We start from the raw sequence: 72,089 nt of genomic DNA on the forward strand, positions 1-72,089 counted from the left end.
CTGTACTCATCAGCTGGTTTTCAGCTCTGGGAAGAACAAAAGTAATACAAAAATTGCAGAACTTAATATATTTCAAATTTAGCCAAGCTAAATATAAAATCAACCAGAAACGTTAAAACAATAAAACAATTGAGTTCACAAAAACCAAAAGGGAAACAAAAAAAGCAAAAGAAAAAGAGAAACACGAAAATTCCCAAAAGGCAAACCAAACAGCAGCTAGGAAAGACGGCTTAATGGCACAGCTAAGCACTCAGGTGAGATAAAGAGGGCAGGGAGGAGGACAAAATGACAAAGTAGTAATATCTGGTGGCACCAGCGTGTCCACGAGCACTTGCCGATTCTTTAATCACGCTTAACTTTCAGTGTTTTCCACCATGGCACATATTAACTCCAACGTCTCCTTTACTGCTCTTTCTCTGCCAGCCTCTTACATCTGCCTGTAGCTTACCAGTTGTCCATCAGCTCTCTGGCATGTTTCAAACCTCTGCCCTTTCAGCACTTGAACGCCAGCATCACCACTGGCACCACAAACGATTAAGCCAAGGCAACGTCATCTGATGACACCTGGCCAAAACGGTCTACTGCAGGCGCTTTGCTATCAGCTGAAGTGGACACACACACACACACACACACTTCTGAAAAGAACAATTACTTAATCATTTATTTAAAAAAAAAAAAAAAAGTGAATGGTGATGGATGAGCACAGAATTTCCAATTATATTCTCCCCAAATCCATCAAAACCGCTGAACCTTGGCAGGAGCTCCAAGTGTGCAACTTGGACAATCAGTTCCAGCCTGGTTCTTCCGGGAATCTCATCCTCACTGGCCCCTCACTGAATTCTCCCTGCTTCCTATTGGTCTGGAAGGCCCACTTGATGGTGACCTGCAGGCCACCAGCCTTGTCACTCACTCTGTGGCTCACTGATCCACATAATGCGGCCTCATACACCTCCATGCTTCAAATCCTTGACTTCTCTATGGGGCCAAGGGCCAGGCGGTGTTTCAACAATAGGTTTATTCTGCTGGCCACCGAGAAGCATTTTACAGAGAAGGCAAAGGCAGCTGCAGGCGATGTCAACAGCAACCATGTGAACGCAGACAGAGGGTGCCACCCAGGACTGAGCAGACCAGAAGGATAAACCCTAAACTGCACTTTTTAACCAAAAGACCTCAGGCTGGGGTCCAGAAAGAGGACAAGGCCCAAGAGACTCAATCATGTACTGTACAATATGGCGTCTTTCATTCGCTCAATACTGTGCTTGGCTGTGGTCTCCACTCCATCACACTTTCCTGACTGAATTGCTCTTATAAACAGGACTTTCTTTCTATCTCCTTGCTTTGGATAAAATCAATGACAAGAGTGTTTAGAGCTCAAGTTGGGGATGTCAAAGCAAATTCCTTGAGGAAAGGAATTGGTCCAGTGACTTGATTAATTAAGCCAGATTTTCACGTCTGCAGGGCCCTGCACATTTCAAATGGAGCGTTATTTGTGCAGGTATGTAATTAAAACATAATAAATCTGCATACAGTTTGGACTCGTCCTAGCAGACTGATTTCACTGTCACAGGAAATCACAATTACAGGCCAGCTGGACTATAATAAAAGATTCAAACCATTTGAGACGGTCCTGGTATAGGACATAACACCGATGACAGGTACAGACAGAACACGGAAACAGCAAAGTACAAAGCAAATAGACGTCACAAAGACCAAAATACATAAGGCGGCTGTAATAATCAACAGAATGAAGGAGGGCTGATGAAAGTCTCATGTTGTGAGAGTTGTGTCTTTTTTTTTTTTTTTAAATAACCGTTTTTATCGAGATCTCAGTCACAGGAATCCAAAACACTGAGCAGCACAGGCGCACAGCACAGCCATACAAAGGCCTGTCCAATCTGTGGGCATCTATGCTGTGTAGTTAGCTGAAATGTACACCGCCATAGCGCTGTGCAGACTGGCACAACTGCCGAACCTCAAGTGACCAGAGAGACAGAGGGCAAGACATCTGAAAAAGACTGAGGGACCCGAGGGGTAACCAGTCATTCAGAATGGGTCTGGGAATGCAAGATGAGAGGTTACTCGTTTATCAGAAACCAGTCTTCAGAATTGGACTAATGTCTGAAACAAAACATGACCTGCATGAAGACTGCTGCTCACAACCGCCATTAGACCCGTGAAAGAATAAGCCACCTGAAGTAAGCAGGCAGTGAGGATCTCCTCATCTTCACTAAAACGCAGCAGAGACTTGTGTTGTCAAACACGTGCGTCACAATCCAGTCAGGCAAACAGCACATACTGTAATTGGCTTCTGCTTTGTGTCTGCTGAATCACCAAACCAATCTGAATACAAAAGAACAATTTCAAATGTGGTTTAAGTGAGAGAGCAGCTACAGGCCTTATAAACACACAGTTGGCACAGCAAGTGGTGCTGCTAGCACAAGAATGGGCAGTAATCTGGCAGGGTCTCTCTCCCCATATGTTATGGTGTCATTGTTCTCAGGTATATCGATTCTTGTTGCTCTTTTGTGATGTCATTAAGTGGCAAGTTTGAAGCTGATTCACAAATTTGTCACCAGATACTTTGTTAGCGACACGTTAGACAGGTCACTCACCCACCCACCATGTTACAACTTCTAGGACATTACAAAAAATTTACAGGAGAACAGGCCATTCAGCCCAACAAAGCCCACCAGTCCTATCCACTAAACTGTTCAAAACTAACATCAGGTTTTGAAGGTCCTGCTGGGTCCCACACTACTTGGTCACTTGTTCTATGTGCCTGTGGTTCTCTATGTGAAGAAAAACTTCCTAATGTTTGTGCAAAACTTCCCCTCAAGTTTCCAGTTGTGCCCCCGTGTTCTTGATGAACTCATATCAAAGTCACCATCTCGATCCACTGCACTAATTCCCTTCATCATCTTAAACAGTCGTCTCTCCTCTTCATCTCTGTTTTAATCGTTCCTCATAACTCATCCCCTGTAGCCCCCCGGAGTTGGCCCAGGCGCTCTTCTCTGGACCTTTTCTTGCGCTGCTATGTCCTTTTTAAAGCCTGGAGACCCAAACTGCACACAGGACTCCAGCTGAGGCCTCACCAGTTTGTTATAAAGCTTAAGCAGAACTTCTGTGGACTAGTACCCCACACATCAAGGCGCTATATAACCACACATTCTATTAGCCTTCTTAATGGCTGTCTGGAGTTTCTTAGTAATCAGTCCATTGTGACTCTCAGGTCCGTCACAAACCTCACATTTTTACTTCCTACGTGGAATAAAATGAAATTTCGTCTGCCACAAATCTGCCCAGTTTCCTCTACATAAATTGTAAACTTTTTCTTCTTCATGATGAAGACTATGAAGGATTTAGCTTGGTTCAGGTAAGGCTAGCCAGTCCATTTAGGACCTAATTCAGTCTCTCTTTCCAAGTTTTTGGATTATGTTTGAATTTTTATTTTTTGAACTGGCCCCCTGGACCACAGCCTGTTGTTCGCAATTCTATGCTGTTAAGTCCCATAATGCCCTATGAAGTTCTGGTTTGGGCTCCATGAGCCAATTTAAAAACACAGTGATCAAATTCAGTGGCTTTCTGAATACACACGTTGGCACCCTCCTCATGTGTGCCATTAGAGAAGGCATACACATACACACACACACACACACCTCACTTGTTTATTTATCCAATGTGTCCATCGTGTCCCTGTAAATGGAGAGCTTCGCACAGGCAGATAGTGCTAAAGCTCACTGCTCCAGCACCTAAGCCACTAGGGGGCTGCACTGCCCATCTCAAGTCCTGGCAGATAACTGGCATGAAGTGAATGTGCGCTGGCAGCCGCATTTCAAAGGGATCCAGCCTGCCAATTGTTTCCAAGGTGTCAGTCGGTGTGATAAGGGCTTAGCACCGCTAAACGCGCTTTTATTAGAAACTTATCAGGTGTAATGCTGTGCACACAGAATAACCTCAGGTCACAGCAAAATATCATTTCTCATTTCACTTTAGGTGATTTGCTTCTCAGGTGCTGTCAGAGCATTTATCACACAAGAACACATCAACACGCTGTCGCCGGTGTCCCTCACGGGGCAGGAAATGTTTAAAATAAACTGAACACATCAGAACGAAGCACAGGCCTCAGCTCAGCTATAGTGCAGGAGGAAGAGTAGTGTAAAGCCCACCAAACCTTTCACCACCATCAGACGCACGTGCCTCGGCTGAGGCCACTTCACCCTTCGATTGATATGATTTGGGCTCTTTGAGGGCTGAAACTCCTGCTGGTTCAATACGTTCAAGAGGCAAGATGCCAAATGGTCCAAACTGGCTCCTCAGCAGGGAACAAGCTGAAGACGTACATCACCGGCCACCAAGGTCTACAAGACACTGGCCTATGACCCTCTAACACCGAAGGCCCATGGGATAGAAGCTGTAAAAAGACTCGACAACTCAAAGGAATGCCCAAGAGATTTGGAAGTTGCATGTACAGTATGGACGACCATGGACACCAGATATCTGCATTGCACAGATGGACCTACGAGTAAGCAGTCACTTAAAAAGCCTCTAAAATAGCCACCTCAAAACTCCTCACTGAATCCCAGAAGCCAATATGATGGGTTGCAGACAATCAGAAAAGAACAGTTTGCATATTCAAGTCCCAAGTGGCATCTGTGAAAGGGACCACTACAATGTAGAGTGGCCTGTGAGTTACAAGGAGGCCTAGAAAACACATATAATGATATGGACATCTCTCCGGGAAGCCAGAGAGTGTGGACAAACGACAACTGAATGAGAAGAGAAGTGAAATCCATAGATATACCTGGTATTTGACTGCCCATTAGAACCCAACCTAGGTCAGGTTGGGGAGCGTGCACTGGAACAGCACATTGCCACACCCACCACACAACAAAACCAAACCCCCAGCCAGACACATGGTCCAGTCCCACCCTCCGTAAACAACCATCTATCTGCCACAGCCAGGTGTTACGTGGGCATCCCCTGGTCCAGCCACTCCGGTCCTCATCAATGAGGATCCTGCAAGTCCGATAGCTATTGGGAATCATGCCACATGGCCGTAGTGCTTAAACTGACGCTACCTCACGGTGCAGGTTATGTGCCTCATTCGGGACTCAGTGAGCAACCACTTGTTCAACACAAAGTCAAACCAGTAGTACGCAAGGATTCACTGAAGAGACAGTAAGTACCAAAGGTCACTGGATAGCGTCCATGTCTCTCAACCATATAGCAAAACAGGAAGCACCAGGACTCCAGAGACTTGGACGTTCGTCCTTTTGCAAAGAGATTGGCAGCTCCACACACCCCTTTCCAGCAACATCATGAACCCCCCCCCACCATGCCATATGCTCTCCCAATCCGTCTATGGACTTCATAGGAAGAGTCACATGAATGTCACTGCTGAGGTAAGTAAACCTCTCGACAAGTTCAACACTCTCTCCCCAGACAGACACACTGCTGATGGTGGTGCTAAGAGGTCATTAAAGGCCTGGATCTTGGTTTTCATCAGGACACCCCAAAGGTCAGACTCTGTCTCCTTGCTCAATCTCCTGACAGCTCCGATCATCATCATCATCAGCAAAGTCAAGATCAGTGAATCTGATGGTGCTTCACCAATGGATGCCTCACAACTCTGCACAACACCCAGTCCATGCAAACACTGAAATTGAGCTTCTGGGAAAAACCAGTGAGTGGATGGCTATTGTCAAGGGTGGATGTGGCCCAAGCCTGAACTGTCTGGAGAGTGTCATGGCGGGTGCACCTGTTACGACTTTCTCACGTTAGACACTGGGAGTTTGTGTGCCCCCTCTCACCTTTTAAGGGCAGTCATACACTCTACAGTCACAGGCTCACAAACAGCCCTCCCAAACCACCAAGTGAGATCGTTGGGTGAAACTCTGGGATACCTGTGCTCAATGACCATATGATAGTACAAACCAGAGCGGGTGGGTGGTGATGGAGACAAAAAAACCTGAGGACTCAGCAGCAGAACACCCAAGTGAAACTGAAGGTGAAATGCGTGAAACATGGAGTCACTCGAGCCACCCCAGGCTGTTTCAACGAGCCCAGAGCTTTCACCCGTGGTATCTCAAGGTGCACGCTCTCCAAGTACTAGGCGACCCGTGCTAATGAGTGAATTAAGGTCAACTGTAACCTTGATCTGGCCGGACCATCCAGGTCACCTTCCAGCGAAGGAGAAACGTGCCTCCTGCTCGCCTCACAAAAGCCGCTTGCTTCCTGCTAACATGGCAGGCAGGCGCTCCAGCTTTGTTCTGACTTCTGACTTAATTGGACTGCTGGGATTTTGTTTGTTATTGTTTTATTATTTATATAAAATACTTGCTCTGTTTCCCCTGCTCTTTAATAAATATTTGAGATATCATCTATAATTTATCAAATGGATTCTGTCATTACTGAGAAAAGCTGCGATTCAAATGAGTCTGCATTGACATACCAGCGATTTAACATACTGAATGTGCTTGTGTCGTCTGGAGACTTGTTTGAGACGCCCTGGAAATCGCTGCCATTCCATTAGTGTCGCCCACTGAAGAGGAATGCAACCACACAGAAGGTGACGGGACGTTTCACCATCAAAGCACCAGTTAGGAGCACACTAGGTTCAGTGCTTTTGTGGAGGTCAAGACTGAAGAGCGTCTGCCATAATCACTGGCACACCAACAGCACAGAAGGCCCCTTTACACAGGTACAAGGTGGGCCCTCTGCTCTTTAATTCAGCTCCTCAGTTTTTGATTTGACTCTCACATTTGCTACATCCCTTTTAGGACTTTGCCCCACAATGGACTGGTGTGCCAAACCACACCTTGGGCTGGTAAACTTGCATTTAGAAAACAAAGAAAATGCCAGGATTATTGTTTTCATGACCTGGGGGACTTGACATGTGTCCCACCCAAGATTTTACACTCTGTCCTTGTTTTGATTATGAAATGTTTCACCATTATATGTTTTAAGACCTTGCCATGCCACCACTTGCATTGTTGTTTTGGACTGCAGATGCTGCCATTATGGGCATCCTCCTTGTGGCTGCAGCTCCTTTGTTGTTAATGGCAGTGCAGCATTGTGACCTTTGTTTAAAATGGTGGCATGCTACACGTCTCCTAAACATCAACATGCAATGCTAGGCTTGAATTGTAATGTGTGGCAGAGACGGAGATCCCTCCAGTGTAAAGGGAGATTTATAATCTCACCACAGGGTTTATAAAGAATGATAAGATTTGATAAGCCCGCTTTATCTTCACATGAGCCATCTCTGATATTTTCTGTCCAGGTCAAAATCCATCCTAAAAATAAAAATTCAAAGCCTGTTATATAAATATACTGTTCAAACAGTGCAGTCTTTGAAGCGGCTTTTATAACAACGTGCCTTTAAAGTCGGATTTGTCAGTCAATCAACATGTCAGGTTGGTAACATACAAATATTGAACAATTTACATTTGCACATAGACATCACTCTTCAGTAATAATATCAGCTTAGTCCAATTAATTCAAATGCCACAGTGGTGCTTTCATTTTCAAAATCTGGCCCTCTGGTGTTTTTTTTTTTTAATAAACTTTTGCCCCACCATTGAAGTGATCAAACTTTTCATTTTTATATGTATCGGCGCCTGGGTTTTGCCATTTTCAAGGTTTCTTATGTGAGTGATCAGACTTTGTTACTAATGTTGTACAAATTCAGAATTAGAGAATTACTTGGGCTGTCGTTACTGTGTGCGATACAACTGCGACACAGCAGAATGTTCTTCAGCGTACCGTTCATAGGTATGACGACGTGTGTGCTTTTACTTACGGGTTACACTTCAAAAGTCAAACGAATGACAGAAACTCTGTGGATTTGTATTTAGTGTTTTGCTTGTCCTGCTAACACAGCACACACATTACATTAATAGGGAGGTGCGCCGTATCGTTATTTTGGTATTAACTAATGGCGCAACCCACGTCATTGCTGGTGTGTACAAGCCAAACAGGCACTTGGTTTGAATCTGCCTTCATGTGTACTTGCTGCAGTTGCTGCCAGTGCTCAGTCCTTTATGTGTAACTGGATGTGTGTGAGGTCCACCATGCAACCTTGAACTGGCTACAGCAGGTAGGAAAATGACTGGATGCTGGGACTGATTGAGATCTGTAGAGGTGTAGGTGAAAAGCAAGTTCTCTTTTCCTCTCTCTTTACAAATGCACGATCATACAAGTTACGCCTTATTTGATCAGCAATGTTATTCTGGTCACAAATTTGTTTTTCCAACTAATTCCATAATGGGATAAAACATCGATAATGCGAGCTTGGAGGTGTTTTGTTTTTGTTAAACAAGTCCAATTCCGCACTCGCACACTGAAACTCTCCTGCATTAGAAAACTGCAGCTTCTCAGCAAGTGTTGATGTGGTGTGCATCATTACCACTGTGAGCCATTTTTAATTGTCGTTTCTCTTGTGTATGATTGTGCATTACATGACTGAAGAACAGACTTTCAGCAGAGTTTTACAGATACTACTGTATAAAACTGGAATCTCAGTTCATGTGCCATACCTAGTCAAGACTTTCATCTCTTTGGGACTCCATTTACCAGGCGCCCCGCCCCACTCACCATACGAAGTGTTTCTTCTATCGTGTCACATCTCTAGTGAGCCTCACCTTGTAAGGACAACAGGAGACACTCCGCACTCGTTCAAGAGTGGGCCCACAAGACAAACTGTCGCCCAAGCTCAGCAAAAGATCAGCATCAACCTGGACTGCCAAAGAAGAACTGAGAAAATGGCAACTGACATACCATCTGAAGCTTCACCCGATCCTGAAGCACCATTCACCGAGTCAAGGGGACAGTCAAACAAACGACAGATGGTTAAGTCAACAGATCAGCCAAATGCATAATCTGGTATACAGGCAGGGCCAAGATACCATGGATTGAAGTGGGCAGACATCCCCAAACCCAGAGAGAAGACCAAAGTAATCAAACAGGAAGAGTATTATTAACAAAACAAGAGAACAATAGGAGCAAGGCAATAAAGAATTCATGAGAAGGGTGAAAGCAAAGCCTACGCGTTCTGGGATCCCTCAGCGCACAACAGGCTAGTCATGGGGTGGCCACTCCACTTACCCGCTGGCCTCTTGCTCTGCTCTCCACACAAATTCCGTCAGCCTTCTCTGTCCGGGTGACCTACTGATCCCTCATCACTGGCTACCCCCCAATGAGAAGCTCCTTGTGCAACAAATCCAACTGAGCGTTTCAACCAGCCTTACCCAGTCACCATTCAAAGGCCTGCTGGCGAGACTGTGGCCTCACCCTGGCACAAGCTTGTGCTGTGGACTCCATATACCATACAGTGGGATAGAGAATGTCAAACCCACAGTGTTCTCTAGTGGCATGGGGGACATTTACAGAGTAACCATGCTGTTACCAGGCCCATCCAAAGGTCAAAAAGGTGCAAACAGGATCAAACTTTTAAAACAGATTCTCAGAAAAAAAATCTAAATTACCACAAGTCGTTTGCTTGGATGTTACTGATATTGCGCCATCATCTGTTAGAGGTGGGACTACAACTAACTTCATCCACTAGGTCCTCTACTGAAGGAAAGTTTTGAATTTCTCAATAATAAGGGAGGTATCAGGATCTTGAATGCATTTATTAAGTTTACAAAAAAGTGTGCCCACATATCCACTTTCATAATTTTGTTTCCAGGTCAACATGAAACTGAAAAGTTAAAACGACGGCACCCATCGTGTACCTAATTAGACATTTCATCAGCTTTAAAGGTACACTCAATTTTTGTGGTTTGCCCAGATCATGAAAGGACATTCAGCATCCTCTCTGTAAAGGCGCCATTCCTTAATGCCAATTTCATTGCCAGCAATTCTCAGTTACTGATGCCATCATTTTGTTAGGCTTTACTGGTAGTCTTTCAACAATCCACATGACCCGTGTGTCATAACCAGACCCACAACACACACTGGTGCTGTGAAGATGTTATCACGTATAAAACTAAAAGCTAAATATCACATTTAAAAGGCAGCAGAAATCAGGGGACGTGAGGAAGTGTAGCAGCTCCCCACTCTAACAGTTCCTGGCTAATGCCACCCAGTGGTCACTTGAAAATGATCCCTCTGGAGATGGCTACTTCAAGCCAAACATGGCCATGTAATACTTTGTGCAATTTGTTTTTTACTCTTTAATAATTCCCAAGCGCACAGGACACCAGGAGCAGGTATTTAGAAACTCCATAAACGCACACTTCTTACAGCTACAGAAGGTGCAGATGGAGGGACATCTGACTGCTGCACGCTGGGGCCAAATCTACTCGACTCAGCGTTAACCACTCATGACTGTGGTGGCAGACGATGAGAAAATCTCGACTGGAGCCGTCTACATCCACGGGCAGATTTTCTCTGCACTGTTGCTTCACTTTTCTCACCGCCCTTTAATAGCTCAGGGGTTAAAAGGATCAAATTCCCTGGAATTTGCCAAACGTGTTATGCGGGGAATTATGGGAGCCAGACAACCCACTGTTCTGAAACTAATTTTACTGGCCAAAGTGTATTAAATGTCTCAGGCCCCCCTGAAACAACAGAGCAAGAGGAGGGGGCAGAGGAGAGGAGAACTTTGCTGAAAAGGTATGAATGCAAGCAGTTGGAAAAGATTTCAAGTGTTGTGATTGGCAGCAAATCCAGCAGACGGTGGGAGTTATAAATAAACATTTCAGCAGGATCTGGAAAGGGCCGAATCACTTCTGCAGGCCTCTCCCTCTCACCGCACACTGGAGCCTCTCCAGATTACATTACATAAGGCCAGGACAGGACGTTACGGCACTCGCTGGATGTGTGAGCCCGCGTCTCACGTTACTGAAACAGCAGCTTCACCAAGGAGGGCCGAGCTCTGGGCAAGGGGCCTTTCATAACACCAACTGCTATTTTTATTTCACTAAATATTCTTCAGGATTTGGGAGGATGGATAAAAAAAAAGGACCAAGCAAGAAGACCAAATTGTTACGCACTCATAAAGGTGGACTCCAGCTGCTTTACTGGAGGCTCTGCCTATTCGTTTGTGGGTCAGCTTATAAACACAGCTGGTTTGGGAAGCTCAGGCTAAGAGATAAGCACAGTGGAGTTAAGGACTTGGACCCAGATGGGCCGATTCTTAGACAGAAGTCACTCCTCATCTATTGGTGTCCACTCTGGGGGGACCCTATGCATACACACACACCCCCTCTGATAGCTCATACTGTAAACCCGCATCCCCCCCCCCACCAAAAACCCAAGGCACTGTGATGGGAAGAGTCATTTGCTAAGCCAAATTCATGGGCCAACCTGATCAGCAGTGGATGGCGATGTTTCAACAAATATGTAAGACTTTAAAAATGATCTGCAGCTGTTATAAAGTTTGGGGTTCTTAGAGGCGTTGTGATCAGAAACCACCAGAGAAACAACAAATGAATGCTAAATTCAACGTTCTAATTTAGTAACTTACTCTCCACATCACTGCATCAGGGCTACAAAATGGTGACAAAGTTCCAGAAGTCACACTTGTCGTCGATTTGACATTGTCACCCAGATGATGACACCCCGACTGCAAGTGAAGATGTACACAAATCCTGGGTCAGACCCTTGCATCACACTTCCTATTTTTGACAGTTTATTCCTGACATTGGTTTTCTATTTTGGGACTTTGTACATCCCTAATCTGCCCCTATGACCGTCTTATTCCACAGACTAGATGTACTTCTATTGTAATGCCTAGACTCAATTTGTTCATCAAGGATTTTTTTTTTTTTTGCAAGAAATACATAAATAAATAAATCTCAATCTACGGTATCAAGAGGAGAGAATCCAAGCCTCCAAACATTCGTATGACATGAACCAGTAAGTATTCCGGGCACTTTTATTTACATCATCTCCACATTCACAGCAGCTCTTGTCACAAGCCTTTTGAAATCAAGTTTGTCCAGAGGTCACTTTGTCACATATGGGCATCTGTTTCTGTAGGATTACGTATGTGTTTGTATATTCAGGCTGGATTATGACAACATTACAATGGCCTCTACCTCCTCATCTTTGTTGTGTTGTTTTCAAGGTTGCTTATGGAAAGTAACCAGAAGTTTGCCAATAATTAGGTCTATGGACTCCAAAATTAGCCAAACTCGACAAAAAGAGTCAAGTCACTGAGTTCAAAGACAAGACTACAATCCATATTGCCATCACTTATTGGTCTTTAAACTTTACATGAGGACGACTTTGGACATGTGACAACAAACGCCTTATATTGGCCTTCTTTATCACTTCTATACAAAGTTCTCTGAAAGTCTTATTTGCGTGTGCTAGCCAACATACGTCACCCCTCTATGTCATTATCGTTGGTGAATACAACTAGCTGACCTCGAAACTTACAAGTCCTATACCTGAAAAAGTAGACAAAACGGGCACCCTAGCTGAATCAGAGGCTGTTCCTCCAGAGAGGAGGCCAGCATGACGACGCAAACAGATTTGCCAGTGGGGCAAAGAAGTGAATTTGTAATTCAGACTCGGGAGGCAGCAGGCAACACTCAGCAGAGGTGGAAAAGGAGGAAGAATGGATGTTGATTTGGAATTGGAATTGTACGTGTGGACGATTACTGGTGGAGAAACATTTCCTTGTGGAATGAAAGTCCTTCATTTTATACATAAATGGTATGCCGTATTGCTGTGTCTGTGGTTTTGGACTCCAGCATTCACACCGATTAACACATGAAACACCACACAGGCTTGGGAGTTACTGCTTCTGGGGACACAACCTGAGGCAAGTCCAGATCAGCTAATGCTACGTGACTTCATCGGGGAGTCACCACATTACAAAACAACACAACAGTTCATTGGAGGTGAAGTCTCTTCTGCTAGCATCCTATGTTTGGACCACAAAGGCAAAGGACAGCTTCACTCCTCAGGTTGGAAGGTTGCTTAATAGCCAATCATAACCACCTAATACTGTGTATGCCCCCAGCATGTACACACACACTTCATTCACTAAGCATACTTTGCATGTGTCTTTGCTTGAGGAGATGACAGTCACCTTGAACCTGAGCAAAGAGCACATTGGTGGTTTGCAGAGCCACTAGAAAGACAAACTACAGTAAATGAAAAAGTAGGCGTCGCGCTTACCAAGTGCCTTCCTAATAGTCACCATTACCACTGATACTAAAGTTGGATTTTGGCTTTGCCAGAGTCTCAAAATAGATGGAAATCTCCAACTCCAAGGCCGATGCTTCTGGACGGAGACCGTGTTCCCAGATGATGAAGGTGAATCTGCCTCACTTTAGAAGCGCCCACACCCATGCCGCCTTACCCTTCTGTTGCCGTCTCCTCATCTTTTGGGTGTCCTGGTTGGAAATGTTTAGTTTTCAAGAAGCAGACCACAGAAAGTAGCCATGCAAAGTTACCTGGTTACAGGGGAGCAGTCATCACTGTTAATCCTCAAATTTTTTTTTTTTTTTAATTATTTTTGTTAATTGAAATATTTGACATAGGCAAGCTGGATGGGGAATATATAATGGCAGAAAAAGAACAGACTGATGATGTCAATGTGGTGGTTTGGGGGCAGGCAGTGCCCAGCTTAGTCCCTGCCACTGCATTGGTTCCACCAATCTACTCTTTTCTGTCAGTCATTATATAGATTTTAATGTCATTATGTCAAGTCAGCCCCCTACCCCTTCATCAAGGGCAACAAAATGAACAATCTGACTCTTCTCTCAATACCATCTGAAATGTCAACCGAAATCACAGAAACCCCACAAAGCGGGCTATACATGAACTGTTCCAATTCTCTCATGTCCATGAAGCCACTATCTGCCAAGGAGAGTAAAGCATGTAGCAGTCTGAGCTTCAACAGGTCTTCACAGTGTGAAAGGAAACTGGACACCACCAGGGAAGTGCACTCGACAGATAAGACGAAACCGGCAATTAGGGGATGAGATGTTCCCAAAGCTAAATGCAGCAAAGTGCCTCAACAGTCCAATGGGAAGCTGTGCTCCCGTGTCAGGGTGTCTCTCACTCAAAACCATTTCATTCTTTTTTGGTTTTGGTTCTTCGACAACATGGATGTTTCTAATTTGTCCAAATATAAATCAAACCCAAGGAATGCAGTGACATTTCACACACTGGGCTTGACGCCAACTCAATAAAGCGATAATATTACACAAATGTGTGGAGCTCGAGAAAAGCAAGTAGGCTGTCCAGCAGGAACACAAGAGCCACCGTACGCAACCCAAGTGCAGCCCTCGGTGCCTCATCTGTCAGGACTCGATTTCTCGGGAGATCACGCTCAGACCTGCCTTGCATGTTCTAACTCGAAACACATGAGCTACTCCATTTAATATTCTTCTTCTTCCAAGTCTCACAACAATATCCCAGGATTTAGTGGAAGGCCTACATTCAAATTTCAGCTCTATGGATACGACTGTTTTGCTTAATATTTTGAATTTATGTTTTCAATAAAAAATGTAAAAAGGTGCAATCTGTACTCTAAGCTATTTGACACTTGAGAATTAAAGTTGAGTCGAGGAGGAATGGTCTCCAAAATACACAGACAACTAGCCAAATAAGAAGAGGTTTACAATATTTTAATTAGTAGGTTACGTCAAACAAGGTAAATACAAATACTGCACAGAGGTGACAATATATTTGAGTGTTTAACCTCAAGTTACAATATCGACAAGTAAGAGGAAACATTTCAAAACACAGCCCTAAAAGCTTACAATGAAAATAAATACAAACGTATGTGCTTCTTCCAAGGCAGTAGACTCTTAACGGCCCCCTCTCTCTCAAGATGCCAAGCCTAACTTATGATCTCATATCAAACAGAATGCCAACCCAAAATGCTGCACTTCCAGAAACACAAGCTTTCATTTGGTCACCATCATGTGTTAAGGTTTAGACCAATCAAGCAGTTCTCTGAGATGCCACCACACCAGTCCTCATGGAGTCTTATCTAACAGAATGTGCCCAAGCTGGCTGTGCCCTGATGTAGGAAGATGCCAGCTTTCATCTCCATGCAGCTTTCATTTACTAAATTACAGCTAATCAAAACTTTCCTTTTAATAATAATACATTTATTTAATAGGCGCCTTTCTTAGCACTCAAGGTCACCTTAAAATGAAATTAAACAACATTAGTAAAATAAAAAAGAGAATGATAAATTAAAAAGCAATAATTAGCACACAAACAAAGCTAACAGGCAGTAATGTAACAGTGCAAAATTCACAATTAGTATGCCACTTTGAAAAGATTTAAAATGTGTCATTGAATCAAGTTGACGAATATGAGAGGGCACTACGAGAGACGCTCGAGCTCCCAGGGCACAGAGTCTGACGTGTGGTACAGAAAGTCGAGCTGCAGATGAGGATCTGAGGGAGCGAGAGGAGTGCCAGTCTGGAGGAGATCAGTGAGGTTGTGGAGAGCTTTAAATGTTCAGAGCGCTATTGTGTATCGTATTCTGTAGTTAGCAGGGAGCCAGTGATCTTGACAGAGAATCGGTGTGATATGTGCAGTGGATTTAGAACAGCAGGTTATTATCCTGGCAGCAGAATTTTGAAGAAATTGTAAGCGATGGATACGTTTTTTTGTGGGATGCCAGATAGAATAGCATTATAGTAATCTATACATGAGGTGACTCGGGCATTAACCAATACTTCAGGACTGTGTTGAGTAAGAACAGGACAAAGTCTGGAAATGTTTCAGAGATGGAAGAAGGCAGTCTGAGAAATGTTACTTATATGGTAAGAAAAAGAGGGAGCACTGTCAAGAATGAGGCCCAGGCTCTTCACCTGGGGATGGATGGATGGATGGATAGATGGATAGATACTTTATTATTCCCAAGGGGAGATTTCCCATACTCCAGTAGCAGCATACTGATAAGGAAACAATATTAAAGAGTGATAACAATGCAGGTATACAGACAGACAATAACTTTGTATAATGTTAACGTTTACCCCACCAGGTGGAATTGAAGAGTCGCATAGTGTGGTGGAGGAACGATCTTCTCAGTTTGTCAGTGGAGCAGGACGGTGACAGCAGTCTGTCGCTGAAGCTGTTCTTCTGTCTGGTGATGACACCGTTTAGTGGATGCAGTGGATTCTCCATTATTGATAGGAGCCTGCTGAGCGCCCGTCGCTCTGCCACGGATGTCAAACTGTCCAGCTCCATGCCTACAACAGAGCCTGCCTTCCTCACCAGTTTGTCCAGGCGTGAGGTGTCCTTCTTCTTAATGCTGCCTCCCCAGCACACCACTGCATAGAAGAGGGCGCTCGCCACAACCGTCTGATAGAACATCTTATTGCAGATGTTGAAGGACGCCAGCCTTCTAAGGAAGTATAGTCGGCTCTGTCCTCTCTTGCACAGAGCATCAGTATTGGCAGTCCAGTCTAATTTATCATCCAGCTGCACTCCCAGGTATTTATAGGTCTGCACCCTCTGCACACAGTCACCTCTGGTGATCACGGGGTCCATGAGGGGTCTGGGCCTCCTAAAATCCACCACCAGTTCCTTGGTTTTTCTGGTGTTCAGGTGTAGGTGGTTTGAGTCGCACCATTTAACAAAGTCATTGATTAGGTCCCTATACTCCTCCTCGTCCTGCCCACTCCTGATGCAGCCCACGATAGCAGTGTCGTTAGCGAACTTTTGCACGTGGCAGGACTCAGAGTTGTATTGGAAGTCCGATGTATATAGGCTGACCAGGACCAGAGAAAGTACAGTCCCCTGTGGCGCTCCTGTTTTGCTGACCACAATGTCAGACCTGCAGTTCCCAAGACGCACATACTGAGGTCTGTCTTTAAGATAGTCCATGATCCATGCCACCAGGTATGAATCTACTCCCATCTCTGTCAGCTTGTCCCTAAGGAGCAGAGGTTGGATGGTGCTGAAGGCGCTAGAGAAGTCTAGAAACATAATTCTTACAGCACCACTGCCTCTGTCCAAGTGAGAGAGGGATCGATGTAGCATATAGATGATGGCATCCTCCGCTCCCACCTTCTGTGTGTTGTTTGTGTTAATATTGTTAATTAAAATAGAAGACTGGTTAACCTTAGCAAGTGTGGATTTAGAAACAAATGAGGAGCACCTCCGTTTTATTGTTGTTTAGCTGGACAAAATTGTGAGTCATCCATGTGTGTATGTCTTGGAGACATGTCAAAGAATATCTGGAGGGAAAACAGAAGTGGATTTAGTGGCTAGATAGACCTGTGTGTCATCAGCGTAACAATGGAATTTAATACCATGGTGCTGGAAGATATTACCTATTAGGAAGATATAAATGAGAAAAAGAAGCGGCCCCAAATCAGAACCCTGCGGGACTCCCTGAGTAACGACTGCATTCTCAGATTTAAAGCCCTTTATCTGAACAAATTGCCTCCTATCAGAGAGGTAGGAAGAAAACCATTGAAGGACAAGGCCACAGACTCCAAAACTAGTTAGACGTTTCATAGTATCTGATGGGATATGGTGTCAAATGCGGAGCTTGAGGTCAAGAAGCACAAGAATTGATAAACTGATTTAACTGAGGAGGTCCTGGAGATCTTGAAGCATTAATAACCCAAAGCAGATTATTTGGACCACTGAAGTTTATTTACTGCCCACTAAAACTGTACTTAAGGCTTCAGCGGCACAGCAGTCCTTCAGTGTCCAGTCATGCCACAGTGCACTTTGCAGACTAACATATTTCAAATGAGGTTGTCCTGGTGTAGAGTCATACACAGAAGCTTCTCAACTTTTACTGGATATCTAATCGCCTCCGCTTCTCTGGACCTGATCAAATATCATGCGCCAAGTGTACAAGTTTAACACACCAACTATAACATGGTAGAAAGAAGCACGTTACAGAGAGGTCCTTTGTGCGACACCAGAGTAATTAGCACAGCTCCACACACATCATGTCAGTGTAATGGAACATGGACACTCAAAGGACAGCCTTGGCTGGTCGCAAGACTGACTCTGAAATACTTGGCATCATTTGAGTCCCCAGTCCAAGACACCATCATTAATAGCCAGCAGCAGACACATTAAAAATGACATCAAAGCCTTTGTGCCTTCTCCTTCCTTCCTTCCTTCCCATCTATAGCTGACATTACTTTTGCAATGAGACTTGGAATTAAATAATCTACTGGACTTCTCAAACTAACACACACTCTAAATCTGCCCATACACACATTCTCAGTGTTGTACATTCATTGGTACAGGCTTCGTTTGTCACACCTGGTCCATGCAGAGCACGTCACACTCAAGGAATCAGCAAGACACCCCGGCAAAAGCATGAAGTGGGGCTGATCACATTTCACGATGCCAGGAGTTTCTGAGCGCCTCTTTAATGAGCTCCTCTGCTGGGCACAGATGCTGCTCTTCTGGACTGCGGTGTCCCTCGTTCCGCAGCACACTTGAGCCTTGTGAACTACAGCTTCCTAACACAAGAAGTCTCAACAATGACTCAAATGCCCACTAGAGGGGGTAAAGAGTCAAACCCTGGCAACCACCAACAGGGCAAACATGGACTCTTAATAAAGACGACCTTAACACCATGGCACAAAGTAAATGACTCGAGACCTTCCGCCTGGAATGTAGCTCCCTTTGTCTCCAGTGGGTGTCCTGGAGCACAAGCTTCACAAACTGATCGAGTTCTGTGTGTTCAAAGGCAGTAAAGCCCCTGAGGATTTCAGAGAGGTCCCCACGTAGACATGGAAGTTTAATTCCCTTGCCATGTCAAAACAACAAAGAATGACTTGTCTGGGATCAGAAACAGAGACCTGCATTCCCGTGGGACCAGACTTCATTCTTTGCAATGCAGTATGTAATTTTAGGACTGCGGGTGGGAGAGGGTGGTCAAGAATAAAAAAGCAGGAAGAAAATGCTGAAACACCTCACCATTTTAAAGGACTGGAGTTGGTCAGACTACACTAAATACCAATGATGTTAAAGGGTCTCTTAAAAATGGGGATTCCAAAGTCATTAATGCTGCCTGCTGTTTGCTTGTTTCAAGGTTTTAATATACAGAGACCATATGGCAGGCATCTCTAACGTATCGCTGATGCACAAACAGCTGCTTGATACGTGACCTGTGACATGGTGTCTGGTAAAGGCTTTACCACACCTGTGCAGCACTGACCACCTCAATGTCAATGCAATGAGTGGGAGGGCACAGACCCTGGGAACAGCAGTGGCAGACGAGATCACACTTATGAAAGTGAAGTGCAGGTTTGGTTGGAGAGCCCTTTATCCGCACATATTTTCCACCCCAATCACAACTTCAGCTTCACTCTGGGATCTTTGTTTTCCCAACACCAAGTCCAGCACTTCAGAGACAGGGGACATGTCTGCACTGCTTCGGTAAAGAGAGTCCCATTCTCTGTCAACCAAAACACACTGGCATCAACTGCAGAGCTATTAAATCATGAGTGTGCACAAGTTCACAGGAACCAACTGCACCCTTTCTAGTGTCAATGGAAAAGGCACCCAAGGAAGCTCAACGGTCAACAGAAAAGGGGGGGGGGGGGGGATCACAAAAACGTATTTCTGTCACAAACACACAGAGAGAGGGACAAAACTCATTAAATGGTGAGGAAAACTTCAGTCACGCAGCAGCTCAATTCGGATTTCTTCCATTTAGAATAGAGAAGCATGAAGAGCACAGGCAGTGGGGACCTTCACATCTGAGTGAGTGCACATGCGTGTGTGCAATTAAACCTGATTCAGACGCATGTGACATCACTGAGGCCTATATGTGATTTTGAACAATCTGGAAATGTACACCCCCAACTAGTTTTTCTCCAGTGTTTAAAGAAATCTTGATCACATCTCTCCGCTGAAAATCCAGATGGAGAACAGTACTGACTCAATGGGCCAATGGAATGAAAGACAGGTGGCAGACTTTGGTTGCTCCGGATGGCAACGGCTGCTCACACCGCTCAATAACTGCATGGAAGTGGTGGGCCTTAAATGTGCATTCTGCCAAAGGAGTCTTGCAGACAGACATAAGTAACTGAACCCCTCTTGGATATTCGGAGGTTGTCAGTCCACCGTTATGCCTCTCAAACCTCTCCACATCGCATGCCCACCTGGTCCTGCCTGTCCTGGCTCTTTGTTCATATACACAGTCTTCTACATAGCGATACGTCCGCGTTTGTAACAGCTTCCATTCGTCATTCTCACTCTCTCCTCTGTTCTATTGTGCACTGGAAACAGCATGAAGTAGTTCATCAGACTGCGTGTTGGTGCTTAGAGAGGTCTATTAGGTCAGGTTTGTACTTTTTATCATTTTGCACATGCATAGAGATGTCCATCCTCAATATTCTCTCGCCTGGATCACCTGCACAATAAATATGAACAGACAAGCAAATATTGGAATTGAGGCCTTATTGTGTGGGCAAGAGCGGGACAAGACTTCTTGTGCTGGGGGTGGGAGTAGCCAGGAATTAGGGCACCACTGAGCAGGAATGCAGAGAAGCCCTTTAGGAGGAGTCTTTACACTGAGCTGCTATGGCTTTCACAGTCAAAGAGGCGATCCTAACCTAAAACCAACCATACTGTATTCATAAACTGAAATGTCATGTTGAAGAAAGAATCAATGCATTAAATCTTTCAGAGAGCGACTCCTATTTGCGTCTGCTACACTCAACATTGGATGAAGTGATAAAAAAAAGTCGGGTTAGCCGACAGTGAGGATGAAGATGAAAGCTGAAAGAAAAGCTACATAATCCGGTTATTATTTCCTGTTGGGCGGTCAGCTTATGCAGGGGAAATCAGTGAGAAAGCAGCTTCTCCGCAAACCAAAACGGCAAATAAAAAGCTTCACAATCCAAAGTGACCCCACATACTGCAAAGCTCTGAAACTGTCAAAGAAATGAGGGACGATCTCTCAGCCAGCACAAGTCTTCATCACATTATATGGATGTCCTCTGGCCGCTGCTCTCAACAGTGCAGAGCAAAAAGGAGAAAGACAAGAAAAGTTGTCCGCGTATCTGGAAGTGGGAGAAAGGAGGACATCTGCCCACCTGCTTGTGGGCGGCTCATTAAGAAACCACACCAGGGCGCAAGGCAAAGCCGATTGTGAAGCGAGTTAACACTACAATGTTGCAGTTTTCTTTTCAAATACTTGCCAATTCCCAGTCCCGACGGCCCATCCTGGCTTTAGCGACCCTTCTCCAGCCCTCAACCACAAGCTTTCTAAAGGCCTGCCATTCAGATTTAATGAAAACAAACAGTAGGGCCTCGTCTGCCGCTCCCGTGTCCCAACAAACAAAGCCACCCTTGTCTGGCGGCTGAGGAGCCACCATCAGCCCCGATTGGGAGGTCTCCCTGGGCCTCCACAACTGTCAGGCATTCCACTCTTTTCTCTGGCAATCAGAGCAGTGTTTATTTTAAAAAGGAACTCCAGAAAATGAGTGCGGCTTAGCGACAACTTCCTCGAGGTAATCAAATTTAGCAAGAAAGATTCCTTTGAATTAACCCCCACCCTACCCCAACCTCGGTTTGCCATTATTTCACTTGGGTCCACATTTGGTCATTCCACAGCTGAGGTATTATCAAAGGGCTCGGGCTCTCTTATTTCTTTCCTCCTGTATTTCATTTGTGCTAAGATAGCAGGCTGATACGGTAGGTGATGACAGAAAACAGTGCGCCACAAACAGGGACATGAGCACAGAGGAGAGGGCAGCAAGTGCTACAAGGTAGGCCTGACCTGATCGAGTCCTCTTCAGAAGCAGTGCTACTGAGAACGTGTGCTTTGCAAAAACAGACCTCCATGCACAAAATTCATTCCCCGAACTCAGTGACGGGTCATTCACAGACGCTGTACAAGACTCATGAAATGCCACTCCACCAAATCGGAGAACATGAACAACTCAGGACAACTGCAGCCACTTGTGTCAGGACAGGACAGCATGCATACCCGTCTTTGAGATCCTGCACAAGGAAGGATGGATGAAGTGTTTTGGGGGAAGGAGAAAAGGCCAACCACAAGGGCAAAATGCCAAAGGCCAGGCCAAGTCCGCATTGAGCTCGGGTTCCAGGAGCAGTGTGGCAGCAGTATTACCAGTGGGTTCTTCTGGAAACACTGTGAATTTGTCATCATGGCAAACCGACTTGACCTTCTTGACAACAAGACCACCAAAGAAATGGAAGAGAAATGCCAAACCAAGCCTGCCCAACCCATCAATGAGATGCTGGCTAAAGCAATACAACTAGACCAAGTACATGTGAGCCACACAACTCCAGAGAAAGACCACCTACACACCAAGACCACCAGAGGGTGCAGAGCACAAAATGAGGTCATCAACACGCAGTAGGTACAAAGACACAGGAAGAGCACAAACATTCAGGATATACCATACGACAAAGGATGGTAGAAGATGATGTCAAGAAAGAAGGCCACATATGGCCAATGGGGTGGCAATCACAGTCAGGGCCATGGACAATAGGCGGTCAGTGTTGTTAAGTGTGTAGGCAAAACAAGCCAAGTGGAAGAGGGCCGAAACAGTCTGTTTACAAGGCTGCAAGTGGAAAATGTCGATCTTGAGTGGAAACACACTGACCATCACAAATAACTGATGGCAAAGACTCAATTTATTACTAGACTGGCACAGTTGGTGAAGCTCACGTCTCATTTTCATTTTCATATTAATCCTCGGGCACACCTTGAGTTCCAGTATCTCACCTGCACTTTCAAAAAACTGTGGTCTACCGTGAAATATGCTCACCTTCAAATCCCCCAAAGTTTAACAACGCAACAGGAGGTGCACAACATCTTGGGCCGGCTTCTTCACCTGATCTCATGAGACTTATGCCATCGAGATAAGCGACCTTGCATGGCTCAGATGACATTCTATGGTGCATTTGTGTGGCACAGGCGTGTTCCACATGAAAAGCTCACTTTGGTTTTCCTTTTACTAAGGCACAATTGTGGCAGTTACAGGCATGTCCTGTAAAACCATCAGAATAATGGAAAACGTAACATGCAGAAGCCACACTCAGCTGCACCCAACTTGGTCGCATTTGGCCAAAGTAAACAGAATTCCGGTCATCAAACCCAGTTTTCTTTTCGTGCCATTTTCTCTAAGATTCAAAAAGTTGCACTTTCCTGCAAAATATGGCTGCCAAGGCAGACCAACAAGTCAGAGATAGCAGTACAATCCACACGCCTGGAGGGAAAGATGGCTAAATTTGATGTGCCCTTTATGTCTCTACAGAGAGAGTCAACACACACAAAGGCGGAGTGGGAGTGTGAGCAGAGCAAGGCGGGCAGCTTAGGTCACGCTTCACAAAGGAGTTCAAGAAAATGACTGCAAAAAGAAAACCCATGGAGCCGGGAGGACCCCTCTAACGCACTGATTCATCCTGCCACTGTTTAACCAGTCTTCTTCACAAACTCACTTAGTTTAAAAAATAACATAGAAAATAAAATCTGAGAGAACACGGTCATTAAACGTTTACCCGTCTTTTTCCCTGCAGGAGTTCTGAAACATTTTCATCCCTGAAATCAGCAGCCTGCTGTGCTCGAGGGATTCACTGAAAACAGACGCATTAGCGGCCAGCTACTAGCTGAACACTACACTCGGTCCTAGGGTGCCCACCTGCACGTCCACCTCATTCTGTGGCTACAGGGTGAACATGAAGTCTACCTATCTATGGCTAGTCAACAAGCCCAGGCAGAAAGAAAAGGAGAGACCCAGTGGAGCTGGAGCCGAAGCCAAGGGGAGGCCACCTTCACAGGTACATAAAGAAATCCAGCTGCCATTTTGTGAAATACACCATTCAACAGAACACTGGTAAAGGAGAACTCCAAGTGCCAAAGCAAACTCTAGAAACGTGGTGTAAATGGACAACTGGGCAAGCCATCCACGAAACTGTGGGAGCCAAAATGAAGCAGGCTCACCCATGAGGATCACAAGCGTTGTGTACGGGCGTTGGTAGAATGTGACCAAGCCACTGTTAACAACTGTGAACCCCCAAGACCCCCAAACTGGCTCACTGCTAGAGTCAAGATTGCTCACGAGTGAAGTTTTCTTTTGCAATGGTAAATCATATGCATCCAGGTGATGTCCAGCACTTACCCAAAAGGCCTCCACCACCCTACCGAGGACACTTACTAGTGCTGCATACAAGACCCCCGCACACACGTTACCATCTTGTTGCCATGTGAAACCACAGAGAAAAACTTTCAGGAAGTCCATGAAATTCCATGGCTGATAAACTCGGCCACATAAAAAGGCACAAGCCAAACATTTTATCCTTCAAGGGTCTGTTCTGCTGTCCACAGACGCTACTTGCAGGTGCCAAGTCAAGGTAGGTGACATTCATGAGAAATGGGTGAGTGGTTTGCACCCCACTGCCAGTTGTCCTTCCATGGCAGTGCCATTTTTTTCCTTTGTCTTTCCAGTGATCTTTTGCATTACTACAATGCTTCTAATAATGAATGTTGCTAACAGAGCTCCATTAAATAAAGATTTACCAGGCTTGTCTGTGTCAGGTGGGACACCGTCAAGAAACACAAGCCATCGCCTTTGTTTTTATCCATACTCTAAAACCTTGGGGTGCAGACACAAGTCCTTGCCTATTTACACACTGGCGTGTCTGACAAATTCTTAAGAACAGCAAGGAGATGAAGCAAACCACAAGCTTAAAGTAAGATGACGGGTGCACAAACACTGAAGCAAGTGCAATTTTCACCACAGCACGTCCAGTATGCGTCTCTACATTCACAATCCCTCCGATCTCATGAGGTGTGACTTTAAAAAGTGGTCAAAGCTCTCCTGGCACCCAAAGCCCATGTGATTGCAATTTAGGTCACAAGTTGCCAGAATCCGTTCTGTCAGCAAAGAGTACGACTCAACTCTATACGTGATGAGCTGCCCTTACCATCTGCTCCATCCCTCCCTCATTGTGCTCCACTCGGGTCAACCTGGCCCTTCCATATGCCGAAGAAAACAAAACATCATGTTGTAAAGGCACTGCGACTGACAAAGAAAAATAAAAGGGGAAAATGGGAACCAACTTGAACTGAAGCAGTTAGGTGTGTGTCTGTGTGTGTTTAAGAGCAGGAATTTTAAATGGGGGAAACAAAATCCTTTAAACACATTGAACATAGACCACGATTTAAAAAAAATGCATCAACTGAGTACAGCAAGAAGCACTCCTCTTCGACTCTTCTCCTAATTCTACCCTGTGATGTAATGGCCTATCAGTTAGTTTGTAGTTAACAAGCTAAAAATCATCATGTGCCCAGTGCAAGTGCCGACTCGATACTGTGGATCACATCGTTCAGCCAGATCTCCACTCACCGCTCCCCACTACCGTCGGCTTTGGACTGAATGTTTGCCTTCTGGATTTCTCATCTTCAACTCGCACTCCATTAGATCAGACTGCCTTTTGGCCCTTTTAAAGGAAAGCCTGGATGAAGACGAGAATTAAAAAAACACCCTGTCTGATTTAAGCCGGAAATGAAATAATGGATTCAGTAGCAGTTAACCACCAGTTATTACAGCAAAGCTCAAGACTGGAAAGAATTACACACTGAAAGAAAGAAGAAAAAAAAACAACAAAACTGAACAGAAATCTCACCTATTTAAGAATTCCTCATGGAAGAAAGGAGGAAATGAGCTTTACAGATCTTCTCCTTACATTCACACTGCTTACATTCTTGTTTCCATGAGATTCAGTAGGGTTTACAGTATTTGAACTTCTGTTTCAGATTTAGTCCATCTCTAAAACATGGGCAAGCCTGGCAATAGGCCCTGAAATGGCCAAGTCAGGATGAACTGAAGTGAATTGCCAAAATAAAGACCAAAATGCTGCAAAAACACAACACTAGAGGAAAAAATTGCACAGAAGAGAGAGAAGGCATTTTAAAATGTTATCATGGCCTGCGTTCAGAAAATAAAGTGTCACAGTACACATGACAGTGCAGCCACACTGGCCAATTCAGACTCCAAAGATGCAAGTCTACATGCAACAACAGTGCCTTCACTGGGTATGGACTGGGTATGGAAATGGCAGAGCCCATTGAGGGATGAAGTTACCGCAGGCTGGAAAAAGTGGCATTCCAAAGGACTGGAGCCACAGAGAAATGTCACAAATAGCAAACGCGAAAACACACATCCTACCTGAGCCCACAATACCTTTCATATCAGCCTGCTTCGAGGGATCCGTTTAGGATTTGATTACTCTGGAAGGAGTGCCATCACAAATTATACAGCATTACATGTACAATAATATTTATGTAGTTTAATAATGAATGTACAATATGAATATACTGTATGAATGAATACTGGACATGTAGTGTGTGTGGGAAGAACACGGAATGTCTGTCATGGGAGGACATGTCAAGATGAGGACTGCAGCACTAACCGGCTGAAAATACAACACAACCAGTCCTGGAACAACAAGAACACAATACAATGTGAGTACTCAGGGAGGGCCTTAACATTGGAGAACCACGTCAGCACCTTACACACAAAGCACTTCACAGAAATACACAATGAACAGTACAACTACACGCGACGGAAACACTAAATAAAGACCAATACAAGATATACAAAGATTTGAAATAGAATAAGACAGTAAACCAGAATATAAGACAAAAACACCCTAAAGAAATAATTGGAGACAAAAACTGAAATCATCTTTCATCCTGAGCACCTCGCAGTAAGGAGACCAGGGGGCATGCCAGGGTCCTCCCTGTCTCTGCCTGGGATTCCTCCCACTGTCCAAAGACAGGCAGGTTAGGCAAATGGTTGGTGCTAAATTATCCTGTAGGGTGTCTTGTGAGAGGGTGTGTGTTTGGCCGACGATGGACTGGCACCATCTCCACTTTGTTGCTGCCTTGTGGCCTATGCTAGGTGGGATAGACTCCAGCACCCCTCACAACCTGGATTACGTGGTGTGGAAAATGACGAGACACATGGACAGACAAGGAAAACTAAAAGAAGGGTCACAATGTCAGGTTAGTGCAATGCCTTCCTAAGCAAATGTGTTAAGACATTTTATTGAAAGAAGAGATTGCCTCAATAAATCAAGAAGGCCGTTCCAAAGCCTGGGTGCTACACAGCAGAAGGCCACCCGCAGAGCACAGGAGAGTTTGGGGAACAGTGAAATTACCAGAATCAGTGGACCTTATTGGGTGGACAGGAGCTCAGCAATGGAGGAGGTTACTGATGTAGTTCAATAAAAGGCTTCTTAAAGCTTTATATGTTAGTAATAGAATTTTATATTCAATTCCGTAAGACCCAGGTAGCCAGTGAAGGGGCAGCATGAGGGCTGTGATGTGCTCGCTGCTGTTAAGGGTCTGAGTAAAGACTCTTGCAGCAGAATTTTGCACTAACTGGAGCTGTGATTAGAGATTACAGGGGGCACCTGCCAGTAGGGAGTTCTAGTAATTAATACAGGATGTCATAAAAGCGGAGACACGCGACTCCGCATTAGAACAGGAGAGGAATGAGCAAACACGGGATATGTTATGGAGATCCAAGAAAGAAAGTTTCTTAATGGGATTTATGTGGGTACAAAAAAATTGAAAAACCAAAATTGATGCCAAGACCCCTTACAGTTGAAGGAGGTCTGATGTTTACCAGGAATGATTGAAACGAAGCTCATTTTCTTCAACTGAGATTTAGTGCTGTCATACCCTTCTAGTAAAGAATTTAGAACTTATTAGGCCAAAGGTAACTGTCAAAAGAGTACCATAAAGAAAACTTTAAAACATCCCAGGGAATATAAACCTCTGCTAGCCACAGACACTAGGAAACTGCAAATCAAAGACCATACGCCCTCAGCCTACACGGGCTGTCCAGCTCCTCCATGGTCGTTCCATCATGCACTAAGGCATGAGAGACTGTGGCGGAATACAAAGACACCCGGCCATTGGTTACACGATGGCTCTCAGCAGGTCTGTAGGAGCACTGGAAAGTCGGCAGGGATTACTTGGCAAAATGGAAATTAAACAAATCCTCAGTACAACATAAATTTGAAAAGAACCAAATAGGGAAAGAACATGGAGAAAGCAAAGTAAATACCAAAAACCATGAATGACAAGTCTAAAAATAAAGCGACATGAACAGCCTAAGCAGCAGTTTCAAAGCAACCTGTCTCCAGCTTCAATATACCAGCCAATGGCAGCCTCTCTGACATTTGGCATGTAGACTGGGGGCAGACACGGTTTAAAGGACCCTTGCAGTATTAAGTAGCCTCTGGATTACAAGCAGAGTTCAGTAGGGAAAAACACAGTTACAATCATTCAAGACTATTATGTCAGACAAAGGCAAATGGCAGAAAATGGCTCTAACCTCCTCCCTGCTGTTACTTCCATCATGAGATCATTCCAAGTTAAGTGTCACCTCAGCAGTCCGAGAGTAAACTGACACAAGAACTTGTTTTCTGTTGCACTGTGTACATGAAGGAGGGCCTGACATGGCCTCTGGACACCTGTCTGCCCACCCCTCCACATTACACAGATGCACCCCTTTATCTCTCAGTTCTGCATTTCCTTCACTTTGTTCTTTCAGTTCTTTGGTTCTGCCCACCTTGCCCTTCTCACAACTTTGTTCCGCTTTGCCTAATGAATTGTCTACTCCATGCATCAACCATTATTCTTTGTTTCATTTAAAGTATAAAGAAAATGTAGCCATTAATGAAAACCCTAGCAAAATGTGCACAGATTCACCGAGATGCCCACTCTTTCCCATGGTGCCTCATTTCCCACATTTTGTAAACACCTAAAACGTGCCACTCAAACATCCCCAGCTGGATGCAATTCCTGTGTTTATGGATCAACACAAATAAGGAGCAGAGCTTTACCTACCATCCCAAGCACTACTTCCACTTAGCCAGCCTTGGAAAAGCCTGCACTGATTCAGAGTCGTCATCCTCCTCTTCAGGCAAAACGCAAAGCCATGCAGGCACAAATTTACCACAATGCGAGGGTGTGGCGCAGCTCAACTGCATTACAGGGGATTGGAACATAGCTGTCTCAATCTTGGAGAACCAGGGTTCCCATCCATCCAAGCATTCCCATTTTTATAAACCATCCCAGTACTTTGTATTTTCAATCAAGACAGTCAGGTGTTAGGTGACAGGCCATTGTGAAATGGTCCAGTGTGGCGGAGTGTGGGTGTGATGGACTGCTTCCTGCCTCATGCTCGGTAATGTTCGGATAAGCTCCAGCCCTCTGGAAAAATATAATTGGATTAAGTGAGCCAGAAAAATCCAGTGGTGGATGGATTTAAAGATGTCTGTGCAATCATTGATTTTCAGAGATTTATGTTCAAGTAATCTCTTCAGTGATGCTCTTTCGACGTCAATTTGTCATATTTATTAATCTTGGGGGAGTGGGGGACAGTAATTTTGGTTGCCTTCCCCTTTCAGTCACACTTGATCCATTATATCTGAACAGCTCATCTTATCTTGGAATATCTTACAAACCAGATTTACAAATTTCAGATCACCACTATGCCCTCTTCCTGATTTTGAAGGATTTCTGTGGAGCTCAAGCCAGCTATGTCAAGTCATTTCTCCGAGCTTTTGATGAGATTACATGCTGGAATGATGCTGGCACATCATGAAGAGTCAGACAACACAGTATCCTTCTCAAGTGGATGAATGCGGCAGAATGGGCTGGGGTCCTCCCCACGCTGTAAACACTTCCATATCTACCCACATGGCATCAGCCGCATGGTGCCCCGTCACAGCAGGGGGCCTTGACTGGCTGCTCCAGGCACAATCCTACTAACAGTAAAGGTACTGGCCACAGGAGTAATGGCAATGCTGATGTGGACTCCTGCACTGCTCCTCTCCTCTCCAGTATTGTCCACTTTCCTCTCGATTTCTGGACACGTCTACAGTAACATGCCGTGAATGCTCTTCCACTTACTGTTCACTCTGGAATGTACCTTCCTTTGCCTTACAATGGTGTGTTGTGTGAATGGTGCTATATAAAATGCAGAATAAACCTGCAAGCGTTGAAGCAACATTACCAGACAAAAGAAGTACAGAGAAAACCAAAATCACAACATCTAAATGTAAAAAAGTGCAAAACACAGATGGGCACCAGTGCCCTACATGGCAAGTGCAGCAGACTGCTCTGATCATTGGATAATACTTCAGGGGCAAGGCAACACACATGGGCTAGGCAGACAAGACGCCACAAAACACCAGGGAGATACCAGGTTTAGTCGTGCGGCGATAGACGTATCTGCACAGAAAACAAGGAGACGGGCTTGGGCTTCTGTGAAAAACTGAGGAAAAATGTAAACACATCTGCAGCAATAATGGAAGGTGCAATGAGAGGAGGCAGCAGGACTTCACCAGGCACCAAGTCTTGAATTGTACACTCAGATACCCAGAGATGATTTCCATGGCCACTAACCTATCACATACTTCATGTCAGCAGGCGAGAGGCAAGTAAACAACCTGGGGGGAGTGTGCACACCGACAAGATGCCAAGACCCTGAGGCAGCAGCACGCCACTCCGGGCTGATGGACTGAGAGCTCAGGCGATGCTGATGTGCCAGTCTCCTCTTCAAAACAAAGTGCTAACGCACAAACAAGTCAACTGTTTCAAGCTCGATTACAAAGCCAGGCTTAGCAGATGTCGCATGGAAGGCAGAGTCCTGCTACGACCAGTCAGCGCCGAGTCTGTGTGTCAATCCCCCAGATTCTGTAAGCTCCATCCCATTATCTTAACTACTTGCAGGTCCACTTTGTGAACGCAAGGGGCTTTAGGCAGGAATCTGAAGCAGAATACTGAAAACATCACCCACACAAAAAGAAGCCAAGATGGGAAATTCCTCAACTTTCAAAATTCTTAGAATGAAATCTTGCTCTAAACAGAAATGTAAGCGATTCCCACATTGTTTATCTAAGTGGCCAAGTAAAGACCAGAGCTCTACTGTCATTACAGAATCCACACAAAACCATTGTGGAGTTCAACTGAGGACCTTCACTGTGCTCGTGTTACGGCTTTTCAGTTTTCTTGGCCAGTTGATTTAATTAACAAGGTTTGTGTAAATATGGAGGATTACCTGTGCCAAAACTAAATGTAATCCGACATGTAAAATGCACTCAAATCCAGTGGACATTCATAGTGTGCATTTAATGTTCACATGATTTTGACATGTCGTAATTCAAAGGGAATCGATCAAATATTTTAACAAGGCCCGCAAAGTAATGCAATGCAACAACTGTTCTCTAACTAACTGAAATGAAATAGCCAGTTAGCATCAAGATGTGGACCAAGGAACATCGGCAGGAGATCCCAGCAGCAGCTGCATGTGCTCCCTCTAACACAACTAAGCGTTACACGATCGTGCATCATTAGCAGTGCTGGACCTACGGCTGGCCTCACTCTCATTACTCCGAGGCTATCAAGACCATCCACAGCTTGCCTAAGTAACATCACAAGAATAAAAAAAAGACAAGAGACACCTATAAATGCATGCCTATATAGGATATTCTTAAACTTAAAATAATCTCTCACAGCCGCACTGATGATCACAAAGAAAGAAGAACGTTTAACTACTTAACCCAAGAATAAAAAACCCTCAGTGAGACCAGAATCGCCTCTGGGCTCCTACTGGTGATGTCCCTTACTGCCCCTCTCGACACTGCATTTAGTTCTGCTTTGATTAACATGTCGTCACAGAAAAACTCTCAGGGACGCCCAAGGAGTAAGTTGTGCTTAGTTAAGGCAGGGTGAACGCACAATCTAATGGATGCAACATAAAATCCTACACGCTGCTGGACTGCATTTCACATTGGCACCACAGTGAACACAAATGATTCATTTAATTGATTATATATAAAAAACAAAACAAAAAAAAAAAAAAACAAACTTGTACCAAAGTGAAATTCACGACACGATTTTATGTCCCATTTCAGTGAAGTGTCTATGATGGACGACAATCATTTTCAATATGTGAAAGGCAGAATGTATGGAATGTGGCAGAACTGCCAACTGATCCTCCATAGCCTGACCAAGCATTGTAAAGAAGGGACTTGACATTCTTAAATAAAAAGCTTAACCGAGACTTCTGTGGACTTTTTACTCATGACATTTCCTCAATATGACCTTTAAACAAAATTACACAAAGATTACTGCAAGGTAAAAACTGAAGTAAAATTCTTTTTGCGGTATGTAGTGCCCACCCCACTTGGCACACGTTGCTGCTTAGTCATAAATGGGATCATTGGCTGAAATCACCAATCCCAATACTAGGTTACCGGGTGTGGAGCAAATCATGGCAACATCCCGTAAGATGCAGGGTCCAAATCCAACTCCCACAGCACAAACAGCAACATAGAGCCACGCACGTGACAAGTGCGGAGACCAACAGGCAGTAGAACAGAAGAGGACCAAAGGTCAGTTCATCACCTTGTCAAACTGGCGAAGCAGGTGTTCCACAAGGTCACTCCAGCGATTTAATCAAAGATGAGAAGCAGAGACTGTGAGCACAGAAAGCAGCAATGGCCACAGCCAGCGCAGCCCCTTTGTAGGTATTGAATCTTGGACGAAATGGACTCGCCAGAAGGTGAAGAACAGTGTGCTCACTGAGCCCTCCGCCTGCCATCACTTCATCTGGAGCCATTCCGCTTTCTTCTGCTCTATGCGTGGCGCGCACAGACACACATACACACAGCGTGTCCAGCGAAGCCCGAGGTGCCCTTTACTCCAGCGGCAAACACTGCTAGGCAGAGAAGTGTTTGGCCAGCAGTCTATTAAAACTTGGCAAGGCCGCTTAATATCCACACATTACAGCGAGCAGAGAGAAGTGATAGATGGATAGATTTATTGCAATCACTTCTGTTTCCTTCATTTCATTTGGTTGGAGTATATCAATGAAGTGTTTCTATATTTATGGGTTTTTGATTCAATTTTTGATGTCATAATCTCCCACAGCTCCCCTTGTTCTGATTAATGGTCTGATAAATTAAGTAGAACAGCAGGCCTGAAAGGCTGTGCTTGGAACACAACCCAAGCATAGAAACACTTCATGTCTCTTTGGTAAATCGTGAGGGCAAAGGTGACGCTGATCCCTTATTTTAATTTAACTTATCGCTGAATAATGCATTGTTCACACAAGGAAACTTAAGGGCACAAAGAGGGCTGTGGTCTCTTTAAATGAGAACTAGCAGGTTAAACACTTTAACAGTGTGAGTTAGACATAAAAGTAATTTTATTTAATGGACTGATGAAATGACTGCAGACGCTTCCCTTTTTTATCCCCCCAATTATGCAGACACCCACTGTGTGGTTGAAGTTGTAGATATGGTACAATATGAAAGCCAAATCAAAGTCGTGTCCCTGATGGAGCACTGAAGCGAGGCTGGCTCAGTTTTAGGACGCCATCCAGCGTGGACTTGCCTTGCATCACAGGACAGGTCCAGGTGATGAACAGCCTCATGCGAGGTGTCTAACCCAAGGTCTTTGTTTCACAGGTATGAATGATGAAGGCCCTTCAACAGACAGTCTAGTTAGAAGGCAGCAGCTTGTCAATGCACTGCAGGGGCCCAAAGTCGGATGGCACTTTGATTGCCTAATAATGCTGGACAGATGAGGGTGAAAGGTTATGTTTTCTCTTGACAACTGGTACTGAACAGAAAATCATGGCAGCTGGTCAACACCATCTGATGTGAGAGAGAAGAGGATGTCCAACCTAACACACACCAGGAGTCAATCTACAGCTGAAAGGTAGCTGGTCACGGCCTGCTTCTCAGATGAACACCTGAATGAATATCTGTGTGCACTCTCCCATGAGGCTTGAGAGCACAGTTGGATATTCCAAACAGTTACTGTCCTGCAGCCTACAGGGAAGAGTCACGACAAACATCACACCACTCCGTTAAATGGCAGCAGAAAAACCTGGGGAGATGATCCAGCAAGATACAGTTGGTCAAATCTTTACAACATGGCCCAGCACATGTCACATGGCAGGCATTGTTTCCATATCCCTACCGCTACACAAAACTATTGCACTGTGCACAAGTGACGGCAGCACCACAATGGAGAATTCCTAAAAGAGGAGGATCAAGATTGGAGCTTGTGTCATCTACATCCTGAACTTTAGGAGAAATGGCCTCTCCAGCGCACTCTTTCATGGCCTTTGCTTTTATTTATGATGACCACCTCTGATTGTCATTTACATTTAATATTTATAAAACTGTCTCAAAATGACTAAGCCTGCCAGGACAGAGGGTTAACAGGCTCACTGCAGCGACAAACAGCTTATTTGTGTAAAATCTGACTGACCAATGGGGCGTTATTTTATTTAATTTTTTTTTTTTTAATTGAATAGTAAAACTTGAACAATCAATCAATCAATCAAAACATATTAAAAACTAAGAAGAGCTGTAAAGAAATCCTTTGGAAACAAAACAAAAACATTCAAATGACCCACACATCCTTCACTGACTCAACATGGATGGACTCGTCAGGACCAACAACATTTCCAAAGCTCAGAATGTCAATGTCATTCCATAATCTTCTTCCAAGCAATGACTGCATGTTTCTGATCTTTAGAAAAATAGACACTTCCTCATTCACCGCCTGATGCAAGAATAAGAAGGAGTGACAATGAAGATGGATTTCACTTGCCAGCCAAAGAGATCACCTGCATTTGGGAGCTCATTTTGATTTCAAACCAAAACGATTAAAGGGGAGCCTGAAAACGTAGGAGGCTCTTTACCAACTTTATTTCAAAAAGGCAGTGGGGTTCACTTCTCAAATAAGAGTGCTTTTCACATAAACCTGAAGTCCAATCACTGTCGTGACTTGTAAGGGCCCTGATCTGTACTGTTTAAATAAAGACAAACTGCATTGCTTGATTAAATAAAATTGTTCTCCCTTTGAACTGAGGTGCACAGCCAATTGAGATTACAATTATGTCTGCCTCAATTTAGTAATCCAGAAAAATGCCAGTTACTGAAATACAAGTTCCAGACTGCTCTACACAGCAGATGTGTGTTTGAATCCCATGGACTGAGCGCGAGTGTACTGGCCAATCATAGGACTGATGACGTGCTAAACGCTAAGTGCGTAGTCTGATCCCAAACACTAATGTTTACTTAGTGTGCACGTCTTTTTTGTTTGCAGCAGCTTCCAGATAAACTGGGAAGTATATTTAATGTTGATCACCTGACACGTTGGACGCCTAAGTACCAAAATAAAGAGCAAACATTTACACAGCGATTTCAAATTCCACCACACTGTACAGTATGACGAGTGCAAGAAAGCTAAACAAGCAGCACAAAGTCCCAGTAACACTAAGGTTACCTGTCTTACGCCAACACAAGTCCACGTTGAGAAGTCGACCAAAAGCAATAATCAGGTAACAGTCAGTGCATTTTATTGAAATGAGTGCACCTTTCATTACAAGAGCGTCCCACCAGAACGTGTACAGTGCAGCTCTAGGACCAAGTCTTACTACCTAAACACTACCTGGGCCTGGCAGAGTTTCCATACACGTACAACACAACTAGCACACTGTTTCCATTAACAGATTTTACCGACTGCCTTGACTTTATGTAACATACAACTTCTGCTTTATTAATACAGAAGACCCCCAATTTAACATCTTTGCTTAACATTTTTGAATGGTGAGTGCTGGTTATTCAGAAATAAAACTAATTTTGAAAAAAAAAAAGAAAAAAAAAAGGAATGTGTTACAAATATTTATGAATGTGTGTATATCACTAATTTACTGTACTAAACAGGGACACATTGTAAAGGTGTGGTGCATCTTTACAGAAAAAAAAGGAAAAATGAAACATTTAATAATTTATTATTCAACTGAAAAAATCACTACAAAATCAGAATGTGTCATTGGCAAGATGCAGATTTGATTGTACTGTTAACTGAAATAATTGCAATTCTATAATATCAAAGACACTAACCATCAATTAATTGTGTATAACCATGCGCCCCCATTTTTTATATGAAAACACACTTCACAACGGTTTCTTTCAAAGAAGAAAATGATGGGAACAGTTCTTTACACTCCTCTCTTCAAGCCAACATCCTAATAAATGGAATAATTGGAATTCTTTTTTTGCTATTTATAGGGATAAGTCAAGCAGCTCACAGGCACACTGTCCAAAGGTAATTCATTTCTACACCCCGATTCTGCAGCAGTTTAAAACTGCATACACATACGGTAGCTTTAGCACACAGACAGAAGGATTTAACATGTCAAGCTGTATGTAACCGTCATACATACAGTACTAGATTAAATAGTAATTCAAATCATGGCAATTCTGTATGAACACACATCACCGTGGGTCTCATTTGCAGAGAAAGCCCACTATTGTAATATGGCTGCATTCGATGCCAATCACCCGTTTTCTTAACACCCAGGAACATGGAGAGAACATATGAACGTGGCACAGAAGGGAGTCCGGCCAGGAAAGGCAGCAGGGTGAAACACTGCCTGCCTAGCAGAGTCCATAATCAAAAGACAAGTAGAGTTTGACTTACCTACACCTCTGATCAATCAATATTTCCCATTTTTGTATTCTCTTTGGTTTCACATCTGCCACTGTTGCTCTTTTCATTCAAACCTTCAAGGACCAATTAAAAGACTACGGTGTCAGTCCTTCCTAGAGCTTGATATTCACAGCTGATATGGTGACCTCAAGTTAATTTTCCATTTCTTGCTCAAAACTACTTGACTATTTTAGTGCCAGCATTTTTTAAATGTATCAAGTGGACTTCACATTACCACATCTTCATTTCAAATCATTGTCAATATACTGTACCACCGCCTCTGGGTGAGGTGGAAGGAGTGATGCTTGAGAATAAAATTTACACAAATCTATCTCAAATAAATAAGTGTAAGAGCTAGACGTCCACCATTTTCATGATGTTTAAGAAAATCATTTTATATTGGTATGTTTAAAATGACAGATCCTTTGCTAATTCCATATTTGGCTAGTAAATGGCCTCATTTTGTTAATCCACAAGTCAATGAAATTGTAAGAAAAAACATGGAGGAATCAGTGGTGAGGAAACATTCAGGCTCACCAATTTGGAGGTACTTTGGTTTAAGTCACAATGAAATGGGCGAAGCGAAGAATATACTGTAAAACCAGAAATTTGGAAACTAAGAAGTCAGTCAGTGTGAGAGTCTCAAACAACAATCCTTCACAGTCTTTTTCACATGCATCATCCATGTTGAGTATGTGAAGATATCTCGTGCAAAAAAACATCATCCCAAGTATCAAAGGAGGCCAGCAGTCAATCGAAGCAGCATTTGTTAAAACAAAATATATATCAGACAGTCCAAGGTGTACAGTGTACTACAGAGGTAGACCATGCTGCAGACCTTTGATAAACAGTCAAACATTTTTCTAACACAGTCGCTCTCCACAATTTTTCCGCTGAAGAACTGGCTTCTGTGGACTTTCTAGCTTTAGCAACAGACATGTGGACTGGTGGCATCAACACAACCTCCTATAGGTCTGTTACTGCACATTATAAAATTAAAGAATGGGAGCTCGGGACAAAGTCAACATCCCTGCCTGATAGCCATAGTGCAGCGTATATAACTGAAGGGTTCTGTGATGCAATGCAAGACTGAAATAAAGCATTACAAAAATATCATGTATCACAACCAATAATGGAGCCAACATTACAGGACCGATCAGGAGGCTTCAGTGGCCATGGTTCAACTGCTCTGCCCACATCTTCAACGTAGAAATTAACAATTCTCTTTGGAAGGAGAAAGCCCAAATGGGTAGAGCATTTGTTATCTGTTGTACAATAACTGGTGTGCTCTCCCACACCTTGGCCTTCCAGAATATTCTCTCATCACAGTAAACTAACTAGTTAGCACTTTATCTTTTGTAGAGTTGGAACTGACCACCACTTATGTTCTTTAAGATGCTTGGCAATCAAACGCTAAGGCATTTACCCTGGTTTGTGTCAGACCACTATACATAATTTCACTCTTGTCCACACTGACCTGCAGTCCTCATGCACATCTATAGCTTACCAATTTACTCTGTAAAGCATCTTATAACAAAATGAGCTCATTAAAAGGTCTTCATTCTTCAGAAGAGTTGGCCGGCTGACTACTAACATTCATAAAGCATTGCAAAAGGTACTCACTCCATTTTGGTTAGTCAAATCTCAAAGTGTCAGGGCACTGCCAGTGACGTGATACACTTAGTGAAGTGATCTTTAGCCTCTTCAGATGGTCATGTCTACACCCCCTGCTTCTGGGCCTGCTCACACTTCAAGTCTTTGTTCCCCTAATGAAGGGCTCCTGGTGCTCTAGTAGGGGCAACTGGGCTAACCTAGAACTCAGACGCTTCTTGTAAGGAAGTCAGTAAGGTGCCGGCAGAAACATTTCAAAAAGCTGACTGCTTCTTTTACATCAAGCTTGCAGAAAACAAGCCATGTCACCGTCCACAAGCACATGTATTACTTTGTACAGAGCATTCCCACATTCAACATTTGCTATCCTAATTGTACACTGGCATTCCAGCTGTGCCAGTCTAATCTCCAAGACTGCACATACCCTTGAGCTATCGGCGTCATCTCTGCACATAAATCATCTTGCTAGTTAGGGCCACTTACACAACTAAAACGCAAGTGACATGATAAAAATCAAACATTTACCAAGCAACAAGATCCTCAAGGGCTCTTCTCAAAGTGAAGTGCAATGAGAAATCTCACTGGCACAGCACACTCCAATGTTATTACCACAGCGAGCGAGAAAGACCAAGAGTGACGAATGGAGTTCATGAGCAAGACTAACAAGGAGGCGAAAGGAGCAAAAGTAGGCAACACAAATGCAGCACTGGGGCGCCCACTTGAGTGAAATCTCACTGGTCTCTTTCTGCATGTGGAAACAGCAGCCATTACCATGTGGCACAACAATGTCTGCACCCCACCATACTAAAGCGACAGGCAGAAGCAGACAATGTTCCTCATCTGCTGGAAATAAAGTAACTCAATTAATGTCTAACAAAACCATTACTGGCTGTGTAGCTCATCACCCGGGTCAACTACTGTATGCTGTCAAAGACAATTTAATCCAAATTGAACGCCAGTTAAGACTGGTAACAAGGTAGTAACGGGGTGAAACTGCTTACCGGGGAGAAGACAAGGAATATAAACACATGTATATTGTTTAGAAGGTCTTAGAATATTAATTGTCAATATGATGAGAACCACTTTTACAAACCTGGTAAGACCACTCAGCCCATTATGGCTTTAGTATATACTTGAAATGAACGCCACAGCAAATTCTAGAAGGGGAGAACTGGCATCTGTTGAATCTGAACAAGTAGCCTGTCGCTACCAGAACAAAAGCAGGACTCGATACACACTGAGACAGAAAGTAACAGAGGAAGCAAGGAAAAGCCTGCAAGAGACTATGGCTAGCCATTTACTCCAAAACCGTTCACGGTCATGCACTTTACAGACCTCCACTATTAGGACTGACCGCAGACACACTGGAAGACCCTGACGTCACACCATCTATCAAAGGCTAGGATATTGCAGCACGGCGACAACTTGGGGGGTTCTGGCATAATCCGTTTGTCCAGGTCGACATGCAGATTTTGTGACACACAGTTAAGATCCTTGTAAGGGTGTTTCAAACTGGGTCCCCACAGAATACTGGACAGAATGAATGGCCTTCAATGATCTCCATCCCCTATGAAAATGGAATGTTAAAAGTGGTTCTTGCCTATCACTGCAAACCACCTGGGGTTAGGTAACAGATTCTGTGCAGAGTATTCCTTTAAATATCCACAGATATTGTACCTTGTGCCAATAAAAGGAGACGTGCTGGTAGGGTCAGTACTGAAAGGGAGCTTCTATAATGTCAGCTTGGAAAGAGAAAGACCAGTAAACCTGCTTTGGAAAACAAAGGCCAACATATGGGGTACCAACAAAGGCAGGCAATACAAGGGAATTGCTAATCTGAAGCTCCAGTGAAATGATGCTATTGCTAGGGATAATAAGGTGCATGCCAGCCAGTGCGACTGGAGATTAGGGTATTGTACACTGGTGTACCATGTAAAGCACCTTGTGGTGGTGAATGTGGTGAAGTATGTTGGGGAATATTCCGGTCAGTCACAAAGTAAAGCCAAAATATCCTGGGCTCCTCTGCACGTCAACAGCAGCGCAGTATGCAGCAGCTCAGGACAAGAACGTTTTGGTCCTACAAACATAAGAATAGCCCTGTAAACTGTTTATAGAGACACTTTAAATCATTACAAATCTATTACTTGCACACAAACAGTCAAGTCACTCTTTACATAAAGCACACTTTAATTCCTCCACTACTAGGTGCAGTGTCTTATTGTTAAGAGTTTTCCACCAATTGACCCACTAGCAAATGAAAGCCAATGGTCACAGTAGAGACTGAGGGATAAACTTGTGCCGTACAAAATGAAATCCCATTTATAGGACCAAGCACAACATACATGGGCCGTCATGGGACACAAGCACACAGCAGAACACAGCTGCAGTGCCGAGATCCAAGAACTACAACAAGGCTCAGTGATAATCCAGCAGTATTTTAGGAAACCTTCTGCAATAGAGAATTAAATGGGAAATTCTTCTGCAAAAGCAAGGAGTCCAAGGTTACTCTGAATCTTCCTAGTAGGACTGCAGTAATTAAAGGCAGACACGCGTGTTTATGTTGCACAAACCTATGCAGTGGACAAGTTTGCCTACACAATTTGACCCTTAAATGTGGTTCTCTGCGATGATATGCCTCTTCCCTTTGAGTACGAGCGGCACATGTACTTTGTTTACTTTGACACATGGTTACAAAGGCCACTTCACCCTCCAGCACCGACCAGAGTGTGCTTCAGCCGCTGTCGACCTTCCATTCATTTGTCAATGTGGATATTTGTAAGCTCTTTCTCTACGTGTTTAAGGGCTGCGCTGGATTGGAATGATCTCGTGCTGCACTTTTTGTTTCTCCTTGTTAAGTATTGTACACTGGTGGGCCGTGTAAATCACATTGTGATGGTGAATTTGGTGAAGGCAAATTTCAATTGAATTTCCAGCAACCATGAAATGGATGACTGAACAAGTTATAACCAAAAAAAAAATGTAAAAATCCAAATTAAAAGAAGAAAGTTATTTTCAAGGAGACAAGGAAACCACACTTGTGTCAAATGATTCCAAAAGCTGTGACATCTCATTTTTCCAAGCCTCTCATGCTATACCTGGTTTTATCCCAAAATGTTACGAGTGTCTGCTTATACTGGACGTTGATACAAAGCCGGCCATGTAGTGAGTTCATGTGCTGCACAAATAACATGTGGTAGCAGCCAAGCTGTAACCTGAAGACATGTTCAGCAGATTGCTTCAATTATTTAAATCTGTGCGACTTGGAGCCTCTTGTGTTGAATTTCCATAGTGAAAGGAATTCTCAAACACGAAGGAAAGGAGCCATCCAAAGCCAAGCTGTTAACTCTGTCATGCCTGGCTTCATCACTTCTTGTCTTATGAAACCCAGCTGATATGAAAGGTGGTCTAAAATGTAATTAAAAAAAAAACACACCCAAACTACCATGAGTGTGGGGTCTGAAGTAAACGCTTTAAACTTTGATCCCCTTAGCTTTTCAAACCTACTGTATCTGCCACCATCTCAAGTATATGAGGTGACCAGTTATCACTGCTGAAGCGTGGACAACAGGACCAACTTGCAACATCTCGGATTACAAAAACTAAGGAGAACTTTTGATTCACAAAAAAAAAATCATGATTTCACATTTCAAAAACTGGAAAGTGGAACCTTTATGGAATATTTTAATCATGGCTTTACGACTGCACAACCTAACTAAAAGCCATCAGCTCTGAAATGCGACTCTCTCAGGGGAGATGCTGCTGGCAACCTTGTGCTATACAGTTGGTCACTAAGGCCACACTGCCACTTGTGTTGAGACAGCTGGTGTGAAAAGAAACAAAAGCAGTGGGTGCACCACTGTGCATGACAAAAACTTTCATCTTTTAATAAAATGTTGACTTTTATGAACCAGAACAACATGTAACATACAATACAATACAATACAGTTTATTTTTGTATAGCCCAAAATCACACAGGAAGTGCTGCAATGGGCTTTAACAGGCCCTGCCTCTTGACCACCCCCCAGCCTTGACTCTCTAAGAAGACAAGGAAAAACTCCCAAAAAAAACCTTGTAGGGAAAAAATGGAAGAAACCTTGGGAAAGGCAGTTCAAAGAGAGACCCCTTTCCAGGTAGGTTGGGCGTGCAGTGGGTGTCAAAAGAAGGGGTCAAGACGTCAAGTCAAAGAAGGAATGTCAGCAGTGAGATGAAAACATACACGGAGTCAAAAAACAAAGTACTGAGACAAACAAAACAAGTGAAATGGAGAAATCCAACAAGAAGTGAATGGTTGAAACGGTCAGGTCAGTGTGCAATGTGATAATCTTAAAAAGGCCAGAAGGTCTAGACAGTAAAAAGGCAAACATCAGAAAGGCAGAGAAAAGTCACAAAACAGAATAAGTGACAAAATCCCACACCCATTTCATTTAATTTACAAAATGTGTACTGTGCACACACAAAAATTCAGACTAGTTTAAGCACACGATAAAAAGGCAACTCGATTAACACAGCAGGATCTTACCCGTGTACATCCATGTCAGCTATTATTGAGATCTGGCCAGTTGACCACAGAAGAGGTAAACAAAGCTCAGTCAGGGGCATGCATGGAGAAAGGGAACTTGGGTGGGGGGCACAGTCAGCTACAATGTACACAGGTAGAGAGTACCTCAGCAATCAGCTGGAATGCACACGGGCGAGGGGCCAGAGCAAGATTACAAATAAGAAACATGGGATCAGAGGAAGGAAACACGCAACAAATCAATGATACAATCCTGACAAACTCCGGCTGGCAGGGTACTTGAGAAAATAAACCAGTAGAAGGTGGTGCAAAGCCCAAGGAATGGCTGGTCCACTCTACGCGCTCAACAACAACAACACTTATCTCTATAGCACATTTTCATACAAAAAGTAGCTCAAAGTGCTTTACATAATGAAGAAAAATAAAAGACAAAATATTAAAATAAGACAACATTAGTTAACATAGAAAGGAGTAAGGTCTGATGGCCAGGGTGGACAGAAAAAACAAAAAAAAAACTCCAGAAAGCTGGAGAAAAAAATAAAATCTGTAGGGGTTCCAGGCCACGAGACCGCCCAGTCCCCTCTGGGCATTCTATCTAACATAAATGAAATAGTCCTCTTTGTAGTTAGGGTTCTCACGGAGTCACTTGATGGTGATGGTAGCTCAGTAGCGCTAGATGTGATAAACCCAATTTTATCTTCATAAGGTGAAGTGATAGCAAGCAAAACAAACACAAGCACATACAAGTAGGAAATAAAGGGGAATTTTCCAAGTTTTCGCAGGAGTGTGTAACAGTTAGACAGATGGTCATTGGCAGTGGCTGCGACTGTATCACAGGACTGTCTGGGGGGTTGTCAACCAGGATGCTGAGCTCTTTCGTCGTGTGGTGGGTGAGGCAAAGCGCTGTACCAGTGCATGCTCTCCAACCTGACCTGACCGATACCCTACAGCAGCAGGGTGAGAGTGCACACTGTCCATATCTGGACACAGAGGCCAAAGCGGACGACCTGAATTGAGCACTCTGAAGCTCACTGCTCTCACCAGCAGCCCTTGGTACAAGGAGGAGATCTGGAATAAGGCCCACCAGTGACCTTCCGTTCCTGTGTCACAGGAATATTAAAGAGTAGCTAGCACATGTGGCAGTCCCCCTCAGACAAACTGCCATTCAGGTTGAGCAGCCATCCCTTTCTCAGCATGTTAGGATTGCGACACTAATGCAGGAGGTGGCCTCCATTAGTCTGTAACTTTACTATTTGTCACAGAGCTAGTGGCTCAGCACAGGACATTTTAAACAACATCTGCTGTACCCGTGAGGTGGCTGTGATCTCCTGGCTTAAGCTTTAATGATCTTTTCCACATCTATTTGATTTAAGTTTCCTTTACCTTAAGTTCCTTCTATTTCACTATTGCAGGAAAAAACTTCAGTTGCCAAATCCAAATAAATACAACTGAAGTTGTAATCATTTCAAAACTACAGAAATGTTTCCATGGATTACAACTTCATTCTAACATTCCTCTGAAATCAAAGTGTTGGCCGACTGACCCGCCAAGTGGATTGCTCTCGCGATTTACCCATTTCCATGCCCCAAGTGTTATGTTTCAACATTCTTTATGTCTCATGTAATCTGACAATAATTGATACCTTACCCTTTTAAGTTTGCACTTTGGGCAGATGTGCTGCTTGACCTCTGTAATGTTACCCACCTGCCAACTTAAATATCTTTGTTCACCTTGACTGCACATAAAGGTTATAAGGCTAGCCTTAAATCTGATTCTTCTAAAATGGCACCCACAAAGGGGTGAAGCAGCAGCATGACAGCAAACGACTACAGTATAAAGGTGCCTGTGAAGCACATGGCGGTAATGCTCTCTGACAAAGCACTCAGCCAACTGATGAATTTCCATCTCTGAGGCCTAGACCCCAAAACCACCATCTTTCCTACTATTAGGACTTGACAGATGTTTACTAAGGAAGTGATACTTAAAAATGGAGGAGCATCAAAACAAATCAGCATGGGGTCAAAAGGATAGCAATCTGCTACCAAAATAAACGGCAAGCCCACATAAAGCTTACCCATTGTCTCAACATGAAGCTGCCAACAGAGGGTCTGACGCAAATTTGAATTCCCTAAAATGCAGTGATATACAACTTTATATATATAAAAAAAAAAAAATCAAATGGGAAATGCTAATCCAGCCGAGAAGAAAAAAGTGAATGTCCAGATGTAAATGAATGACTCACGTCAAAGTGAATCTTAACACCATATAAGCAGAGCAGAGGGGAACATCCAGACAAACAACAGTCTCAGTAACACAGCAGATCTTTAGGCAGCCGTACGTCAGGTGCTTTTCACCCACAAGGTTGGGTTGCTTCGGTGGATTAGCAGCTCACTTGATGTGCCCAACTTGTGGCAGCTTTGAAGCTGAAACATGAGATGCCAACCAGGAGACTTCAAGACTCACAGGGCAATAACCGTGATATGTGGAGGGGTCAATCTTGAGCAAAGAGCCTACCTGAAAATGTTAGTTCCAGACGGTCCATTACAAACAGGCTGGGACACAAAGCAGCTGCCAAGCACACAAGAGGACATTAGATCAAAGATCAGTGACCAACTTTGTAGTCTTTTGACCTGAACTTCACAGGTGGAGCTGTAAAACTCTGACAATACAGTGACCTGATCTGCCCAGCTATGTGCGTTTAAAACTCATGACCCTCACCTGAACAAACAGGATGAAAGTGATGCAACACTGTCTGAATGACACTTAAACCTACAAGCAGGTGTAATTATTGCACCTACTTTTAAGATATTTGCAAAGACACTTTAAGATGGGGTCTAAATAATGTTGTTTAAAAGGACATTGCCGGTGTCTCTTCAATGGCAGTAGGCCTATGTACGGCCTTGTCCTCTTGTCAGTGATTCACTGCCAAACAGTATTTGGGCCCACACCACACAAGAGTTTTTAGAACGCCTGTGGATTTAGCATCTTCGACATTTGGAGTCACCTACTGTTCATAGGTCTACATCCTCTAACAGCCTTGCTTTTAGCACTGTCATCACTTCAAAGTTATTGATCACCAGAAAAGCAAAGATATCAATCATTCTGTGTATGACTGGGGCAAGAAGCAGGTGGTGAAGCTGAAGGACATCACGTATCTGTCCTGCAGACAGAGTCCATTATTGAATGCACACGAGCTTCTGCATTTCACAGGCAGGTTCTTGTCAAGCCTGCTGATGGTGCCACTTGAGTGGCTCATCTAAAGTTACACAAAACTGGTATACATTTCTTTAAGGTCCTGGGCCCTGGCACTGCCAACACACCTATTTCCGTCAAAAAAGGCTTCCGGAGGCAGCGAGAGGTAAATAGGTTTGGGGAGTCACAAGAACCAAACGACGCTTTCCTTATGAACATTTAACTGCAGCCTCAACTGCTTTAATGGGATAACACTCAAGCTACAGGCCACAGAATGTTGCTTCTCTGCTTGACCTCGGTTGAAGTGTAATCTACTTTAAGGAAAAGGTTTTTTGTTTTCTCTAAACAGGCACACCTACACAACGAAAAAGTGGAGAGGAAAGCCAGGGAATGTTGGTTCAGATATGTGGACAACACCTGTGCCAAGGCAAGGGTCAAACTTTTATCAAGGACACCAAATTCATGAACAGCAACAAAAATTCAAAGACGACGACGCCAACAACAAATGGGCCTCTTTGGACTGTGCAGTAACCATTACAGAGACTGGATATTGAGGTCTACCACAAGTTGAATAGCCCCATCAATGTCTGCTCTTCAATTCTGACCACCCACTGCCACAAACGCTGGGGCTTAACAGATCTTTATACCATCAGGATTAACATACGCCCATCTGTGGCAAGTCCAAGACAAGCAGTGCAAACATCTCACAGAAGTTCTGAAAGTGTGTGGCAGCCCAGCTTGGCTTTCATCAATATGGCAATAAGGTGCAGCAGGCACAGAAGACGGACGGGCAGAGGGGCAAAGCAGAGCAGAGAGACACACCACTCTCACCCCCATGTGCCTGGAGCATCAACACATTCACAAGCATTTTCACCAAACATTGCATTCCTGTGTATCTCAAAGCTGGTACACCCAAAAGACCCCAACTATGGAAAGAACAGACAAGTAGCTTAAGATCATCCTTGTCACACCTGAATTGAATGTTCTAAAGCACCATCCATGAGCTACAAACAGTGATGCCAAAACATCTGGGGGTTTTAACCCAATTTACACCAGCAGACATGACGTTTTGAATCCTCTCACGCAAGTGTTATGTGATGTTGTTCAGGTATTCAGTCACCAACAGTGGTTTAAAAGTCACTGACTTTCTCACTTCAGAAATTAGGGTTTCATCTCCAGACAGTGGAGCAGCTTCAGCGGCAGACTGCTGTCACCGTCCTGCTCCACTGACAGACTGAGGAGACCCCACACTATGCGACTCTTCAATTCCACCCGGGGGGGTAAACGTTAACATTACACAAAGTTACTGACTGTTGTACCTGCCTCGCACTCTCCACCTTGCACTGTGTTGTTATCACTCTTTAATTAATATTGGTTTTTATCAGTATGCTGCTGCTGGAGTATGTGAATTTCCCCTTGGGATTAATAAAGTATCTATTTATCTATCTATCTATCCATCATTCTACATTGTTACATGGCATGCCAGTCTCTGCATAAAGGCCAAAAATGGCTAGGAAGAGCGGGATGAACAGTTTCTGAAATCATATATGCCATCTGCACATCACTGAATTGGCTCTCTCTTTCAAAACAAAGGCCTAAAAACTTTATTCAACATGTGACCTCCTCACCGTTCACTCGGCATCCCCTGGAAAAGCACTCGGACTCTCTGACATCCTAACAGAATTTACCCACAAGATGCTGGAATCTCCTGCAGAGAACTGATCAATGTCAGACTGTTTTTATTCAACTGCTTATTGGTGGCCTTTTGAGAAAAGATTACTACAACTGCCATGAATTTAGCTAGGCGTGAATTCTCCACAAATGTTCAAACACTTCTGTCTCGATAACTAGATATATGGAAGTTTTCTTGTAATGTGACTGGGTGCCAACTCTTTGAGACACATCATTACAGTTGTGGGGCATTTCAGATAAACAAGCTTGGGCTCAATGGCCTGCTCACTGTTAAAACTGTCTTCTAATTTTCTTAAGCAACAAATCTCCCTTAATGAGTTCTATCTATTAAGACAGCAATGACAACAACAAGATGTTGCGACAAATTTTGTCAAACAAGTCAGAAATATGAATTAAATGACATTTCTTTAATCTACAGCTTTCCTAGCAGATATGTTAGTAACATTTGCACAGAATTTACATAAAAAATTAGCAAAAGCTGAATAAAGGGGTTAGAGAGAGATACCCACACTGATACCAATTCACCCAGAGCAGCCTGGCAGTCTTCATTCAGCACCTTCAAGTGTCATCAGCTTGTTTTTCCTGTCGCTTATCTAGGTTAAGATTTTAATAAAGTGGAAATCCAATCAAATTACGGCATAAAATCTATCACAGCTCCGCCAGGCAGTGTTGTCAAAGGGATAATAAAGCAGAACCAATCTGAAATGTGAATGCCCTAGGATTAACAGTTTATATTTGTTGGGAACCAGCTTCATAAAATAAAAAAAAAAATCATTTTGCAAAGAGCTCCGTCTAGAGAGCACATCGTGAAAAGTTCAGAGACCGCACTCTGCTTCTTCACAAAGCTCCATGTTGACGGCAGTCCCCAAACTGCCGTTTCCTTCCAGTTTCCAGTCCTGGTTTTACTTTACAACTGTTTTCCTATAAAAGTTAGTAAATGTAAGTATTGATTTACAGCTGACAAACCTGTCAGGAATGAATGAAGTAAAACGATAGAGCGCTTCTCACAAGAAGGTCTGGTGAAGAGGGAGCAAGCAGAGGTCAGGCAGGCAAACAGGCAGAGAAATTCAACAGAGGCATCTTTGCAGCTCCTCCGTCTGGTAGATCACTTTGAGAAGAATGTGAAGGATCTTCATTTTCCGAGTACAAATGTGAGCGTGCAGTTGTCAGCAATCCACAAGCAGACTTTCCTAGATAGAATGAAGATAACCCCGCAGGACACTGCAGCCCTTGAAGTACGCACGCTCTCTCAGGAGCACAACAACTGTACACAGAATCAGAGATGCAAGCAACACCAGGGTGCACACAAAGGCCACCCCAAGTACACAGACATCTAATCCTCAGATCTCAAAGGCTCTGTTTAGGTTAAGTTTAGAGTTGGATTGAACAGCCAAAACATTTTGCCGTGATCAAAGAAATCTCAATTTGCAAATCTGACTGCTTTAATACTCTGGGTCAAAGTCAATGAAGGGCTTAGCTCTAACAAGTCCTCATCTCAATCCTGAACAAACAACGGCTGGGGCTCGGGTGTTTGTCCTGGGAAGATCATTGTAAACCGGGTGCATGCCCTCATGCAGAAAGCATCTGACATGGTGATCTTCGGCAGGTCACAAATGTAATAAGTCTAAAACATACAATAGAGAAAGGCCCTTAAAATCATACTGGCAACACCTGAGGTCAGTTACTCTAAGACACCCAAGTGTACCATCAGTGTGCGAGACTCATCAACATCAGTGTGGCCATGGTGAAAAGCTCAAGATTGCAATCACGTTCACTGACCTGTGGATTTTGACTCCCTTCACATAAGGTTTGCATACCTTACTAGTTTGGACCCTCTACCTGCCCGTTAGCCATTCAGTTCATTTATAGACACTGCCACAGAGCAAATGTTCTTTCAGCTTGGCCGCTAGCTTCTGACTGTTGCTTTGCACAAAACGCCCACCAATGTCTACACTTACAAAGAACGCTTCCTGAACGGACTCCACCTTACAAATCTGCCTGGACAACATAAATCTGACAAAAGTCACGGCAGCTTTCAATAAAATCTAATAGACATTTGCCAGCCACTTAATGAGTAAACACTACACGGATTTGGCGGTGGCTGCTGAATAGGATTTACAGGGGACCTTAAAAGGTTTCACTGAAAATCGAGACAGAGACCACCAACTAAAATAAAATTATACAACCGACAATGTGTTTCAAAGTCACATGCAGCATTATAATAATTAAAAGAGCAAGTTTTGCTTCGTTTCCGAGGTTGTACATGGTGGACCAGCCTTAAAGCAGCCTTACAGCAGGACAAGCTGGCAATGGATGGTCAGGTAGCTCAGTCTTTGTAGGATCTCTGCAATACCACCTGCCAGCCTGATGAGGCCATGAAGATGTGTGAGACAGGTTTGACGGCCCACCAGCACCCAAGCAGAATGCTGCTTGAACACCACAAGGGTGATGAACCTCACCTCAGACTCAACACCACCCCTGCCACCTTTGGCTTTAATCTGCTACTGTCTGCAGCTCTGCCTAAGCAGTGTGGCTTCTTGCGACAGGGCACCACCACTGCAGAAACAGCTCACCTGCTGCCCTCCTTTCCTTGTAGAGGAGCAATCACTTTACACTTTCATTGCTGAACATCTCAAAAGCTGCTGTCTGTGGTTTATGTTCCTCTTCAAAGACCTACTGGTACACGTCAGTCAGGTTCCCTTCTGCAACCCATTCAGTACGGCCCATTAACTGGAATGAAAGCCAAGCCTTTGGAGCAAACGCTGAAAAGGAAACCAAACCCAACACAAACCGCACAGCAGAGCCACGTCCACTTGACAGCAAAGACAGGAAAATCAGCAGTGGCTTCTCAAAGTCACCCGAGTCGCACTCGTCACTAGATGGCTCATCTTATTTACGACTTCCCCAGAGTACAACACTTTAGTTTGTCCTTGGCAGGTGGAGGCACATTTGAAGCATTTTGTGCTGTACACCTCCTGCGCTTTTTATGGCTCATTTTAAGGCCAATGCACTTTGCGACCTGCTAAGCCACAAATGAATAAACCGAGAGCAACAATGGCACTATTCCAAATGCAAAAAAAAGCATTTAAGGTGAAACAAAGGGCTGCACACCAAAGGAAATAAATAGCTAAGTGGTCCGGATTTATTAACACATTTTTTTGCCCACACACAGCTGACGATATCCAATGGACAGGATGTCCAAGTGATCCATGGCAGGGCTCAAGCAAAGCAGCTTCTGCTTATTGTTAGGATGGCAAGCTTATTGTGATGGGCTTTCTTTCAGTCTCTTGCTCAGAAGTTTGCCTGTGTACATGAGAAGAGCCATCAAGGTGCGCTCAGTGGACAATCACGCTGCTGCCCAGGCAGCTCTAGCTTCTCGAGTCACAGTACCTCCCGTCATGATGGCCTACTTGACACAAGGCAGCACACAAATATTTGCCTGCGAGTTCCACCATTAAGTGACAGGTCTTCCAGTTTTCCTGCCATAGCACACACAATCCATTCAGTACAAGTCTCCTCAAACAGAGCAGGATACTCAAATCGGAACATCAAAATTTAAAGGGCTATACTAAAGCCAAAACAAAGAACAAAAGAAGTCACACCAGAATGTAAACCTTATGGGTTTTGTCGCATGACGAATAGTCTCCTGTGAAATCTTCCCTACTCCCAAGACAACCACAGACACAACTACCTCATGCCTAACAGTTTCCAAGATATGGTGTTGCCCAGAAAGAAATGGTGGGCGACAATGAAAAACATCCAAAACAGCAAAGTGATGGCAATACCAAACTAATGTTAAAAATCAAAAAGAATGTTAAATAGAATGAACACATCACAATATAACCAACCGTTTAATATGTCCGTTCCACAGGCAGTTCCTCCACTGCTTGATGCACAACATTTCAGACATACAGCTAGAGGGGGTAAGCGTAGTCATACCAGAAAAGGTTTTGGTATGAAAAACACCAAGCGTCGTCTTTATTAGGACTGTACCTGCCAGCACTTCATGTGTTAGTTGTGTAGTACAACTCGGATAAAATGTTATAAAACAACGCCTCTTTCACTGGCTCCAGCATGAATCAGTAGGAAATCCCCACTTCTGTAGTGACACCGACATTTTTCAAGTAGACACTGAATATAAAAACGTAAGCTGATGAAGTCTGACGGGGATACCAAACTGCACAAAGAGCATCGCGCATACAGAACATACAGAACATACGTACATTCAGCCAGAGGCCTGGAAAGAATGACGACACGGGGAATATTTGTGGCACATGAATTTTAAAGTAAGCCAATACTATTTAGAAGAGAAAAAGTGAAATGTGAACATACCATAGTAATTGATTATTGCATTTATTTACTGGTCTGTCAAGCTAATCAAAGCACTTAAGAAAGTAAGTAGGGGAGCCACTTCAACCATCCGCCACGGATGTGCTAGTCTGTTCATCACACATTAATTAGCTAAAAGGTGGTAAAGGGGTGAGACAGTTAGCCAAACAAGACAAAGTGGCCTGAAACTTAAACTTGAAAGTAACCCAGGGAGGCATGGGAGGTGAGCTCGTCACTACCTACCAGCCAGACAGAGGACAGGAGAGAGCAAGACTTGCAGGCAGTTAGGCTGTACAGTGTCCCCAATGTGTGGAGTACAGGTCTTAAGTTATACAACACGTCAGTGAGGCCTCACCTGGAGGGACCTTCAATTCAATGTCATTTGTAAGAAACACTGCACTTCCAACAGACCTGACCTTTAACACTACTGACTGTATTTTAGTGCGAGGCTGTACAAGGCCGTAGAAAGTTGTGCCCTGCACATTCTCCTGTAGTCACTGTTTTCTAATTTGGTGTTATTCAGGATCGGCAGATCTGGCTTGCTGTCCTCGAGGTCCTTCATTTACATGAGCCACATCAATGGCAGAGCCTACGTGACCATGACACTCGCTGGACGTGGCTCTACAAGCAGACACTAACACAAGGCACGGTCTCCGTAAGCAATGGCTTCATGCAGCTTGTGCCACATTGAGTGCGCCACACTGGGGCTCTCGCTGCGGTCCCCTTAGTTACAGGATGTGCCACAGGAGCGCACACATCGCCTACCTGCACTAGCACCGCACAAACCAAAGTAACATTTTCCTCCCCTCTCTCCCAGTGTTTGCATCTGAATGAGATTGCGAAAGAGCACACATATCCCCTTCTGTTCGTGAATACAGCAAGCACTGGGGCAATTGTGTGTGTTTTGAAGGTGATAATAAATGCGTATTCAGGGTGGAAAAAAGTAATCTCTGAAAAACACTTCCAATTGCAATGACAGGCGAAAATCATTTGCTAAGCAGAGAAATGCCCTCTTTTGTCAGCACAATCCCTTCCTTGACAGTTACCTTTCAATCCTATAATCGTGCAGTAAGCACTGATTTTTATTCAGAGCTCTATTCACCCCACATATTAATGAAAAGAAAAACTTGTAAGAATAGCCTTTAATAGGCTGATAGACAAGGCTTCCCCATTCTATTATTGAGAGTGCCTCTTATCAGCGGCACACAGTAATGCTCGTCTGCACGCCGCACTGGCGCTCTGCTGGCTTTGCACCCACTTTCTCTCTGCCACTGCCTACCCTGTCTGTCCCTCCCCCCCACTGCTTCACCCCCTCCACTTTGCTCTTCTGGATTTCCTTCTTTTCCTTTGTGTATGACTGACTTAGCACAATCCAAGAACAACGGACTGGGAATAGGCAGGACAGCAAGGAAACACACACAAGGCATCTGTTCAACACACAAAAAGCGGGGAATACTGCTGGGTAATCAGTGTCAAAATATGACAATCTCGAAAATTCAAAATGTTTGACAAAAACAAAGTCAAAGCCAGCTAGCTTAGTCAATCTGTCCATTATGGGACTTGTTCACTCTTTATTTATCATTGTGGCCTAGAGGGGGTGCTCCAACTCCCCAAACCTGACACAGACAGACAAAGGCACAAGTCCACCACAACACACAGCTTTTATCTCGTGGGAAACTCTTCCCTCAAACATTTCCCACACATCCACTGTTCCAAGCATAGGAATAAAGCACTTTGTTTTCTTCTTCTCCCTCTTGACTCCTCCTTCCTCCAGCAAGCTTCATCTTCTTCCTCCTGACTCTGACTCCCAGAGCTGATGCAGTTAGATCCTTTTATACAGCACCCAGGAGTACTTCTGGTATCCCGTTAACACAGTCCGGAAGCACTTCCAAGTGAAGTGGGAGAGCGATGAAATAGAACTCTGCGGTCCCTGCAGCACCCACGGAACCCAACAGGGCTGAGTCGGCAAACTCCAAATCCTGTGATGCCCTGTGGAAATCCAGAGCACGATACAACCCAGAGGGGCTGACATCCAACGATCCAGGGGAGATAATGCCATGTGCATGCTCTCTCTGCCTGGTCCTTCCACTACAAAGGCATCCCAGCCAGGTAAAGGCGCTGGCCATCTGCTACACTATGTGCATTTTGTATGACACTTTCCAAATAACTTTGTAGGCTTTGTTATCAGATACAACAGCCCTCTGCACTGCCTTTCAAAGCACATCCTTCAAATCTGAAGGAGTAATTGGTATCTATCCCATGATGCACACTGATCTGCTTATATTCACTAATAGTTAAGATGTCAGACGGCAGTACAGTGCTTCAGAATGCATACCAAGTTCAAATCGCACTGTGGTCACCATCCATGTGGACGTCTTATATTTTTCCTCGTGTCTGTAAGTGAATCATGCTAGGAACCAGATTGGCACCACATTCAGGATTATTTTCTAACCTGCAAGGAATGTTGCTAGGATAGACTGACACTGATGCCCTGATGGATGAGGAATATTGCACTTAAATTTGGAAGGCATCATCTGTTAGAACCTTACAGTTTTTAAATAGACAGCTCCAATCACACACCCAGAGAGCCAAGTGAGAGCAGCCAATCAACTAACAGACATTTTATGAACGCAAGACGGAACTGGATTACCCCGTAGGAAGCCCACAGAGGCACAAAGAGAATAAACAGCACAAAGAAAACATCCAGGCTATGACTTCTAAGGAAGCCTCACTACCTACTGCATTATTATTACTGTGCTTACCTTCATAGTGAAGTGTTGAGTTAATTAGTTACAGAAAAAAAAAGAAACACAGCTAACAATTCAACGGCTGTTTGGATTTCAGGGTCACTAAAACTGTCCAGTTAAGACACGAGTGGCTCATTTCAAAACATTTGACGACAAAACAGGGCCCAACTCCTGCAGCACAAAGCTGTACTTGAAGATGTCTAAAAGACAGTGGTGAGATTAGAACAGGGCATCAAGTTATCTGGCTGTTTTGTGAGACAATAGAAGGGTGACTCGATTATAAGGCCCTCATTTTCAAGTCACTTTGGATGAAAGGGTCTGCTAAATGAATAAATACATAACAAACAAGACCAAATGTGACACAGAAAATGGTGTGGTAACCAGATGGCGCTAGAAACTATTTGTAAATCCTGTACCCCGTCCACACGCACCACTGCCCTTCTAAGCTTCAGAGGACACAATCACATACTCAGACACACAAGTTTTAAAGTTGTCCATCCAGAACACATTTTGTTGTCAAATAAAACAGAGTGGCAGACAAGAAAAAAAAATCAAATCCAACTGATTACTGTACCAGAGAACCACTCTATGCTAGAGTCCAACATCCAAATAAATGCACTGGCAAGACCCTCTGTATTAAACTCACTGACCCCAGGCTAACAAAAGACACTTGCACAAGAGCAGAGGATGGCAAAATTAGAGCTCATGAGAAGTACAGTTGCCCATTCGTCCCCTTGACACACCATGGTGGTGGGACAGTAAATACACTGACTGGGCTAGTGACTCTACTCTTGGACAAATAAACTGCACTTTCCACCTTCTTTACATACCCCCCCCCCCCCCACGCCCCAAACTTCTTGCTAAATGTCTCACATTTTGGATTAACAACGGTTTTGCTTAATCATGTGCTTCTCTGTCCAGAATGGTTGGTGACAAATGCAGGTAAACACGGAAGACATTTTTGTTGTAATAATACTTAATTAAGCATCTATGGAGTGGACTGGAGGAATAAACTGTACCTGCAATCAACTTTTGTTGGAGATTTTATTTTCTCTTTTCAACAAATTGACTTCCCATTCGCAGCAGGCCTTTCATCAAAGAGTCCCCATTCAAATGAGGAGAGGAGGCCTGCCAGCCAGCTTCTTTTTCCCCTCTTTTATTGACACTCCCGTTGAACTCCTGATGTTCTTGAGACCTGCTGTAGGAGTTGCTAACAGAAAGACCTTGGCAGGGACCTGGGGAGAGATATTGATTAGCCTCTGCCTGTACTGGTGCTTTATTTGATTCTTTTTTTTTTTTACATTTTCTAAAACAAGGGCGTCCCAACTTCAGAGAACCTGCTGTGATTCAATTCAGATGAATAAAAACAACATCAAGCTGTGTTATCCACACATGTCAGACTGGCAGCAGCACACTGCAGGACTGGCATCTGAAACGGACTCAAATCCCTAAGACCAAAGTGTTTCCTCCTTTGACAGCAGTCCACTTGTGTCTGATAAATGTGAATTTTATAAGGCACACAGTATGCCACTTTATTTGCATATCTCAGCATTCACTACAAACAGCCTGTCAACCTCAAGCATCTCAGGAAGCATATTCAATACAAAGGATAATTAATCGGTCAGTTAATCTTTATTTCATAAATTACCTTTTTTGTGATCCCAATCAAAGAACACTATGCAGGTAACACAGAACCAACCTACATATGAAATCGCAATATCCACCTGTCAGATGGACATCTGCAGCACATCCATAGATGTACACTGCATGAGGGATTCGGCAAAAGCACAGAGCACCCGGGAGCTGGCAAGTGCCAGGTCTCCTTGTGTACAATGGTGGTGGGGGAGCGCTCTCCTTTGATCTGCATGGCTATATGAAAACAACATATCAAGGGACAGGAAAGTCTAAAGCTGTCCAAACACAGTAGCAACTTCCTCAAAGATGATCTTCCAGTTTACCATTACTCATTATTTGTGAAAGTATCCAGCTGGCACCACTGTAACACGTGTATTTCATTTGGTCAGAAACCAAGGGACAATCAAGTATCACTCCATGATCAGTCAAAGCCACTGAACAGTCCATGCTTGTTACAGAAGTGCATCTCATAAGAATCAGACTAACAAACCACTTTCAAACAGCCTTCATGTCATATGGCCAAATCACACAGACACAACATTAGTAAACCCAAAACCAGCTGGTGGCATGGGCCTGCCAGAGCAATGCCATGAAGAAGGGGACAGTACTATTACTGGCCTCCTGAAGACAGGACGAATCTGCATGTTAAGGGCATCAGAACCACTCAGGCACTTGACTTTGAAAACTGCCCAAATGGTGCCAAACTCACAAGACAGCAGTTAATGTCTGTGCATGAAGCCAGGAAAGTATGGTAGGGGGCAGGTGAGAGGAGATGGCCCATCAGGGTGGTAACTTAATGGAGCTCTAGGACTTGAAGCACATGAGATGAAGAAAACTATGATGTCAGTTCACTGAGGTGCCATAAAGGCCAGAGGCCTCCTTTATAAAAACGAGTAGAATGGTCCAAACTCCAGAAGTAAGACTGCCAAAAAATCACTTCGAAAATGACTACCATAGCATGGTTATAGATGTAAAAGTATTTTACATTTCTGCACATCTCATCGAGTGCTTCATCCTCACCCACAGAAAACCTTCTAATATCCTGATGTGGAAGCATATGACGATAGAAGGGAAAGAAACAAGACACGAGACAAACTGTGATGAATAAGCCTTCAATGTAATCAGACTAAAAGTTCAGGTGAGTTAGGCTCCAAATGCCTGTGCAGACATATGTGGTGGATTTTTGAGTTATTTGTATATTGACTATATATATATATATATATATATATATATATATATATATATATATATACACACACACACAGCCTTTGTCTATGCTCGTGCACACATACAGAATTCAAAATGTAACCAAAAGTAAACAGGTAGGACAAACATCCAAAGAAACTTAAGCTAAAAGAAGCCGCTCAAGACCAAAACCACTCATTCACCCAAAAACTGGCAAACAGAACGTCCAAGGGGCACGTTGAGAAGCATTCATTTTCTGGACCAATTCCGGTCAATAACATTTAAGGGGGATAAAGCTGGTAGGCAGCTAAAACCCATGCAATACTGGTTTAAAATCCTAGTGCTGCCTTCAACCACCAAACAAGCTTCAGACACTCTTCTTCAACTCCAAGTCCCCTGGGACACCGCAGACCTCCTTAACAGGCCTGATAGAACACATGGCTTCTGACACTCCGATTTCCTGTGCCTTAACAGCAGTTTGTTCCAAAAAGTCAATCAGCATTAAAAGCCACACAGTGTGTTTTTCTTCCTCTAGTGTCTGATTACTTGGCCTTCTCAGTAGTGAGCCAATTAGGACAGTCCATAAAGTGAAGAGTCCCTCTTCTCAGGGCACATGTGACCCTAGCACGACACATGTGCTTTATACCATGGGAGCTGTGAAAGTGAGGAAGAAAGCCTGTCAGACTTGCTCCAAAAGACAGAACCCAAAAGGACAATGCTGTGCCGTCTCTCCATGCATGCAGTTCACCAAGTGCCTCTGATGTGTAACAAACTTTAGCATGTGGGATCTTCTTGGATTTTCTTTTTGGTCTGGTAGTACAATATAGTAAGGAAGACATGAGCACTATCATTTTAGCAAATTTCTTTTGAAACGGTTTGGACTGACAAACTGAGACAGGTATGAGATAATTAAAACCGTCACAAATATAGAAAAACGAGGCATTTCATTTTGTGTCCTTACCAAAATACTACGTGCCAATATGTCCGCAAAACAAAGACATGATGGGCCCAGGTTTGGGTTGTGTGCCTACCAGTACTGGAAAAGTACCAAAAAAAAATACACATTTTACAATGGTACTTTATGGATATCAAGAGGGTATGTGATCAGGAGAAAGATGGTCATACTGGACATTGTCCTTGTATGAAATAGTAATGCCATCTTGGTTTCCCTTTTATACATTTGGCAGCAACCTCCTTGTGACCCTGAATTGGATTGATCACCTTAAAAAGCAGATGCATGAATTGATGACACCTGGTGTGCAGCTGTGTGGTTCACCCGATGAGAAACCCAGCAGTACTGTGGTGGCATTTTTGGATTTTCAGTACCGGAATACCAGCTTTCTCCTCAATCCCATCCCCGTGATGCTTGCTGTTGTAGCTGGGGGGGGGTTGCGGGCTAGCTTTGTTGACTTCAAAACACAACACACTTTGATGCAATTGCGACTTCTCAGTGTTCAAGAAAGGAGGAAGTGGTATATAGTGCAGCACAAGAGCACGTCACGCCAGAGAGGCTGCAGTAACACGGGAGTGGGGATGGGGGGGGGGGGGGGGGTTTGGTTCGTAACAGATCCCTGAAAGCTGCTACTGATAAAAGTCGAAATTTCTGTACCAATCCAACAACAGCCCACGTTATTTAAAGTCTGATGGTTGGTCCGACGTCAGTTTTGCAGGAACAAAATTCAAAAAGCCACAGATGTCTTCAGACTGAGATTCTGCTATCATCATAAAGCACGTCATAGACAAATTAAAATACATGCTGGACTGTACACAACATGACAACATGCAGAGAGGGGACTGCTTCATACAGCAGGACAAGGGGAAGATGATGAGTGCAATCATATGGCTGTCTTTGCAAAGGAGAAATATGGAAGTCCCTCACAAAGAAATAATCCCTTACAGAACGAAATGGAAAGAGACATTTAAATAAAGAAAAGACCATTATTGGGGCAAGTCAAATGTTACCATCAAAGAAGCTGGGCAGACAAAATAGAAAGGGAGATCAAAAGGCTGAGGTGTCAGGTATGAACAACATTAATGGATGGTACCACAGAAAAATGTCTATGAGTTATCACTGATGGCGACAAAGGGAAAAGTAATAAAATGTGACTAAACAGTCTCAAACAAAAATGACCTAACAATACAGCGAGATCAAGTTTCATTTTGCTCTGCATATGAATTATGTTTAAAGAAAAAAACAGATTAAACATACAGCATCAAGCTGCCCGACGTGACAGTGCCACTGCGTTTGGATAACGTAACAGAAGACTACTGAGGAGATGAACTGGTCCAACAAAGGCGGCCCGCCTCATGAAGGTGAAACGCTGAGGCACTGATTGGCCCTAGCGAGGCAGGATGGCAGCCAACAAGTAAAATACTATAATGCTGACCATCCAATTACTTTACTGACCACAACTCTCATAAACCGCTGGTCAAGTGTGGCTCATTTAGAGCAGAATTGAAACGTGTAGGCTTTAGACATTTAGTGGGTGTTGACAAAATCCTCGCCAGTGGAAGATCAGCGACCATTCCAGTAATGGTGATAAGAACTGGAGACGGCCAAATGCACTTGCCACTGCCGCCGCCACCACCAGACAAAAATAAAAGAGCTCCATTTGACTACCTCCGACTTGCTTATACTTACCAAGACTGGTTCATGGTGTAGCTGGGCCAGGTGGAGTCATGGTGCTGCTGACCAGTTCAGTTCATTACCAATTCACTCACAAGTTCACTTCCCCATTCCAGTGCATCACTGGGCTTCTTTTATTCATTTGATTGCTAAATACATTTAAACTGCAGCCTGTTTTTTGGTCTAACTTTCATCCAGAGTTTAGTAAGTCTGCTATTAAGAAGATGGAATGTTTAGTTATCAGCAACGTCCTACAGTCAAAGACAGCTGTAAAAAACAGGCCAAGCTCCACACATGGAAAGCACAATGCTCACCACCAAAAAGGAGATATGCTAACATACATGTGGGTCATTCGAATCTGGAGGAGTTGCTCAAAGTGAACCGAGGCCTACATTGCAGGACAAAGTGAAAAGTGCCTGGTCAAGTTACCACCTTGTGCTTCTTGTGTTAGAGAAGCTCAAGCCTACTGGGCACAAAGTAAGTAGTACACCACCACTTCTGACCCATCAAGTCTCAACATTGCACTCCCTATTAGATGGTCATCCTAGCAGCTATAATTCGGAGGAGAGCAAGTATGCCTAAATGAACAGGTCACCTTCTAATCTGTACCTGCTCTTTAGCATGATCCACAATATTTTTGTTGATAATTCCTGCACATAATTGGCCTTTTCGGCAAAGGGAACTGTTGCATTTTTGTACAGACAATCAACAGGCCTGTCATGAAAAGAACTTTGGATGTGCCTGAAATGACCTCACTTAGTTAAAAGTAGCAAAGTACTACTGGTGTTTGGCAGGCGCCTTCTCTTAAGGTGACGTACCTTGAACACATCTGCTTGCATGTACAGAGAGAAGGGACGTGACTCAGTGTCACACAGTGAGGGCAAGCTGAACCATTAACCTTGTGGTTCAACTCTCCACGGCCTAGACACCATGCCAAACTGCCAGTCATACTACTGCCTACTGTTTAGAAAATGGGAAAACCACCGAGGCTGGAATTTAGAGGTTTGTTTGGACTGCATCATCTGAGGAAATTGATCATCAAACCGTGTTCCACACAGGAAAAGAAGTCAAGGCAGTTATGTGGTTTCTTGGCCTACGTTATAAGATTAGGGACAAGACTACTGCAGCACAGCTTCCAGAAGAACTCAAGCAAAATGGGTGTCTGAGCCATTTAGAAGACGCACCAGTGGTCACTGTAGTGTGGACCCCGGGGGCATCTCTAGAATCAGCATTGTTCTGAGCCAGGGATTAAGGGTTACTGAGGCGACTACAAGTTCTACGTCTTGGAGTTCACCGTCAGTCAATGTGGTTTAATGCTCAATGGTTCAGTCTTCTGTAATTTCTGTTCCAAAGTTATCGGTTTGTTTTCCGGTTTTCTTTCTTCCCCTCTTTCAATCCCAATATTGCCTGACCTGACGGTCTTTCTTTAGCACTCAAGCTGGTAGCATCGGGCTTCCCATCAACCACTTTCACATAGTCACTGCTGACGTCCATGTCTCTGTGCTTGGAGCAGAGAGACGATTAAACACAGATGGTGTACGGATCTTTAAGAAAACAAGGATATGGCTATGGCAGCACAGTTACAGTCCCTAGTCATAAAAAGAAAATAGAGAAGAGCAGGCAGGCCAGTTGTATGACGGGGTGACATGTAAGCAAAAAGAAGAGCCAAAGAGGACCTCAAGACTGGTGTCACCAGATCACAAAGGGAACCATAAACATAACTCACGTAGAGGCACACTAAACGCCAGCTGAACTCACAGCCACAATAGCCCAATGGACTTGGACGCACCAAAATGTCTCCTGAGCAGTGAGCCTGTGCACATCTGCTTCTTGATGCTGTTATATTTAAAGAGACGGCGAAAACTACAGGAGTAAAGCCACTCAGACTTTGTTTCAAATTCCACTTGTTATCTGCTAAAGCTGCTCCACAACAGTTGGATTTATTTTTTAAAGACTGTTAATAAACAAACCTTTCAATTCTCCGTTTCTTATTCACAGGATAATCCCATTAGTTGATAGTGTGGCATCCCAGCGCTTAATTCACTTTAATGAGCTAAAAATGAATTACCGTAGCGCGCCATGTTCTAACTGTGTGTTAGCACACCTACTGGGCCTGGGTGCCATCATTAACAGGAGCAAAGCCTGCCATATAAATAAAGTGACAACACACCAAACACGGCAGTGTGCCATTTTTAGCTGAATCGAGTAGTTCCTTTCAACATGATGAAGCACAGATTTTCCTTTAAGGGGATGATATTTCTGCAAGCTGTTTGGTGTTCAATACTTTTAACAAACACGTTTAATTAACAAAGCAGCAAAAAAAAACACAACAGGGTGAAAATCTAAGGATGCACAGTTTATGCACCAGTGCCTGAAACAGGGAGGGCACTGCTGGACCCCAGTAGAGAGCAGGCCAAGCTCAGCTCAGCTCAGCTCATGAGGTCGCCAGTGGCCAAGCAAGGGCAGCTTTTTCTAACCACATGCCTTCAGCACCTACAACTTCATTGCCCAAACAAAGTCATGATCAAGCAACAGCTACTTTGGTTTGCTCAAACCTCTGATGTCTCTAGCATTATCTGTGAGCGCATGATGAGTCGTGCTAAAGACAGTTGTAAAAAAAAGACCATTTTAATGTTTTGCAGACAGAGCTCTTTACTCTTCTGTAAAATATAAACGCTGAGATGTAGCCAAGAAGTTTATTCCACTGCACACGTGTTTCATGTTGTGCCATGTGCAAATCATTTACACTGCTTTAGTACTTGTAGCTGCATTTCTACCTCTCTAAAATCATACTGTGACTGAGACAGCAGAGGTTCAAACACTGAATATGACACAGAACCCAATTAAATCCATAGTCCAAGCAAATTCTTTTTCTATGATTCAGTAAAATTACAAAAGAAAACCTCCAAAAGAGAGAGTCAAAACACATGGGTTAGAAAGCTTTTCTCTGGGACGTTCCATCTTCATGTTTCTACACACACACTGCATTTTGTTAAAGCTGCAGTACACCTACACTGTCAGGATATAGACCCTTATAACCAAACAAAACCCATCACTGATGGCGGGCACGGTTACTATCACAATTGTATGTGACGTCACTGAGTAGGTCTTTCCCTTTCTGGGGTGGCATTTCAAATGTGCTGATTTAAAGAGCTTGTCTTAAACTACCAAACATTCTTCGTATATTAAATTCCTGTGTTATTCTCAGGACTAACACTCTGAAATATGATGAAGCTGCTGAGACAATGCAGTTGACACGGAGTCAGGAACATGATGAAAGGGGTGCAACGCTTCCAAGAGATCCATAAAGCAGGCCAGCACCTACTGTACACTCAGCAAACTTCAGCCTACACAGGCCTAAAAATGTGGTGCTGCTGGCTGCAGAAGTACTAAGGTCTGTCTCAAACAGCAAAAATGACTTACAAGACAAACTCAAAAACTATGGCTTCTATAGATAATCCAAACGATCGTTATAATAAATGAAGAATTGATTAGCAAAAAACAGGAAATACAAAAAAATTTAGTAAAAACAAAAATAAGCAAAAGGAATTTGTTTGAGAAAAGAAGTCCGCAGCAACAAAGTGACAAAAGCAAAAAACGTCCATAAAGCAAAACTCAGAAAGGAAACAACACTTAGACTGGTAACAGACACTCTGCTGCCCCGCAATCTCTCTCTCTAGTTGACTTATAAATCTTGGAGGGACGACCCAGAAGAGAGGTCTACCCACAAAGTACAAGGAATGGCAACATATTGAAAGATACATAACACTAAATCAGACAAGTACATTAAAAGATGAAAAATACAAAATTAACAAGAACCAGAACACACCACAAACCAGGGTTTTAGAACAGAGAAAGCACTCTTAGATTACCAGGGTGCATGATCTGCTGAAGAATCTGATCCATCAGCATTATCAGCTTTACCATAACCTAGCAAACACAAAATTAAACCGCCATCACTTAGAAACCCAAAACCCAACATTGATAAACATGTCAAACACCCCGATGAGTGAATGCCACCAGAACAAGGCAGAGGTCATAACACAGTGGACACCCTGCTGTTTTAAACGCACATAGTGGGCTACATTCGACAGAACTACGATGGGGACAATAGTGTCTTTACAATGTTGCCTTCTTAACTCTTTAAAAAAGCAGAACCCGCTATACAATTGAGATGAAATAAAATATAGCGCTCATGTTTGCACAGCAGAATTTAGGTCATGTGCTGGTAACAGTGGCAGCTAGCAGTGGCGGCTGCTAGCTTTTGAAACAGGGGAAGCTCATATTAGGCCTTCATCATAAAATTCATTGTTATTTGTACATAAATTCTGCCCTCCGTTCCTTTTGCAGAAAATGGTCTGTGACCGTGTTGTACCAATTGGCCGTCTTTTCCAGGGACTTAACCAGTTTCCTCTCAATGGCCAGGAGAGCAAGGTTGCTCAAATGATCTTGGCCCATCGTGTTGTGGGTGTATGACTTGACCTGTTTTAAACAGGAGAAGCTCCTCTCTACACCTGCTGATGTAGCGCCAATTGTTGCCACTAACGACAACAGCTTGTATAGCTGAGGCATTGCACTATCCAACTCCATGTCTTTAAAAAACACCAAGAAATCACACAGCTTACCCCTGCTCCCCTGTAAGTCATGATCTGAATATAGTACTTGAAGTTCAGATCTCAGTCTCCCTGAGTCAAAGAAATGGCCATAACTTTTCAGCACACTTTCAAATGCTGTCAATCAAAAAAGGGGTTCCGCCCTTTAAACAGCTCCTCCAATCATCATGCAGCAGCCCAGCATCCTGGCCCGCCCTCTGCTCCATTCACTCCCAGAGAAGCTGAGCTCCCCTGGAAGTGACGATTTTGGTGCATTTATCCAATTACCGTCCAGCTTTTCTGCAGTGAAAAAAAGCTCCTCTGTGCTTGCCCATAGAGCTCCAGTGAAGCTGGGCTTCAGGAGGGTTTAACGCGCTGTGCTGCACAGGAATGTATGACAAGAAAATCGCGTCAAACAATCTACAATAAATACCTGATTCTGAACGAGCTAGTCATGAAGTTGAACGCGTTCTAGCGCACTTTTATTAAAACCAATATAAATACGACAGTGCATATATGAGCATTTTTTTTCTGACATAGTAGAGGAAGCGGAGCTTCCCTTGTAGTTTTAGAGCAGTCGCCACTGCTACTGCCCATCTTCATTCACTTCAATGCAGCTTATTATTGGTATAGCGTTGTCTGGTAAAACACTGGAATTGATTTTTTAAATTACTAAACACAGAAATTCTTTAAACTGAGATAACAAAGTAGCTAGGATGGGATCAATGTGAATGGAAACCAAACAGCATCTGCCCATTAACTAACTGCTGAGCAATGATAGCTGCTCTTACATCATGCCATACTTTATCTGTCCAATAAAAGGAAGCTCAAGACACCATATGGTTCATGGAAGTACATCTGCCAGTGCTCCCAGCACTCTGCCATTGGTCACCACTCTAACACTCTGCATGGTTTAACAAAGAACAAGAAAGAGAAAAGACTGAAAAACCTGACAGACATTAGTGTCTGCACATCTTGCTGGACTTAAAGACCACTGAGGTCTGGACCTGGTTTCAGAAGACTGCAACTTTGACTTTCATTCACACATGTCCTCGAAGGGACAGCTAGGCACAAGGTCAAGTCCAGAGCAGCAAGGTGAGCGAATGACACGATAAGTGAAGTTAAGATGACAAAGACTCAAATCTCTTACTGTGGAAGGAAGCCCAGTGGATGCCTAACTGCAGTACACTTACTTACATCCACAGGGTCTAACGAGATAAATGATCCTGTGTGTTATTCACGAGGCACGGTACAGTACATAATGTCACTCTTATCCAGCATGGGATGTGACGGACTCATTTCTACCAATCCCAGCATTCTATGAATTAACACTTGCTTATGAAGTTTCTAAAAACAGAGTGACTTCTCCCATTGCTACTGCATGTACATTCGAGTCTTCGATGGTGAAGTTTTGTCCTTTCAGTGACATTTTTTGAGCCTCATTTATTTGTGTGCAACACTTTTGTACTGACTCTTAACCTTCAGTAAACACGGCAGGCTTGTTCTGCCATGCAGTATCACCTGCCCCTAGTAACGTACTGCCCAGGTAACTACTTTAAAAGCCATTTTCTTCCATCTTCTGCATTTCCCTGACGTCCTACTTTATTCTGAGCCCTTTGTTTCTATGAGAACATCCCAACGCTAAAGCTCAAGCAGTTCATACTCGTCTTAGTTCAGGCTTTGTGCATTTCCACCTACTATATTGCTTTTTTTTGTAATTGGTTTTCTATGAAATGTGTATAAACAATCCTCTCTAACTGGCACACACCAAACAGTCTAACTGTGAGGCTGTCATACTAATCATTGCCTGACATCTGCTAATCCACACAGCACTACGATGGGCTTACAAGGATCTGCTATAAAAATACATTTTATTAGCTAGTGGTCCTTCATGGGTAGCATCACTAAGATTTAAATATTTATTTTCCTGTCATAGGACACACTGTGGGGGTTCATTTTAGGAAACAAGACAACACGGCACTCAGAAGGAGCAGTTTCAGGTCACAACACTGTACTGGCTGTAAGTGGACCCTCATGTGGACACACAAGTCCCAAACAGAACAAAGCTGCCAAAAAAGAGGCCAAATGATGTAGCAACAACTAAGCCACTCTACTGAAAACTGAGCATTAACTAAACTGAAAGGCCTTGTGGGACCTTGCATGATTCATAACAGAGATGCTCATAGACTGTTAAAGCACATCGTTACATTCTGAAAACAGTTGAGGGCCATGGAAAACCAGAGCCTATCCTGGCAGCACTCGGCATAGGGCAGGAAAAGGCTCTGGGTGAAGCACCAGTCCACTGCAGGGTACACTAACACACACAAGGCCACTGGAGGCTTACTTTTTTTACCTGAACTGCATGCCAACTCCACACAGACAATGACCAGGTACAGGATTTGTACCCCAAGATGCTGAATCTGAGAGGCAGGAGCACTAACTACCCGTTCAGAAAGCAAGAGGGAAAAAAAAAAAACAAATTTATTTAATCTTTAACAGATCCTGCCACACTCTGCAGAGACAAATATGTTTATTATGCATCAGTAAGCGTTACAAATTCACTCGTAACAGAACCTGCGTTTTCTCATTTGAAGGATGTGGTATACAGAGGTTAAGTGATTTACTCGAGGTCAGTGGTTGAGCCAAGCCTGAGAGCTGAATCACTCCGTGTCAAGCCCTCTCTGAGCCAGCAGACCATGGCGCCTAACGTAATCCTGGCATTTAGAGGTCATCGTGGCCACTTAGAAACACAGCAGCAATCCACCCTCAATTCCTCTGCCTATTTGTGTACACAGTATTCTTTTTCATAACTCTAATATCATAAACAGTAGAAGTGTAAATGTGCATATCTATTTTAACATGACAGCACCCTGAGGAAACATCCAAGGGCCTGCACGTTATAAAGGCCTTCACCAACACAGGTCTCGTCACTTCTCACACACACTTCCAAGATCATCTTCAATTTCATTTCATGCAACATTTTAATTACAGTACAATAAATGGGCAATAATCGTTAATGGAAGATCAGCAGTTTTTGAAAAAAAAAATGCTTGGGCAGAGTTATTACTGATGTGTTTGTCAAAACGACACATACATCTTGTGGTTTTTAATCTTATGTGATGGGAAATTTAGGGAGTAAAACTGCAGAGAGAGTGACGTCAACCAAAAGGGCGTTTACCTCTTTACCCAAATGAAATACCATTAAGAGCATGACCAGCCTAGAAATCTCCACCAAGACAAACAGCACAAGGGGATGCCCAGAAAGTTAGGGCTCTGCTGGGAGGTTGCAGGTTCTCCCTCTGCTAGCAATTACAGCAACACCTTTAGAGTCCTATATTACTCAGTTTTGCCCGAGTTTACCTCAGTTTTAAATCACATAGAGCAGGGGTGGCCAACTCTGGTGCTGGAGGACCACTGTGGGCTGCAGGTTTTCATTCCAACCCTTTTCTTAACGAGTGACCCGTTTTTGCTGCTAATTAACTTCTTTTGTACTAATTTTTATTGACTTGCTCTTGAATACTTAGACCCCGTAATTGTTTCTTGCTCCTTAATTAGCAGCCAATCAATGATACAAAATGAGCCAAAACAACTGGTGTCCATCACACAATATCTGAAAATAAAAAAGATGGTCTCAGGAATGTCGATCTGCTCAGGTCCCCAAAACATTTTAACAGTTGCTCTTAGAGAAAATCAACAAGTTTGAAAATGCACCACGAGACTGCAGCAACAAGCCAAGAAATTAAAGAATGGTTTTAATTAACGACAAGAATCAGTACCTCATTAAGCAGCTGGTTAGAGTTTGAGGCCCTGACTTAGTTGGTCTTCTGTTGGCTTCCTCACTTCACATCTCATTTCTATTTGGGTGCCATTTAAGGAAAGAAATAAAGCAATTCAGAGGAACAATGAAGAAAGTTAGTGGAACAAATCAATTAAAATTAGTTCAAAAGAAGTTAATTAGCAGCACAAACAGGTCACTTATTAAAAAAGGGTTAGGATGAAAACCTGCATCCATGGTGGTCCTCCAGGACCAGAGTTGGCGACCCCTGGCATAGAGTGCACAGCCAGTGGCCTGCTGGGCTAGCTATCACCATAAATCCAGTGTGCCTGCTTACTCGCCCAGGCCTTACAAGTCCATGCCCACCTACAGCTCAATTTAGCAATTAGCTATCCATGGGCCCCATCCATGCCACACTTTCACTTAGCTTGTCAACCATGTCGGCATGCCTTAAAATATCCAAAAATGAAAAATTTCATCAACTGTAAGAATGCAGCAACAAACAATATCAACCTTTTCATTCCATAAAATGCATTGTAATAAAACAGACTACAGTACTGTATGAAAAAAATGACATGAGGTAAATTAAACTGATAACCACAGAACAACGTAGTGTACTGGGGGCACAGGAAAGACATGGCGTCATTAACACAGCAATGTGATATACACTACATAACCCTCAAATGACGGGGAAGAGGCCTCAAGAAAAAATGCCAGCAAAGCAGTGGGTAGCAAGGACCACAGCATGCAACTGAACCAGATTGTGGACCGGTCGTAAACTATAAGCCAACGATCCGACGGCATCTTCATCACCATCCAAATAGTAATGAAGGTTATGCCAAGGGACTACACACACAATTGGGGTAAACACTAAGAGTTGTGCAGTCACATCCAGAGTGGTGTCACTGGGCGCAGGCAATGGCCCAACTCACGAAAGCTGGACTCGGGAGGTAACCTGTAAATGGATGATCACTGCAGGGACGACTGCAGAAAAGGCATGACAAAGGATTTCACTCTCTGACCTGTGGTACTGAAGCTCGGAAAGTTCAATCTGCCAGGGCACACGACTCAAGCCTATATTTACTTTTGTATTCAGGACTTCCAAGTCTTTTTGTTTGAACTTATTTTTATCTTTTCCGACTTCATTTTTTGTTCCACTTTTCTTTTATTAACTTGTTCTGTACTAACACAGACATTTACTTTAGTTCAAATTCACATTTAAATGTTCACAGGATGCTGGGGCAACACATTCAGCCATAGGCATCTACAGCGAAGTGGATGACGAGCCAGTAGGCCTCCGAGATGTCATACAGTGATGCAAACACACTTCATTATTAAATACTAAATATTATTATTGATAATAACCACTTGCTGAAGTCATCTAAATAAGCACCTCTTTCCTGGAATAATCAATAATAGACATTCAATTTGTGACACCCATCACCCTATTTAATACAAAATAGGCAACTTGTGGTGCGCTGGCTAAAAAAGCCTAGTTTTATTTTGGGGTGGGGGGCGCGTGGGGACAGGATATTACATATAAAAACTAACTAGAAGGTTGAATACCTGTGATATTAAACATTTGAAAACGTAAAGAAAATGAAGGAAGCTGAAAAATGAATGGTGCCTCATGAGTTTATGAGTACCTGCCATCACCTAAAACATCTCAAATCTAAAAGAAAAAGCAGCCACAGCCTAAAAGACCATCAGTCCACACATTGCAGACTCTGATGAACTGGACCAAGACCCACCAGTAGCAGTGGGCTGCTGGAGACTCTCGTGAATGCCCTTCAGTGTTAATTATCCCCGTGATAGGCTATACTGTATGCACATAGTAATGCTGACATACTTCTGGTGAAATCTCAGCCAGCTCAGTCACTTCCATTCTCCATACTGCACTTGCGATTTTTGTTTAGAGGAGAGAATGACTGAGAAAAAAGTTGAAGTTTCAGCATACAGATAGTGCTACAGCGGTACATTGTTGTATACCTTTATGTCGCGCTTCTAGTAAGTACAACAAGGTATCTAGTTTTCATACATTTCCCTCTGATGTGGAAACTATCTAAATGGATCGTCACTATCAACAGACCAAGCTTTACAGTTAGTCCCCATACTAAAGTTTGTAGCCTGCATTTTAAAAAAATGGGGGGGATTTTCACAAGCCAGGGTGGCGACTGTTGAAGGGAGCAGGTTCCTGTGTTGTTTGGGTAGAACAATTTCTCTGTTCCACTCAAGACTGGGAGTTAGGGAGAGGAAAAAAAACTGACTGAAGATGCTCAAGATGAAATATACTGTAAACGCTTCTGCTGGGCTCTGGTATACCTCTGTGTGTAACAAAAGTACTTGAACTAGTAATCTGACACTTAATTTAGGACCAGATTTGTTCACTTTGTGTTTATTCTTCATGAAATAACAAAAACAAATGAATATGAATACCAATTCATTCACCTAAAATACATTTTCTTAAGTAAACCTCCTCATTTTCATTAAAGCTAATAAACTGCCTGGCACAGTGGCTGGTATGGCAGCTCCAGAACACATGGACCCATTCCTGGCCTGGTTGCTCTCTGTGTGGCCTTTTCACCCCCTCCAATTATGTCTCCCTACACTACAGGCTTACTGAACTGGCCTGGAATGAACGTGTGTGTGTGTGTGTGTACTCTGCAATGGGCCTGCTGAGTCAGTGCAGATTTCTGCTCTTACACTGTGTTGTCAGGATAGGATTGGAGTGTCACAGGATTTCAAATGAGGCAGGTTCAAGGATTGATAAATAAAAAATACTGCATGTGCATGGAAGTGTATGGAAAACATAAGACAGTTCAGTTAATATCGGCCTGTGGCAGTGCTCGGCATATACTGTAACCGGTAACCTATAAAAAGAAGGCCAAGCATGATAATGGTAACAACTGGAGAGGCACTGCACCTGCAAACAGATCCAATGCTTTATTCTTTCCTTCTACTAACTTTCAGAGTAATCTAAATTTTGCTTCTTTATACTTCACATTGTTCATCAAATGCATGGGACAATTCATTTAAAGTGAGCTTCTATGACCAAATTGTACTTAACTGCTTTGGTGTATTTGTTAGAATTGGATACTAACCCTCACCTTTTCTGTTTCTCTTCTCGGTACTCAAATGTGGCACTTGGTGCCACAGCCCACCTGCCAAGTTGTTTTCCCTGCCTAAGGTAAAGTCATCCCTGATGGAGGATCGTAGGAATCGTGGGAAAGAGGGGTCCTTTCATCGGATTGGCTGGCCCAGCACTGTTTCACCCGTGGAATGGCCAAATGGGGGAGGCAGCTTGATGGATGAGGTCTCCAGGACTCTAAAAATATCCAAATCTTATTATATGAGATCATCTACTGTTAAATTCTGCTCCGTACTTCTAAAAATTTTTTTTTAATTCTAAAAAAAAAAACTATTTTATACTGCATTGAGGATGTGTTCTGTTCTGTGTATTGTATTGACCCCCTTTTTCTTTTTGACACCCATTACACACCCAACCTACCTGGAAAGGGGTCTCTCTTTGAACTCTCTTTCCCAAGGTTTCTTCCATTTTTTCCTATAAGGTTTTTTTTTTTTTTTTTGCAGTTTGTCCTTGTCTTCTTAGAGAGTCAAGGCTGGGGGGCTGTCAAGAGGCAGGGCCTGTTAAAGCTCATTGCGGCACTTCTTGTGTGATTTTGGGCTACACAAAAATAAACTATTGTATTG

Source organism: Erpetoichthys calabaricus, chromosome 18, assembly GCF_900747795.2.
Source record: "Erpetoichthys calabaricus chromosome 18, fErpCal1.3, whole genome shotgun sequence".
NCBI classification, from domain to species: domain Eukaryota; kingdom Metazoa; phylum Chordata; class Cladistia; order Polypteriformes; family Polypteridae; genus Erpetoichthys; species Erpetoichthys calabaricus.